A 72089-nucleotide genomic window follows, 5' to 3' on the forward strand; every position below is an offset into this window, starting at 1 on the left:
TATTAGTAGGCAGAATATTAAATATTGATCTATTGTAATTTTAATTGCATACTAGAAAAAACTAGAGTTTTAACTATTTTGTATGAAAATATAAATATCAAACAAGTGCATGTAATAATGATATGAACCTAAAAAAATAGGTCAAGCAAGTGTGGTGTCTAAACTTAGATCAAAACCTAAGATAAGATATAAAGACACATGAACTCTAGATTAAATTAGAACTAGAGCACAATTGTGTAAATTGGATAATGAATGTTAACCCTAGAGTCATGGATTTAAGGTGTAATGTAAAATAAGTGACTTTCCGGAAAGGTCGAAAAGGAGGTGTGTACCTAATCGACTTCTTATGATGTATTTGTGAGAGTTTGGGAGATACTGACTCCATTTGCCTATCGATTGAAACATGTTTGCAAGCAATCAACTCTCTATGGGATGTGATAAGAAAAAAAATTAGGGACTTTTGTTCACAATATCCCTATTAAAATTACTAATCTGTCAAATAATTCATTTAAAATTTTATTTGGCCAATTAACTTGAGAAACACGGTGAATCGTTCACCGCCTCCAGAAAGCGGTGAATGAATCGCTGTTTTCATCTTGTTATATTTTTTTCATAAATTGTGAGAATTTTTGTGAGGTTGTTAAGATTTTATGAGGATTACTTGAATTTTTATTTGATGGTTAAAATTGTATAAATATATTGTCAGGATATTTTAAGTTGTATGATTATATGTGATTTATTGAAATCTATATGTTGTTGTTAAGATTATATATGGAATAGAAAGAAACGGCAAATCATTTACCATTTTCTTCTTTAAGAGAAAGACGGTAGATCATTTACCGCCTTTAAAGAAAAAGGAAAAAAAGATAAATGATTCATCATTTTCTAAATTCTATTAAAGACGGTAAATAATTGACCGTCTCTCAATTATATTTCTAACCCGACGATGAGTTGGATAAAATAAGGTTATTTGGCCAAATAAATTTTTTATAAGGTTGTTTGGCCAATTATAAATTTTTAACGGATTAAAATTAAAAAAAGTTCGAAATTAGACTAACTAGATAGTAGAAGGAAATGTGTAATTGTAGAACATGCACTAGCTAAGAGCATAATATATATCGTGTAAAGTGGTAACTAGTAGCATAGTGGCGTATTGTAAATATTGAGGCATTGTAACTTTATTTCAAATTACGCATTTCTTTGGTAGAAATAAATATTATTTATTGCAACTAACTATTAATGCCTCCTTTGAACCGAGTGAGTGTGAAGCCATTCTCGATGGTTGCACTCACTGAGAACTATCTAATTCTTACCCTATATGGATTACCATTTTTCAGATCCTAGTATCATAACAGCTTAAAAAAAGAGTGTCAAAAAGAAAACAATAAGAAAAAAAGAGAAAGAAAGAAAATTATTTTACCTTAAATACTTCGTTAAATCAAGGGCCAAGCCAATGGCTTGGAGAGTTTCCGTGTCCAAAAGGTAGACCGGTTATAGCAAAATAGTCGGTGAAAGAAGGGGAGAGCAGAAGAGAGTATTGAAAAGAAAATCAGGAAAATATTTTGGAAATTTATTTTGGGCATTTCGTCAAACAAGTGAGGGCCAATATTACCTAAGTTGGATTAAGAGGAGAAATCAAAATTCTAGAGTGAGAACAATTAAGAGGAGCATTCATACTCCAGTCCTTGGTGATAGCAGCTGCATTGTCGAAAAGCACCACCACCCTCTCGTTGGGGTCATCCGGTTGGTGAAGATGAAGGAAGCTGTGAGGATGAAGAAATTTGCAAGTGCAAGCTCAGCATTTGCAAAGTTCGAGGAGGCTAAAGTGGTGCGGCAATTGAAGATGATGGTTGTGAAGGAGGAGGTATACTTGATTAGCCTAACTCTGAAGGATAAGGGAAGAATAAGCGAATGAAAAGTGCATAGGATGAAGAAAGCAGTACAAAGGATGACGAAACGACAATTAAGCGGCACAAAGGACGAAAAGAATGGTGCAAATGACAAAGGAAAACAGCATGTAAGCAGTGAGAATGTGGGGGTTTTGGGAAGGAGAGAGAGCAGAGAAAAGAGAGAGACCGGAGGGAGAGAAAGGGAAAGGGTTGAGAGGGTCGAGAGCAAGTGCATAAGAAATATGAGAAAGTAAGACGTGGCGTATAGAAAGATGTGATGTATGAAAGCATCCGTAAGAAGGCCACTTAATTGCAATTGCGGTGAGGCCTCCAGCCTAATTCAGCATTCACCCTTTAATTTTATTGTATTGATTGATAGTCATTTCATCTATTACTATTGTTCTACTAATACCTTCTTTGGACAAAGCGAGTGTAGAGTATCATTTTCAGCCATTGCACCCACTAAAAACTTATTTCAAGTTCTTATTCCATTATTGTTGTTGCTTTTCAAAGTCATCCTCTGCCAGTGAGGTGCATGATTGCAACAAGGGCATTAAGAGTTAGATAGACAGCTGCCAGTCAATTTCGAAGGTATCCATTTTGTATGAACAACACTATGCAATATTCTGGGTTTAATGTGTTGTAAACTCAAAGATGCTGAAATATGATAGCTTTAATTAAAAGTTTAGCTACTCTAATGCTTGTTGTACCCATCTATCATATGTGTTGTACATATTGTCGTACATTGCCTGTTCGACGGGTCTGTTGCACGTGCTCGAATAGGCCTATAGGGCAGGTCTTAGGGCATGACACTTGGTCCACTAACATTTCAAAGTGTAAGTCTGTTATGAAATTCTAAATATAAAATTTGATATTTAAAATATAAAATTTAAAATTAAATAATTTAACATTTAAAATTTATATAGTTTATCTTAATTATAAAATTAAAAATTTTAAATTTTAAAATATAAAATGTTGAAATTTTAGATTTAAAATTTAAGATTTAATATCTAAATTCAAAATTTTGAAAATTAAAATTTATAATTGGAATTTTAAATTTCAAATTTCAAATTTAAAACTTAAAACTTGAATTTTCAAGTTTAAAACTTAAAATTTCAAATTTCAAATTTAATTTTTAATTTTAGATATTTGAAATTTAAACTTTAAAATCAGAATTTAAATAAAAAACTTAGAATCTCAAATTTATATTTTAATTGAAGATTTGAGTCTGAAATTAGAGTCCGGTTTAGATCAAAATGTTCAACCAACCACCCACTCAACCCTAGGGGACCACTATCATCGTAACCGGAGAGCACTTATCCTAACCGTATATTCCTTCATCCAACGGTCGAAAATTTTCAAGTATAAAAGACTCTATACTCATAAAAATATAGCAACCCTAGCCTCTAAAATTAGAATTAGATTTTAAGAAATAAATTTTAGTTATTTTTAATTTTGGGACCTCGAAAATTAGAAAATTAATTTTAAAAATTAGAATCAAATTTTAGAAAGTAAATTACCAAACACTCCATCGAAAAAATTACTTCTAGTTCTAAAATAACTTTTTAAAACTTAGGCGAAACACCCCCACAGTCTAAAAAGAGGTTAGGCTCAAAGAACAATAAAACCTGCCTAGAATCTATCTAACCCTAATTTCGAGCACGACGTCTGCTGACGAGAACCTCAGCCAGACGTAACTAAAAAGACCATGTTGCAAGAAGCCTTTCCTTCGATACATCATGAGCCCGAATCTTAAAGTTCAGACCGAATCACAGGCCACATCGGATTGCAAAAGGCTTTTTTTGCATTTAGCCCCTTGGCAAATTTTTATTTTAAAATTAGCGCTGTCAAAATTTAATTTGTAAAAATGGCCCTGAACCTGCCACACAAGCACGACGTCAGCGCCACGCGGGTAGGGTCGAGGCCTATGGGTTAAGTTAAACACGGTGAACAATTCACCGTGTTCAAACACGATGAATGGTTCACCGTATTTAGTACGCATTTTTTGTATATTGAAAAGAGGAATAGAGAGTAGGGATGTCAATAGGTATGGATATCCGAAATATTATCCGAATCCAAACCCAAATAAATTATATATATATATACATAATTTATTTTTATTTGTTTATACAATATATAAAATATTTAATAATTTTTATTTCTTAGATCTTCATCTAATGGTATAGATTTTTAAAACCCACTGGGTTTAGGTTCGGGTTTCGAGTTTTTGGTCGGATATGGATATGGATATGAATTTTTAAAATCCGTCAGGTTCGGATCCGGGTTTGGATTTTAATTTAATTTTCGGGTTCGGGTTCGGATTTTTGAAAAAGAAAAAGGAAAGAAAATATAAATTCTCTAACCTCTTTTCAATATAAAAAAAAATACGTACTAAACACGGTGAATGGTTCATCGTGTTTAGACACGGTGAATGGTTCACCGTGCTTAACTTACCTACCGCCCCCAGCCCCGCCCGCGTGGCGCTGACGTGGCACCTGCGTGGCAGGCCTAAGGCCATTTTTGCAAATTAAATTTTGACAGAGTTATTTTTAAAATAAAAATTTGCCTGGGGGTAAATGCAAAAAAAGCCCGATTGCAAATTGAAGGGTGCCCATTGAGTGTGAACGATGAGGGTCTCCTTATTATTCAAGCATTTTCCACTGTTTTAGCCCGTTTATACTCGAATTGCTGCCGTTTCAACAGTGTAGCTATAAGTAGCTGATGATTAATAAAATCCTCAGTTCCATTAGTAGATATAACAAAAACAATGTAGTTAAAATCGAACAAAACCAGAACTTAATTCAAAAGAATCAAATTTAAGGAGGTGCCAACCAAAAGGAACAAAACCAGAACTTAATTCAAAAGAATCAAATTTAAGGAGGTGCCAACCAAAAGAGAATTGGTTTAGGGGCCAGTATCAAATCTATTTTACCTACCAAAAATTTACAACTTTGTTCCTCTCTTTTTCTTTTTTGTATGTTCCTAATATTTCAAAATGCATTCTCAATGTGATATTCAGATGGCAGCAATCATCCCTTAATTCTTTTTTTATCCCTCTATGGTGAATCTAATAACATGCTATTGACATCAATGTCAAAGACAATCTGCATCCACCAATAATGCTGCAGACCTTAATAAATGAATCTACGATCACGATTAAAAAGGCACAATAAATAACCCTAACTTTCGCCTATTTCTAAAGCACTACTACGCTCTCACATTTACAAAACAACAAAAAGCAAAGACTGAGATACAGAAGGAAACACACAATATCCCATCAAACTTTGCTACTCTTTACCATGATGATTTTGAGTAGTCTCCGTGCGTGCTAATCATGACTATGCTTGTGCCCTATTTTCTTCTTGTTGTGCTGCTTACTTGTTTCGTGCTCCATGACTTCAATCTCCCTCAAAAATGTTCCATGCCTGCTCAATCTCTCTCTTTGTTGCATACGACTTGAGGCCGTGCTATGTCTATGCTTGTGACCCTCTTTGTGGACGCGAAGAGCATTCTCGTGTCTGAGGTGTCGGTCCGGCTCAAAATGGTCGTGTTTATGGAGCACATGATGAGTATTTTTCCCCCTTTTTAGTGTATGTGACGTGCCTTTGTGATGCTTGCGATGACCATCTCCATGATGATGAGAATGTTTAAGTGCTCTTTTGCGCTTTGAATACTTACGATCGTGTCGATATTTGGTTCCGAATCGATCTTCCAACCAATCATAGAGTGGATCGAAGAAGCCCTTCTGATGTAGAAGCCATAAAAGAACTATCACTGCAGTTTCAAAAGCAGTTTTATCTTTTAAGAATTGGTTGAGAAGCACTGCAAAGTAAGGAATCATTAGTAGTTGATGGGGAAAAGGTACCTGTTGGTAGTATTGCTAGGAGTAATCCGAACATCAATATCCAGTTCATACATACATAATGCATGTGGCAACTAAAGTCGAAAAAGCTCGCACATTTACTCCTATCCCGAAAGAAAGAAACTAGAAATTAGCAGATGCTGCAATATGAGAACTCTCCCGAACCATGAACATAAGCTAATTAACTTTCGAAATTATGATATAACTATTCAACACACAAGCCATTTACTAAGAACAATGCTAGTGGGGACCGACATAGGATTAGGGATGTCAATGGGTACGAATACCTGAGATTTTACCCAAACCCGACCTCAAACTGGGCGGATTTCGCCGATGCTAAATGGGTATGGTTTTGGTTATGGGTAAACCAAAAAAAAAGGAAAAGAAAAGAAAACCCGACAGAGTCGGATTCGGATACGGGTATGGTTTTTATCCATGCCTGATCCAAACCCAAACCAAACCCGAACCGGTTTTATATTAGATAATATATAGAAATTTAAACTTGTACTTTAAAAATTTACATTCGAGTATGATATGTTTTAAATTTGGTAGAGAGAAATGATTGCTTTCGGGTTTAGGTTTTTGGGTGGTTTGGTTTCGAGTTTTGGTTATATTTTCAGGTTGGTTTGGCTATGAATTTTCAAAATCAGATTTAGGTTCGGGTTTAGGTTTCCGTTCGATAGTCGAGTTTGATTTTGTGTTTTTGAAAAACCCATCCCGGATCCAACCCCCTCAACATTCAGATTCTTCGAGTGAAATAACTGTACAGATATTCCATTATCTTTCAACTTGATAATCATATGTACCCTAATTGAAACTATTTGCATGAGTAGAAACTAATTGACTACTCAAATTGCATAAATCTAGTAAACGCGGTATGTGCAAAATATTTTTATTCACATTTAAAAAGAAAAAAACCAAAATGAATAAGTTCAATAACCTCATGTTAATAGCCGAGGTAATTAGAGTGGATTAGTTATTTCATTACTAAGTCCATTTATTGAGTATTACTTGCGAAGAATTAAAAACCGAACGCCTAAGAATTTAGATAAATAATAATTGTATGAAGAAGAGTGCTCTACATATATGGCCGAAAAAATTCCCGAATGTCCTAATTATATCTGTTCAGACTTTTCACGTAAATTTTAGTTATCTTGGACCAGGTAGTACTGATATCTTTAAGCTTAGTTGCCCCTTGAGGAAGTTAGGATTCCTAAGAGGAGAACATTTGCCAATGTCCATCCACTTATTGTTCTTTATCGTGTTTATAGGTTGTTTAAAAACTTCAATAGAAATATCAAAGGATGAAATTTCTGCATATTGAGCTAAAAAAGTTTACATATAATAAAATAGGTTCTTTTCCTTGAGAAATAATAAAAAAGATGTTCACGAAAAAATTTGACAAACTTGAAGAAGAAAATTCATAGTTCTTCCAGGCCGGAGTGCTCATGGTGAAAAGAACTTACGAAACATACCTACATGCTTTACCAGTAAAGAAGTCGATCACACCATCCCACATTGTGTTCCACATACCCTTGATAGCTTCAAAGAAAGCATGGATACCATTCTTCTTAGGTTCATCAGCAGGAACAATCTACAAAATTATTAACTAAAAGAGATTAATGCTGATATAAGGCAATTTATACTGACAAGGATGTCAATGCTGCAGGTGATGAATGTTTTCATTATCAGAAAAATAAGAAGATAAATTAAGCAGATGCCAATGCTATTAGGACAGCTACAACATGCCAAATTAGCAAATCAGATCTATGCAATGAGAGTCGAAGTTTTACATCTAGTGTAGTACACAGACCAAACAGACATAGAGGGGTAAGTCGCATTAGTAGTGCCCAAACATTCTCCTGATAAGGATGTTGATTATAATAATACTTGCATCATGAGGACTACATCAAAAGAAGCTTGTCACCAGTATGTCATGTAATTCTAACGAGAGACATTCACCATTTCAATTTGGTTGTTTACCTCAAAGACAAAAATTACAAAAGAGTTCGAATCAGAAACAACTTTCATAGTACTAATCAGAAACAACTTTCAAAACTATTAGAGAAACCTGTGATCCATTATCAAGAATGGTAGCTGTAGTAGTGAACTGGCACTCTGCACGGTCAACTTCAGTAAAATCCGAGGCTTTTAAAATTGCTGCATTGAAGCACAAAAGACAGTTTCACAAAGGGTGTAAATGAAAATAGTTACTTAAAGACAGATGGGTAAACTTAATATATTAGTAGATCATCTTTTTTCATTATTATCTGCATCTCACCTGCACATCGATATTTTGCAGCTTGATCTGTTGTTGGATATAAGTAGAACGATCGACTAACAACCTCATCTGGTTTCATAATAAAGAACTGTTCCTGCACTTGAAAGACAGATAGATAAGTGACCAATCTCAGCTTAGTGTCAGTAATGCGTTCAAATGATCAGAATAATGTATTTATTATAAAACTATACTATCATGCAGTAGGTGGTTCAGCTAAACAAGGGACTTTCGTCCAACTAGGAAATATTGGATGATTTGAGTTGACATGTCTAAGAATGGTAACTTCAAAATAACCTTTAAGATATATGGCAAGAAAGAATCTATAACATAAGCTCTTAATTGAATACTATTTTTTAAGACAAAATTGACAAGATCCCTAGTTAGTCTACATCAACTAGTTTGTTAATAGCTCAAGATTGTAAATCAACTAGTTTCTTAATAGCTGAAGATTGTAGATCAAAGTATTTGACATAATAAAAATAAATAAAAGACGAGACTACTTAGCTGAAGAACTAAATATCAATGTTCAGAAACGTAAAAAGAAAAAGAACTTCACTCTGGTATAGTGAAGGAAAGATGAACTTCTGTTTATTAATGCCCAGCAAGGTGGTGGGTGATGGGCAATCAGCATTGCCTGCCAAGGAATTTATCTTGGGAAAAAAAAAAAAGAATGACGGCTAGTAATGATCTATGAGCTAGAAAAGAAATCATATCTGACATGTATGATTAAGGGCTCAAATGCAACACTATGATAAAAAGTGTATTAGAAGTTGCACCAAGGTTAGTGACACTTTCAGGCCACCAAGAGTTGCAAAGAAAAGCATGCTTAATATGGTGAAGTCAAAAGCATGCTTAACATAGGCAATCCTTGCCTTGCATATATGAACAAAGACAGAGAAGGCACTTCTTGAGGAAGTTTCTAAAATAAGGAAACAAGATATAGCGTATAGTGTAATTAGAAAATCAAGAAATTTCTACGAAGCGCAAATAATTTCCATTAGTGATATATTGGTTAACACCTTTTCTTAGTGAAAATCATGTAGTTAAGAGTAACCGTAGTTATGTAGTTACTGAATAAGGAATTAAGAATTATAAAGCGCAAATGAAGATAAAGAGTACCTCCACGTAACTAACACCACGCATGCAGTCAAACTGCAAAATGCAACATCCCAATCAGAAAAGATTAGCAAAATATTGCATTAAGAAAACAAAGAAAATGCTGCTTCCTGTAGACACTGAATTCTGACATGACTCATTTATAGATAAAGTGTTCATGATTTGATGCATGTCATAAAAAAACCATAAGAAAAAATTGACAGATAAAGTAGCAAAAGTTACACAAAAATGCTAATATGTTACGGAAGTGTTAAATATAAAAAAAATACCCAAATGTTAGGGAGAGAGTTGAATATAAATATTATCTGGTAGCTTAAGCTTTTGGAGAACAACGATTGTTTCACATAATTTAACGTGATATCAAAGCCAGAAGTCCTGAGTTCGAGTCTCGCTGGGTTCCTAATATTATTGATCTCCTCCCATTTAATTCAAGTCCACATATTGGGCCTATCAAAATGTCTCGAACCCAAACATAAGGGAGGGTGTTAAATATAAATATTAAAAATAATGTTCTTTGATAGCTTACGCTTTAGAGAATTATGGTTGTTTCATATAATTTAACAAAAAAGAATGAAAACACACACATGACATAGGTTAAATAATTTTAACTTTCTTTTAAAGAGAAGTGATTTGAAAGCAAACTGATATGCTACAAAAGTTAATTTCAAATTGATTAAATTAAAGAGAGGCTTCTAAGAGTCATAAGAAAAGATGTCCAAATATTTCATATTAGCTTTGATTGAGTAGAGGAATCTCCCAAGATTCTATATGACACTTTAACTATGCTGACTTGTGATGAACCATGACAAGCATAGAAAGAAGATATACGGGTAATATAAAAATGCTCATGTTCCACTGAATCAAACATCCATCTTAATATACCATGGTTGAACTTGATGTCCCATGACTTGCATAAAAGTAAGATATATGGGTATAAGTTCACATTACAATGATCCAAGCTAAGTTAACAATTTTCCTTTATTCGACGAGTGCTGTACCATCAATTCTTTTAAACATCTAAAACAGCAGAACATCATCAAAAGTCAACTTAAAATACACAAACACATGTGACATACATGTATTCTATGTTCACAAGGATTGATTTATTTGTAGATTCATAATTTCGAAGCAAACATTTGAACCATAATATCACCATTATCTACACCTAAATCAATTGAAGCTTCTGCAGTTTTATTTATCTGACTACATGATACTCAAATAGCAAACATCCTGGTTCATTCCCAAAATATAGGTAAATCTGACGATGGCTTCGTACACTATTTTTTTTAAGGATTTAAGTATCGTGGCATGGGGTCGTGCCAAAAACTTGTTGGCACGGAACGACAATATGCGTGCTGTGTCGTGCAAATGCATGCCCGTCACAAAAAATAAAAAAGTATGTCGACACACAATAACATAAGATATTTATTTTCTTTGACACTTATATAATATAATTGTTTAGAGGTAACTACTTGCAAATTTTAAAGAAAAGAGGGTTTTGAGCCATGCCATCAGCACGGGGCTATATCATGGTGATATTTTGTCAGCACAGGATGACAAAGGGGGCACGGCTCGTGCCGCGAACACTTAAATCCTTGGTTTCTTTAGTAAACAGAAGCTATCACGTAAGATAAATATTCGTTGAAAGATAAACTTTTAATTAGCAATAATGTATCAACATTTCATGTTGTGCCGTTCCAAAATCTCTATTTGCATTTAGTGAGATATAATTAGGACTTCTAATAAACCTAAGCAATGAAGTCATAGCAAAACAAAAAGATAACATTTATAAACCAATCGCTGCTACCTACTAACAAAGTTTTTATTCCTTCACCTCTGAGGAAAGCTAGTATTCATGATTCCAAATACTAAGCTCAACCACTTAGTTGGAGTGCTTTTTGAAGCACTGAGGCCTCCACGCTTCTAAGTTATCTTCAACGATAAGACTTCCTAATCGACAATCGGCTCCGCTAGACTTGATCCAAAGGATTTGAAGTATTCAAAAAATAATTTTTGAGATTTTTTTATATCGTTACCTAATGATCTAAAAGGCTCAAAATCAATGGTTGAAAATAAAAATCTTACAGAAGTGATGATACAACACTAAAATATTAGATCGAAGATATTGATCTGGCTTTATATAGTATAAATAGTTTTCTATCAGAATTTTACCTTATTTCAATATTTCTACACTATTTAACTTGCAAATAGCTCACATCGACAGTTAAATTGTTCATTTTGAGCTCTCTCAATTACTAGAAAAATGATATCGAAAAATCGCAAAATTTACTTTCTAGATACTTCAAATACTCTAGATCAAATTTAACAAAGCCGACAGTTGATTCAGATGTCCCATCATTGAAAACAACTTGGAAGCACGAAGGTCTCCATGCTTCTAGAAGCCTCCTAGCTAGACTCTTTACTATGATAGATATTAATATTGCTTCCAAAACTAAAATAGTAAAAACATTAAGAGGAGAAGTCAAAATAAAATCAAATACCACAAGTTCTGTAGATCCAAGAAGAATCTAAAGAGTGTTAAGATTTGATTCCATAGGGTCACTTTTCCTATTCTTTTTCCTCATCAAAGACATTATGCTAACAAAAATCAACTTCTAGTTTGCCCCTTGCATTCGGAAGCAAGAAAAGAATACAGAGATAATTTTAATTATGTTTGATTTTTTTCTTAATGAACTTATCATGACTCAGGGCAAGCAAATGCTTTTGCAACTTCACTTAAGATTATGAAGCATAGAGCTGAAAATAGCATACATAGGCTCGAAATGTGACGTGAAAAATGACTTGCTTACTGTGATGTGAATAAAATGTTACTCTAAAGTTTAATAATCATCTAATAGGAATCACATACTTAATCAAACCATAAACATCTTCAATTAAACTCAACTAGAATATCATAATCTATTTAGAGAAATGTTTGATACTGGGAACAGATCCTACAAGTGAAAAAAAGGATAGTTCAGATGCATACCGTCAAACTATATGATGCCTCAAGTTTACCAATGTTTTTAGTCATGATTGTAGCAGTGCCAAATTGAGTTAAGGCTTCAAATGTAGGGATATTAATGCTAATAATCTTCCCAGGACTCCTGAAATAATAGGAAACATTGTACAGTTATCACAGGCTGCAAAGTGAAAACATGTTGCTAAATTTGTTACCTGATGTTACCTAGCAATAAAGATGATATTGGGGATCGACAATTAGTTATTCGCGAGGTTGATTTACGAGTTGTATTCACATCACATCACATCACATCACATCACATCACATGCTTTGCTAGCATGTCGGGTTTGATTGTCATTTGAATGGGAGGCTAGATTGTTAGGACACATGCATATAGTTCATATGCTTTTAAGGCCTTCAAATCCAAGTTTGCTATTTCAATAAATAGGCAAAATATCATCAAATCAGGATCATCATCAATGATATCCAAGATTTTCCCTTAGAAAATAGGAAAGGCTAGAAAATTGAAAAGAAGCAACCTGTTTTGCTAATCAAATATCAACTGAACATCACTACTAGATGGTTTGACCAACGAAGAAAAATCTAATTGTACAGCTCAATTATTGATTACACAGTGGACTTGTGCAACTTGACAAACCCTACAGAAATCTTCTAAGGAGTGGGAGTTATCTAGTTCTTTTCATTGCTGTGTAAACATATAAGTGGGGAAAAGACCCTAAACCCTAAACAACTAATATGCAGTAGTAGTTACCTTTGGTACACATACTCTATATCATCGGCACTTAGTTCTATCAGTAAATTAGTATTAAGGACTTCAGTAATCCCAACAGAGAATGAATGGCTTCCTGCACTCTGTACAATAATTATGTAAATAGCTCATCTCAACTTTAGGAAAAATGCATGAGGTGAAAAGAAATAGATATGTATTAGCTGAAGGGAACATTACCGGATGTTGGTTGATTCTTTCAAACCGTCCTTCCACGACATACTGTGGTGGTTGGTTCCTGCTTATCCTATTTTGATCAGCCTGTTAGCAGTGTGATAATATAGAGTTCTTTATATCATGTATAAATAATGCAATTGGCTTTATGCCAATACCATTGTGCTCTTCTAAGAATTAACAAAAATTGATTTAATGAATTCCTCTTCGGTGCATCTCATATGACCACATGCGTGAGAATGCTATTCATTACAGTGGATGAAATCTTAATGATATCAGAATGGATGACCTCATGTGTGAGGATGCTATCTATAAGAATGGATGAAATATTGGTGATACTAGAATGGATGACCTCAGGTGCAAGAATGTTATCCATCACAATGGATGCAATCTTGATGATATCAGAAAGTTAATGTAATGGTACCGAATCTAGAAATGTCGCCCACTTCATCTATCGAGTAATGCAGCAAGTACAAAGCAGTAATAAAAGCTTTATGGTAGCATTTATTGCAGAGATTTTTAAGCAAAAAATTGAACAAGAAAAGCATTTATTACAAAGTAACAAATCATTCAAAAAATTTCACTAGGTTTTCAATATGTGAAGCCTGAATCCTTCAAAAATTCCAAAAAAAATGAGACTTTGTACTTTCATCAAAATGCTTAAGGTACACACGTAAGAATTTGTTTACCGAGCTTAATGAAAATAAAAAGATTTCATGGATGCATACTTACTTCCCAAAAATGCCAAAGTTGATTATGCAAACAACTCCATAATGGCGATGAGCAAAAGTTTGGCTGGCCTCTATAAGCTTCATAACCTACACCAATTTTGTTGCATTCAAGTCCATCTAATGTAAACCGAACTCTCTCCAAGAGCATCCACTTTGAGAAATTTCTCCCTAGTTCTTGTGGTTGACCAGCAGTACCCTTCATTTTAATGAATTCAAGCAACTGTGAGGTCACCAAAGTTAATGAAAATCTACAAAGCAAAATGAAAGGTTGCTTGGCAAAATGGAAGTCAAAGAATATAAGGCAATACCATGTCGTATAATACCCAAGGAAACTGTAGTACACCTAATTTTTAAAATAAAATAAAAAATAAAATTTGAATATACCAAACGTGAAATCAGCATGAGCTAGGTTTAAAAGTTCCTGAATCAACTTATGGGCTAAATTAGGAAGATGATAAAAATTTAGAATCCAAACTTAGGTTATTAAGTTGAAAGCAAGGATTAAAGTATTGTGGCATGGGAACATTTCGGTAGACAGCTGGCATGGTATGGCTTGGGTACAACTGCGTGACGACACGTGCCATGCATGCATACTTATGGGCATGCAAGGCCTCCTAATGGCATGCTCTGGTATTGACCTTATTTTATATTTTAAGGTCTCAATATGGTCTTATAATGTTATTTTGAAAGTTTTGGGATAATTATTATTAATTTTGGTTCTGTATTAATTTGTCTCGACCTATTGGCAACAATAACTTACTACACTTACTAGTTAATATAGTGGTAGGCATTTTTTATATGTAAATTAAAATATAACTTTAGTTCACACAGAATATAATTAATATAGTGTGAGGCTTCTACACAAGTTTTTTACATAAAGACAAGCATTGCAAGATTCATTCACGAAAATTAAAATGGACTATATAATGAGAAAATCATGTGGTTCGGACTATTTTGATTTTATTTTTTTATTTTCAGAATTTTAAAAATTATAAATTACAAACATAGACAAATAATCATTTTTTCTTAAAAATTTCATGTTTGCAAGACCCATCCATATCAATTCGAAGAGGGACAGTAGATTGACTAGATTAACAAGAATAGGATAGCAATTGCTCCGATAATTTATTTTTATTGTTCAAATTTTTTAAAATATTAATTTAAAAATTAAAGAAAATTAAATTTTCTTAATTTTTTTATGAAAAATTGTGAGATCTATCCATGACAATTTAACAATAAACCACATGACGAATAAATTAAGAAAAATTAAATATCAATTGCTTTAATTTTAGTTTTTAATTTTACTAGAATTTTAGAAGTTGTAAATTCAATATTGGATGATTGCATATCCTTTTATTTAAATTTAAAAATTATAAATTATAGAATTGGATAATATCATTTTTATGAAAAAGTACGAGTTTCATCTATGAAAAGTGAGGTAAAAACTGTATGATGACAACATTGTGTAGAATAAGAAATCAATTGCGTCAATTTTATCTTTTAATCTTCAAAATTTTAAAATCTATTAATTCAAAATTGTAGAAATTAGAAAATTATTCTGTTGAAATTTCTGCGAAAATTTATTTGACCTAGCGAAGAAAATTATACAACTGACTTTCATATGACAAAATCTAGAGAAATTACAGAGTAATTGCTTCAACCTTATCTTTTTATTTTTGGAAGTTTAAAAATAGAAATTTAATTAATTTTTATTGTAAATCTCGTGCAAAATGTGAGATCTATCCAAGAAAATTAAAAATAGGACCACATAATAACTTGATCAAGTGGATCTCTTTTCAGATTTTTGTAAACTATAAAAAAAATTAACGAAATTTTATATTTCTTCGAAAAGGAGATTTGCAAGTTAGAAATATTTAAAATCTATGGATAACAATTTGATTTATAAATTTTTTTGGTTTACGTAATAAATAGATCCAAGATTTTGGTTTTTTTTTTTTTCCCTTTCCTCTCAAGATAGAAGTGATCAAAGAGGAAAGACAAGGGATTGAAAGAAGAAAATAAAGAAAGAATTATAAGAAGAAAAAGAAAGAGAAAATAGCATACATGTTTGTTAGATGTGCACATTGCAAGAGTTAGCATGCCCTCCACAACAATTTTGTAGTATCCCTAGGGTTCAGCTTTTGAAGCTTGTCAACAGCTCTGAAGAGTGTCGGAACAAGTCCGAGTCGCTTTGGCGCGAAATAGACGCAAAAACGGACTCAGCAGGGACGCGAGAGCAGGACTTGGCATTGAAATCTGCAAACAGCAGATTTTCTGCTTGTTGTACCGGTACAATCATCAAGGCGTACCGGTACACTTTCTGTACCGATACAACATCAGGAGTGTACCGGTACACTTTGGTAGGTGAGAGGGCAATTCTGTAATTTTTCTACCTCGTTTGTTTAACCCCTTCTCCCTCAGCCTATTTACTGAGGAGAGGAGTTGAGAGAGAGGTTTTAATGGTTTCTTCTCCTCTCTCTCTCTAGACCTGATCGTGAGCAAGAAGGAGCCGGGTGGAGTTCGGGTGTCGTCGACGTCGCGCCGCGGTGCCGTTCGAGCGTGTATTCGTCGTCGTGGTGCTGCGAGGAGGCTGGATGAGCTTGGATTTTCGCCATCGTCGACGTTGTGCCGGTTCTAGAGGGGTTTTCGAGGTGAGTGATCCATCGAAATCACTTTATTTACTTCAAGCTCCATCAATTTCGAGCTAGGGTGCTGTTCCTGCAGAATTCCAGCGTCAACCATCGGCGTTTCGGCTCGTACGCGACGTAGGAGTGTCAGATTGCGACGAAACTTGGTTCGTTGGATTCAGGACTTCGAGAAGAATTCACGAAGCCCAAGATTGCTGAATTTGGTGAAGGTTAGCTTGATCGAACTCCTATTTTATTCTGCTGCTGTTGTATTTGGACAGAATTGACGGATTTCGATGTGTAGAGCTTGGAGATAGCTCGATTTCTGGACTTGGAGGATTTCAGTTGATCCAGCAGGGATTATTATTGGTTCGAGACTCCCTTCGTTGGCAGGAGTTAGCATTTGAGGTGGGTTTTCATCGGATTTACTCCTAAGTAGAGATTAGTAAACATGTATAGTTTTCGATTGTTTTTACTTTATACTAGCTTAAATTCATTGAGTAGCATATTGGCTGAAATCTGAATTTGAAGTATGTTCTAGAATCTAGTTAAACTATACATGTTGGACTTGGAAATTGAATTAGGAGAAAACCGGCAATTTGAACCTGTCACCTATTTACACTACCTGATTTAGCTCTAGGAGCCGTTGTAAATTTGTATCATCGCAGTATTGGTATGATGGATACCCCAGGTAGTTTAGAGTTCAGTTACGCTCGTGCTGGGATGCCTAGCGTATTTTTACAGTAGCGTTCAGACTGTTCCGAACTGTTGGGTGCCGTCGGGGTTGACGGTGGACCCATATCGCCGTTTTGGCGTCGGAATGTGCCGAGGGCACGTGACCTGCTGGTTGTTAGACCAGTTAGAGTCGATTACTTGACTTAGACTTGTGAGAGCCGGTTTTAACTCGACAGAGATACGCTGCATACTCGGTTGGGTAGCTCCCACGAGTGCCACTCCGGAGACGGGCGCTGTGCTTTCGCGTTGGTGTCTTTCATGCCGTTGGACTTGCTCTCCACGGAGTGGTTAGTGTGGAGGTAGCTTGATAGTCCCAACTAGGCGGAACCGGTGTATTGACAGTCCCTGGGACGGGTATGTTTACAGTCCCTAAAGAGATTGGGTCGGGATTGACATCACTACAGTAGATTAGTTTAGAGCATGATAGTGTAATAACTTGTAGCTGTTGATTTTATTCCAGCATTTATTACTATCTTTGCTCCCTTCTGTAGACTTAGTGGGTGGACCGATAATGTTGAGGGCAGCACCCACTGAGGACTACTTATTTTTACAGTAGTTCTCACGCCCTGTTGTTACCCCGTTTTTGCAGAGCCATCGTCTTCGGTTGCTGCTGTTGCTGATCAGGATCGAGGCAAGGGCGTCGCGAGTTAGAGCCCTACCAGACGAGCCGAGCTAGAGGTACCCCTACAGCAAGTAGTTGTTTCTAGTTGGAGTTCATGTACATATAGACGTTTAACTCGCCAGTGCGAGTAGTTTTGTATCTTGGATTTGACGTATGTATATGAAACTCAGTTTGTCTTTAGTTACTGGTTCTTCTGGCAACTCTATACTACTGTTTGTAGTATTGTATGTTTTACAGGTACAGCTATCGCTTCGTATATAGGAAAAATTCCTTTGTATACAGCGGATTTGTCAGCGTGCCCGGGGAACGTGTAATCCGGGGCGTGACAAATTTTTTATCTAAATAGCCTTTTTCTTTTTTCATTTTCTGGTAAGCGTACTTTCAAAGCAAGATAACTTGGAAATCTTACTTAGGTTAAATTAACTTAATTCATTGGAATCATAATGAATATTTTTAGTTTTCTTATGTCACTCATAATATATTTGCAACTTAACAATAACTTGCACCACATTAAACCCTCTTAAAGAATTTAAATTATAGTATAATACTTAGATGATTTAAAATGCATTGAATTAGTCGCAGTATTCAGTTATATTCAATAACTAATATATTTATAGTTGTATGTTTGTCCTAATATCAATCCATTTTATCAGCTCTCCACCCAAATCACATTGTTAAATAAGACAACTTTGTCAGATACATCATACATGTCTTTTTTGGTATAGAACATAATAATGATACTCATTCAAACCATAAGGTTTCTCATATGCAAAAGAATTGTGAATATCTAAGTTGGTCTACAGTGCATCACGTCTACCGAAGATTTTGAAGTGATATTGGGTTTATGATTTTGGATGGTGGCATGTGTTTCATGCATAGTAACTTTTTAAGCCGATGGAAGAAATTAGTGGCAGACAAGTTTGATTTGTCTCTCTCATTGCATGGTTCACATGCTAATTAATAGAGAAGATTACCTCTACATAAGGCATACAAAGCAAGTGGTGTGGTATGTGGTCAAGTGAGAACAGAGAGCCCTAAAGGCTTAATTGATATTTATAACCTCATTAGTTGCTCTCTATTTTGAGAAGTTCATTTGAAATATTTTATTTAGGACTTTTCTTATAATAAAGTAAAGGGGTATAAAGTTGAGTACTTGTACTCTGGTTTCTTCATATAAATGATATATCACTCTCGTTCTCCCAGTAGACGTAAGCAAGTTGTTGAACCACGTAAATTGTTATCTACTCTTTATACATATTTCTCTTTTTTTTGGTATTTCTTTATTCATGTAGTTTTATTAATAGCACGTGTAGGAAAATCCTAGATTACAAGAGACTATTGGAAGCTAGAAATATGACAATTCAACTCCTAATGCTTAATGAAGCAATTGAATTTCAAAATTTCCACATCAGAAATGGACTTAGTTTGAATGCTTATTTACATGAGTAGAAGTGTTAAACTTGTTATAAACTAATCATTTAATGCATCTGATAGTAACTTCACCCTTACAATTAGTTCCATAACTGTCATCATTTTGAAAGCAAAAGGCATACATTAAGACAAAGAAATATGAGGTAATAAAAATTAACTAATCTATAGGGGTGTGTAGCGCAAGATTTTGTCAGCAATGAGCACAAAATTTTATAAAGATTTGTTTAACAAAACGGAGGGTATGAATGGAAAAATTGAATTAAAAGAAGGATCTAAACCAGGGCTTGGACCACGTATAAAGAAATAAATATAAGATTCAAAAAGTATCTATAAAATAAACTATGTGCAAAATGCTAATTATGAAAGAGATGATGAGCATATAAAGACACATAAATCAGACTATTAATTACCGATCTAGGAGTCACAAGATAGAAGTCCTCAAATGATGGGATACTTGTATAGCCAACAAAATCACCAATAAGATTTACTCTCAAGAAGTTATCACTAGAAAGTACTGTTCTGTTTTCAGGACCCACAACGACCTCCTGCAAGAAGGCATCAACATGACAAAAGACAGAAATAGATTACTTTGCAAATTAATCAACTAATATACTACAACTTAGGAAAGTTTTCCATATAGCTATTTTCAGGTATGACATGACTCCATGTAGATATTCTATCACGACAAATTTGACCATATCTTTGCAAAACAATGATCATTGCTCAGAAAATCACAATAATGCAAGATACGATCATTTGATGTTAGCAAAAAATCAGTATTCCAAGAAATAGTGAAATAAAGTCAAAATTAATATCACATGCACAATTTTGAGTGATTAACCTTTCGATTGTTGTTTGTTACTTTGTGACTATTGTCAATGTGCAACAATGATCAAGGTCTATACTAAAAAGAAAAGAAAAAGTATCAAAAGAAGACTAATAAAGCAATATCCATTTTGGTGGTATTAGAAAGTAAAACAAAACTACAAAGGCTATATGACCTCACTCTATTACTAGAGTGAATTAAACAGTGGGACAAGGAAATTGATCCTTTTAGTTAGCTTATCCATTATTTGATTTGACCAACAACCTCTTAGTTACAAAAGATATGCTACCAACCTCTGGTTTATGGGATGAGGAAAGAGGAGCGGCATCTTTTGTGATAGCAAACTTACGAGTATTCAATTGAAAAACAGACTAATTTTAATAGGTGAAACTGTTCTATTCAAGAATATTGTACATCCACCAACAAAAGTTAAATACACAGGGTTTCGTAATTAGGGCCTATTTTTGGGTGAAAATACATTATTAAATCATAACACAAGGTGCCTTTCGTGATATCACAACCGTAGTAGATATTGGGGTGTCATTTTTTCTTATAATCCATAATGGAAATGTTCATCCATATATATGCATAGTGAGAGACATACATGAGCATATAAATGTGTATGCATGCTTAATCCTACAGCGTATATACATCGATGCACCTCAAATAAGCAAGGATATAAGTCAGAATTATGTAAAGAATGATTTGCAATGCCAGGAAATATGCTTTATATGTATCTCCATTCATACATAACTACACCAACATAACGACATATGATATGTGTCAAAAAAGAATCCAAGACAACCCTATTAGAATGAAATTTGATGATTACATTACAAAAATTAGAACCTGGTGTAGGGCAAAGTTCGATACTAACCGATAAAGAAGATCCTTTCTTCACTTGTATCTTGACGCTAAATCCAAGTGACCTTCTTCCAATACCAAAAACATGAAACCTTTCCAAAAAAATGTCAATGCAATATCAGTGTGAACAGAGATTAAAATAAACCTCCCAGCAATCAAAGATCTATGAAAGAAGGATTATTACGATGCATAATCAGGTAAAGATACCTCTAAGAACAAAGTGCATAGTTTCAAATCATGAATCATAAACAGAATACATCAGTCATCACAGAGCGACTTTAAAGAACTATTTCATTGGTCATTATTTTAGAATTAGTATCATCATTTTTCTGCCAAAATGGAGCCAGCTGGAAACAACAATTTAAAGGTGAGCCAGTTCTATAACGATATGGCAACCTTCCATTGCTTATAAATGTAGCATGGAACTTCTGGAAGTTCATGAGGATTCTTACAAGGCAAAGGATGGGGTTACCTACAGCAATTATACCAGTATTAAGTATCTAACTGGTTAATGACTTTTTCACCTCGGGAACATGCAACCAAAAAGTGAATCATCAAATTGAGCACTTGAAAATAGTCATAACATCGGAAGAATATGCTGAAAAACCATATTTTCCATGCCATTATAAGTAAACCAAAATGCCCTTCTTAGATATGCACATAATGGTCGGCAGTAGCTCATTTGTAGCCATTGAGAACCAAAAGGCAAAAGAAAAATATTTTATGGCTAAAAACAAAATTGTAAAATTTTTGAACAAGCAAAAAGATTAGTAAACGAGAGTACCCCCAAATTTTCCAATGTTAAGTAATAATAATTCCAATGTAGATTACGAAATGACAAATTAATAACAAAAGCTCAGTCCAAATAGAGATGCATTTACACATTGTGAAATCTTTTTCACTGAACTTAAACATCACAGATTTATATAACACAGGACATTTATAACAAAGTTGATATAGAATACGAATCAGTGTGAAGAAATTCAGATTTTATCCAGTAAAGCAAGAATAAGTGCGTCTTTCAGATGTTTATCAGATGAATGAAGAAGCCTAATACTTTTAGTATCCAAAACCATCTACTTATGCCCCTGTTTGGATGCACAAATATCTTGTTCAGCCCATCTCTTTCATTTGCTCAAAAAACTAGTAGAATTTGGTAGATGAGTATAATCGATCTTTAGAAAAGTATGCCATATTTAACCTTCATGTCATTTTCTTGGAACAAGATAAGTCATCTCCTTAGTAAAATATGTTATCCTACCAAATCATGGTTGTCAAGACCTTCCAAGGAGCTAAAATCAAACTCCCAACTTGCAATCACAAAAGAAAATCCTCATGGAGTAAAGTTATCACTGGATAACTTGTTATGAAATTCAAATAGGGCCTAAATGTGCTTGTCAACTACCACCTAGGGAAGCAGCAATATGTTATGATCACCATACCAATCACCTGGAAACCGTAGACAGTGAGCAGTATTTGCCTTCCCTTTCACCAATTTGTCGACTTCTTGGACAGATATATTTCAAGTCAGAGAAATCAAAATGATAAACAACTACTAGAGAGCAGAAGGTCAAATTCGGCCCTTACAAAAGTTTCCACAAGAAGAAGGAACACGTCTTTGAGGCCCACACGGACAACAAATTGGCTGTTACAAAAGCATAATAGACAGAAATATACTAATCAAGCATTATAAAACTGAGTAGAATGCAGGAATCATAGCAGATATGCAGCCAGAAAACAGCCTCATGGCAAAATAACTAAAAGGCTAAAAGTTGTAGCATGTGTGTAAGACAAAGCTCAGTGTTTCAGCTGAGGGAATTTCCGGTAAATAGAATTAAAATTCCTATTGAAAGCTAAGTGGAATGATAATAAAGAAGACCAGCGGGAAGAACCTTCCTTATTATTATGGAAACCTTGCGTACATGGTAAAATTTTTTTGGTAATTAATAGACACGATTGTGCTCTTCAATAGCAACTGGAACATACCTTCCCAAGAAAAGGGAGAAGAATATCCCAATCACATAATATTATGGTCTAGCAAACACAAATTTAACATATGAAAATCATGCAGTTAAAGCCAACAGATGCAATTAGGCCAAAACTACAGCAACTATTCATCATTCTGGAATGATATGAGTGCCCCTTTATGTATTGCACATGGAGAGAGAGATAATCCTTGCTTAAATGCAAGGGTAGCTTTAAAGCTAAAACAATTACAGCTCCAGACATATTTAACTAATAGAATCTTTTCAGCTAGTAAAGACTTCAATTGTGAATGATTAGTAATCGGGTTTATAAAAGGATAGGAACAATGGAACATAGCGAATAACAATCAAATGAGTCAAATCAGATTCATGTAGAGAACATGGATACATGGTTGAAGGTGAAAAACTAGAAGGAAAATTCATCAATTGGATGTTAATTATTAAGAATATAGACTTAGTTACTCCAATACCATTTTGTTTCACGCCTATGAAAAATATTTCACCAATTTGTTAAAAGACAGGTCGATCTAAGAACTTCAGTTCTTAGGTGCAGTATTTGCAATGGAAAATTGATATCCTGTACTCATAAGTTCCTTAATGGGGGACATGAGTTCAGACTTGACTCTTTGCTAACCTAATCCACCAAATTGGCACAACATCATTGGCAAATCAGCATATTACTAGTCCTAAGTATTATAACCATGATAAATAGTAACTGAGTTTTTTATGAGCCCATCTCCCTTTTCTCCCAATTATGAGCCTATATCTCAACCATATTTTAACTCATCCTTACACAAGCATACAAAAAATGACAAGTCACTTCAGGTATGCCTACCCTTCGCTTGTCATTCAAGTTTAATCTTCTCACACTAGTTTGCAATGTGAAGAAGATGAAAAAATGACATGAAACATATCTGACCTGTGTATGCTCAATAATATGGCCATTTTGGTCCCGCAACCTACAATATCGAACAAATATAAAAAAACAAACAGATAAATTTTTCATGTATGCAAAAGTACCACATGAAAAGTGTATACAAATACCACTTGACTGGAAAAGATTATATCCAGACATACAAATGAAATTTAGTTCTAGAAACAGTTTGGGTTTGCAACTTGTATGCAGACAATAGAGTTAACAGCTACAAAAAAATTGCAATGAACTAAACAGAGCAAATTCTAGAGCAAACAGATGGTATAAAAAAAAAGAAAGAGATATTTATCCAACAGCAAAAGTTGAAACAGTATTAAACTACTAGCTAGGAAGATTCAAGTACAAATTTATGTTGCATGAATTCCGAGCTAGCGTGCACGTAGCGCAGATAAGCTCATAGAAGCGTAACATCACTAACATCATGAGAGTGATAAGCTATGAAACTGACCCCAAAAAAAGAAAAGAAAAGATAGCCTGTACAGAGAGCTTAATGTAATTACCATCATACATCAAATTATTATTATGTTCTGTCGTGAAAATTGTGATTTAACAAAATAATGAAAAATAAGCAACGTCATTTTCAACTCTTGCAAAAGGATTTCAGAATATGCTTGTTTATCTGACATAGCTTATTAAACAAAGTAGGCATGAAATTTGCTCCTTATGTATCGACAAAACATTAAACAAAGTAGGCATGAATTTGCATTCCATATGTATCAACGAAAACTATAATCAGTCCTTCAGATGCCTTATATTACCATTAGATCCAACCAAATAATAGCTTACATGAAAATGGTCTCATATACCATGCAAGAGAAAAATGAGCATGACTAGGATGAAGAGAAAGTTGCAAAACCAACTATTTTAGATTAGTAGTTAGGTCATTCATGTCTGTGTCAACTACACTATTGAAATAAATGGCGCCAAACCAAAACTATGGCCTCCCAAGCTAGTAGGCCAATCTTCCACAATGCTGCATAACCCATTTAACATATGAGGTTAGATTAGTCGAGAGCTGTAGCAGGAAAAATAAACTGGATTTATCAAGTTTGCATGAAATAACCTGCATCTAAAAGGGCAAGAAATCAAAATTTACAAGGATAGAGAAGACAAAATGAGAAGTACAGAGGAACAGAAATTTGCACCACACTTTAGGGTACTAACTCAAAATATTCATCATCAGTAAATGAAGAATTGAAGAAATATCAATTCCTAATACAAGTTCTCGACCTTTAACTAGTTTTTGGACTGTCAAGCAAGGCAGTGATCAAGTTGCTTGAACAAATGAGCATGTTAAATTGCCACAACAGAGTTAGGTCAAAGGAGGAAAAAAAAACCATGACAACAAAGAGAAGTTAACATGTCATAACTATTGACATTTGTTTTTTACCTTTCGCAAATTTCAACAACTTTTGCACTGGCATCTGGTTCACATTTATGCGTTTTGACATAGAATTCCTCGGGTTTATAAGACACATCCTGAAGAAAATAACAAATAATGCACATTAAAACAAGAAAAGAAGCGGTATCAATGTCTGGAAACCTAAGAATTCATGCAAGTAGGGTCAATGCACAATTAAAATTTTATAGGAATATGTTTCATTTAGTAATTGCTACTATAACCAATCTTTTCTATCAGATATGAGATATCACATGAATAAAAGGGCAAAAGTTAGGACAAAGATTGACAATGTCACAGAAATTTCTAGGTGACACATTTCAATATGCTGGAACACTGTTTTTGGTACATGGAGTTCATTGAGGCCAAAAGGCCGAGCGGATTGGCAGCACGTAGTTCGCGACAGGGAGTGACCATGAAGGACTGGAGACACCGAAGGCACCACTTTCTGAAGAGACTAGAGATAGGAGGAAATTCCATTTGTAGGAGAATTTCAACCAAAACTGAGCCTGTTACAAGCGATAATAAAACTTGTCTGGACCTTAGCGATGAGGCTGCTAAGAGTGTTGTTGTAACAATTCGACCCACTGGCAATAAGAACTCATTAGGCCCAAACCACCAACCCGAAATGCTTAAACTCAGTTATTATTACTAAAGTGCGTGGCCTTTTATATTCCCAATTAGAACTCCTTTTCCATTCAATGTGGAACTATTGGGGTGTTACGACTTCCCCCCCATTTAGATCCTAACATTCTCGTCAAGACCAAACTCAATCACACTTATAGATCAAAATTATCAAGCGATATTAGATATGAATTTAGAGATGGCTCTTACAGGCTCAAGAGGTAGCTCTTACCAAACTCATGGTGTAGTACCTTGCCCCGAATAGCACTCAGCTCTTACACTTCCGACTGGTATTCGGCTTTGATACCAATTACAACAACCCGACCAACTAGCAATAATAACTCGTTAGGTCTAAACCACTAGCCCTAAACACTTAAACCCGATTATTATTATTAGGGTGCAAGGCCTTTGATATTCCCAATCAAAACCTCTTTTCCATCTGATGTAGGACTAATAGGGTATTACAATTGTAAAATAGGGAGATTGGCATAATGGAAGAGATGCCGCCGTTGATCGCCTCTTTGGTACTGAGAGAGAAGCAAAGCAGGCTACCAAGTAAGGAAGTTGGCAGAAGTTGGCAATATCGACAATACCACAACAGTGGTGGACAGGAGGCCTTGGTAGATTGGTCGTGATTGAGCTGATCATTAGCTACAGCTGGGGAGGAGCTAGGACTCCAATTGAATGAAGCGGGATTTTTTTTTTTCCTTTCTAATCAAGGCTCTGAATCCATAATAAGAATTTCAGAACAGAGGGAATATGGTATGGGTTGAATGGCTTGTGTATAGGAACAAATATGTCATTTGGATATAGTGACAAAGATAAAAAAAAGCCACTCTATACTGCTGGACGATTAATTGACTTAAAAATCTTGCCAACCCCTCTTTCATTTTGCTTTCACCCCTCCTATACTACTTCCCAACCTCATCTTTTTGTTCATCTGTATCTGCATCTGCATATGACCGAGTCATCTGACATTCCTAACTAGTTTTGGATTTTGAGAATTTAACACACTCTATCCACAACATCTAGTGGAAAATGCTACTTTATAAAGCATTGAGCAAAGAAAAGGCATATTTTCAACTTCCTAGCATGATATTGCTCATGGATTTATCCAGTCTTTTCTAAAGGGAAAAGTCCCCCACAAAAGTAAAATAATAAAACAAGAGAGAACGGATTCTCCAAGTGAAATCATTTTTTTTACCCTTATGTACATCAATTCGTAGAGTGCATACGCAGCCGACTTATTGATCGTGATGACCGGCGGCGACCGTATGGTCTGCATCTTCTGCGTGTCATTCTCCTCCACCTCCACCAGTTCCGCGACGATCGAAGCCTCTCCACCGCTCTGCCATTTCGCAAGTTTCAATTGAGGCCCAAATTTCCATTAATTCTTATCAGCTAATTCTGACAGAATCGCAGTTCAGAACCAACCGAAGTTGGCGAGTTCAGGAACATCAGTTTCGCCATCGACCACGACCGCGACCGTCACGGTCGATGAGAAAACTAATGTTCTCGCTCTCGCTAAACTAAGTTACGTCGCGATCGAAGAAGAGACGACGACGGGATCAGGGTTAGGGTTTAGGAATTACGGATCCGCTGGGGACGGCCATGTCGACGACGATTTTTCTGCCGCAGGTGAGGTCGTCGGAACCGGAGACTTTGGCGCAGGTCTCGAGGCGGGACTTGGCGAGGATCTCGACGGCGAGGGGCGAGGGGAGGGAGGAGAGTACGAGGAGGAGGAGGCGGAGGAGGAAGAAGGAAAGAGGGGCGAGAGGAGGCATTTGGGGGGCCGGCGAAGGGAGAGCACAGTAGTGAGTCGACGAGCGAGGGAGAGGGGGGGGGGTTTGAGGGGTTTGTGCTCGGAAGAAGGGAGCGCGATCGTGGGAGGAGGTAACCGTCGTTGTACCTCGCCGCGCGCGTCCCAATCCCTTCATTTGAATCAGGGTGCGGTACCGACCTTTCCAACGTCTATTTTTGTTGCAGAGATGCGTGCGCTTAAAATATAATTTTTGAAATCACTCCGACCGTCAATAATACAAGTGGCAAATAGATTGATGATCGATACCCCAAGTTTAAAGTTCAAATTTTAGTTGATTTATATTTTCGGTTTTAGAGTGTGCTTGGTTCCACATAAAATTGTAGAAAAAAAATTTTTAGTGGAAAAAAATTTTTCGTCGTTTGTGTTTGGTTTGTAGGAAAAAGAAAATAGTTTTTCGTAACGGTTGTTTGGTTAAAAAGAAAAGAAAAAAAAATTAATATATTTTTTATTATATATATATATATATATATATTATATATTATTAATATATAATAATTATCATAATATATTTAATTATTATAATTTATATTTATAAACAAAATATATTATATAATAAATATGTAATATAATATATATATATATATATATATATAGAACTAGGCTGGAATACTATCAATAGCACCAAGTTGTTGGTACTATTAGTTTTTTAGTCCTTGGATTGAGAAATGTGCGGTTAGGATCATGTGGGCCCTCTAGGGTTGAGTGGATGGTTGGTTGAATAGTATAATCTGACGGGTAAAAATAATCAAAGGGATTAATCTAACGGCAGAAAACTTGATAGCACCAAGTGTTTGGTGCTATCGATAGCATAGCAGCCGGACTCTATATATATATATATATATAGGTGAGTGGTCCAGTGGTCCAGTGTGGACCACTCACATCGCAAGGAAGCCCCATGAGCCACGATAGTTTTCGTTTTCCACCGAGATTCGGCGAAAACGAAATGCTTGTTTTTACATGAAATCTATAAAATAATTTTTTCTATAAAATTTTTTTACATCGAACCAAACGCTAGAAAAATGATTTTTCACTGAAAAAAAATTTTCTGACCATTTTTACGGGAACCAAAGGCCCTAAGTTTATTTCTAAATGAAATAAACGAAATAGATAACATACAATTTATCTCTCAAAAAAAAATTGAAATTACTGTACTAATAATTTAGTGAGACGATATGAAAATTACACTAGGCTAGGCATGTTTGCTTAATTAGTGATTGAAATAAAAATAAAAAAAATTAAATTAAATTACATTTAAATAAAAAATAGAATGATGAATTATTCATGAATATTTGATTTATTATTCGAATAAAAATTGGAATAAATATCTAAGATTTTGGAAAAGCATTTTGATTAAGGAGAAAAAAGTGATGTAGGGAGAGGAGAGAGAGGCGTTTGTGAGAGAAGGATTTGAGTGATTTATATTTTGAAATGTGTTAATTTTGGATTCAAAGTCAGTTTGGGTTATAAATAAATTTGGTCATTTTCACTCTAGAATAAAATGGGAATTAAAATTCGATTCTTGTAAAATAAACAAGAATTATTAAAATCAATGAATCTCATTCTGATTTCATAGTTTAAAATATATGAAACTAAAAATACATATAATCAATACATCTAAATATATATGTAAATTTGCATCTCCTCTATCTTACAAGTCACAAAAATCTAATAAATTTTAATTAAAAGAAAAAAAAAGTATAAAACTTGAGAGAAAAAATGGGTCTTTGAGCGATGAGTGTAAAATATATACTTAATTTAAAAGTATACAAAATAACATTGCTGAAAAAAAAAATATATTCAAATTATGAAAAAATATCAATCCAATCCAATGATTTGAATGCAGCTCATTATTAAATGGACAGCTTGCTATTTAAATGAATAGCAAAATTATTCTTTATGAAAAATACTTAAAATACAGCCTATAGAAATTGGTTATCGCAGACTCACAATCAATTAGGTAAATTGCCTTCTTGGTCCCAACCTTTTCAAATTATTTTTTATTTTGGTTTCTAATTTTTTTGAAATACAATTTAAGTACCAACCAATGCAATTAAATTTCTGCCGATAAAAATGAGATTAAAATTTTTGCTTTGGGGATTAGCACTCCTTTGGTCCGATGAGATTCATATTAAAATTTTTGCTTCATCTGCCGCTTTCATTCTCACCACTGTGGATGTTGCTGACTCCCCTCCTTGGCTTTTTGTCGGAGTCTATATCAACCCTTCTCTGCTACAAGTTGCTATTGTGTGGAATTCACTCCTTGATCTTATTAAGCAAGCAAGCCTCCCAACTATGCTCATTGGAGATTTTAACTGTATACTTGACCCGCAGGATAAATTAGGAGGTACATTTTCTTCATCTCTGTCCAACACTCCGCTATGCCGTTTCATCCAAGCAGGAGGGTTTTTTTAGGTTAAGTCTGTCGGGCCGGGTTATACCTGGACTAATAAACAAAAACCTCCATTCACGATCCTTGAGCGACTTGATAGAGTGCTCGTAGATCCTCAATGGTCAAATATTTTTCTTGCAGCCCGTTTAGTACTTCTGCCTACAGTTGCCAGTGACCATAGTCCTCTACTCCTTTCATTGCATGTATCGAATGCCCGCCGGAAAAAGCGATTTCGATTCGAAAATTGGTGGTTGCTTCAGGAGGACTTCAAGCAAGTTGTTCAGCGGAGTTGGACTGCTGACTCAGGTGCTTCCATGCCGCTACGACTCTGTCGACTCTCTTTTGATTTGAGTCATTGGGCAGGAGCGCACCGTCTTAATTTGCGAGCCCAATTGGATAGTACATTTCAACAACTTACTAAGCTGCAGAGGCTTCCTCTTAGCGATCCGGCTAGGAAGAAGGAGGGTTCGCTCACAGCGATGTACGAGGATCTTTTGTACAAACAAGAACTATTTTGGGCACAAAGAGCTAAAGACAATTGGATCAGGTTCGGAGATCGAAACACTACGTATTTTCATGCAAAGGCTTCGCAGAGAAAGAAGAGGAATGCCATCACCATGCTAAAGAACAATTCGGGATTCGTGCTCACTGATCAATCTGAAATTCGGGAGCATATTACCCAACACTTTAATCATTGCTATTCTTTACCACATTTTTGTGATACCTCTGCTTCAAAATGGAGTACTTTTGACTGCTTTCTCCCTACTATCTCCTCTACTAATGCAGCACAGTTAATAGCGCCTCCCCAACTCTCCGAGTTGCGGGATGCGCTATTTAGTATGAAGCCTGATAAATCACCCGGCCCAGATGGGTTTTCTCTTCGCTTTTTCCAAACCCATTGGGATCTGGTACACACTGACCTATTTTCATTAGTGCAGGCTTTCTTCAGTGGAAAAGATGTCCCCACAAGTATTAATAAGACATCCATTGTTCTTATTCCAAAGAAAGATCACCCCGAGCATATTACTGATTTCAGGCCAATTAGTTTATGCAACGTCACATACAAGTGTCTGGCAAAGATCCTTGTTAACCGACTAAAGGCGATCCTTCCTGATCTCATAGCTCCGGAGCAATCTGCCTTCGTCCTAGGTAGAAACATTACTAACAATTATTTACTCACTCAGGAAGTCTTACATACCTTTAAACAGATGCATCATAAATCGGGGGCCGTGGCTATTAAAATTGACCTAGCTAAGGCTTACGATCGGCTAAGCTGAGACTTTCTTCTCATTATGCTCCATAAATATGGATTTCCTGAAAGGTTTTGTAAGTGGGTTAATTGGTGCATCTCCACTGTTGACTATTCAGTTTTAGTTAATGGTGAGGATTCTAACTGGTTCAAACCGACTAGAGGCCTATGGCAAGGATGTCCACTTTCCCCTTACTTATTCATCTTAGCCATCAATGCTTTATCTGCTATGTTCAAGGCAGCCACTGTGGAAAATTCGTTAGAAGGGATTCGTCTTGGAACTGGGGGACCAATTCTAACTCATGTTCTGTACGCCGATGATCTATTTGTTTTCTCAAAAGCAACCAACAATGATATTCGTGCCCTTAAGATGCTTCTTCTTACTTTTTGTGAATTACCTGGGGACGAGATTAACTATTCTAAATCGGCAATTATTTTCAATCGACGCATGAGCGAGGTACAACGAGATGCTATTCGACTGGAGCTAAATATAAATGATGCACCCTTGCAAGGCAAGTATCTAGGGAACCCCCTTTTTCTTGAAAGAAGCCTTACTAATACTTTCGAGTTTGTTATTAATCGCTTGCAAAAGAGATTAACAGGTTGGAAAGCTAAAAGTCTCTCCCATGCTGGAAGACTAACTCTCATCCAATCCGTTTTACTTGCTATACCACGCTTTTATCTCAGTTTTATTATTCTCCCGGCCAAGTTCATTCACAAGATTGAACGTGTTATTAGAGACTTTTGGTGGGGGTTTGATGACTCAAATAGGCATTTATACCTGCAGGCGTGGTCAAAACTCACGAGAGATCGGAAAGATGGAGGATTGGGAATTCCTTCTCTAGAAGTACTCAACAGAGCGCTTGTTACTAAATTGGTTTGGAGTTTTCTACACTGTCCTAATTCCCTGTGGGCGAAAGCTATCAGACACAAATACCTAGTGCAGGATTTTTGGACAGCAATAGCTAGATCGAATGCCTCTCAGATTTGGAAATCTATGCTGAGTATGAGACATGTTCTACACGGGGCATTTGAACAAATGGGGGAGCATACTCGGTGGAGGGCTACATCTACAGGACGTTTCACCCTAAGCTCGGCGATTTCGTATTTGAACCGACAGCAATCTTCAAGTTTGAATCATGGGATTAGTGCAAGAACACAAGGTATCTGTTTTAAAATTTGGAAGCTCAAGGAAGTTATGCCGCGGGTTAAATTATTCATTTGGCGTGCTGTTGTGGATGCTCTTCCAGTGGGCCCCAAGCTTGCGGAGCGTATACCTCATTTCGGAGACTCTTGCCCACTGTGCCAGGAGCAGTCTGAGACGAGGGATCATTTGTTCTTTCATTGTCTATTAAGTCAGCAAGTGTGGTTTGCCTCGCAGGTTAGTCTGCGCACTGCACAGTCTTCACTGACTTTCATAGAGTGGTTGGATGCACTCATTAACAATGAACGATTTTACGAGATTCGGGCATATTGCATGCATGTGTTGTGGTCCATTTGGAAGGCACGAAATGATTATATTTTTCAGCACAAGAAATTTTCATGTTCGGAAGTTTTGAGGAATGCGAGAATGTGGACGAAGCTCTATAGCAAAGCTCACCTTCAGCCTCTCCATATTCCTGATCCGGCGACTATCAATTCTTTTTCACCACCAAATACCATCTGTTGGGTGGATGGTGCTTGGAAGGAAAATCGCTCGGGTGGAATTGGATATTTAGTCGTAGAAGGGGATGTGGACGTTTATTGTTGCGCAGCACCTTCCATCGATTCAGAAACTGCTCTTGCTGCAGAGATACAAGCTTGGTATGAGGCAGTTAAGTGGCTTCTAAATAATCGGCCTAATATCAAGTGCTCAATTTACACAGATTCGACTGCTATCATTCGTTCCTGTTTGTTTAAGGACCAGCATAACCCATTTTCACTACAAGAATTAGAGCGTATTGCTTGGCTTCGACGCCTTTTGGAGTCCAACAATAATATTCTTATAGGGTGGTCGTCTAGATATAGTTCTTTTTCACAACATGTTGATAAATTAGCTAAATGGTGCCTTGGTTCCCAGGTAGCTTCTAGTTGGTCTTCTTTCACAGAGTTTGAGAAGTTTGTAACTCCTTATCATATGGAATAAATGCCTTATGGTGTTCTTTTCCAAAAAAAAAAAAAAAGAAAAAAAAAAGAGATTAAAATTGACGGAATGAACCATGTCGTCGTCAGGGACCAAAGTAAAAAAATATAAAAAAAGGTTGGGACCAATAATACAATTAAAATTTTAATTTTAATATTAATGTAAAAGTTTAAAATTAAAATTTTGAATTTGAATTCAAAGCTACAATTTTGATTGGATCTTAAAGGAGAAATTTGAATTGGAATTCAAAATTTGAATCTGACTGAAATTGAATTTGAATTTTGGTTTAAAATTTTGAAATTTAATTTTGATATTTGAAATTAATTTTGACTCTAATTTTGAATTCAAACTCAAAATCTGAATTTGAATTTTCAAATTAAATTTAAAATATAAATATGATTTTTACTTTGAATTCAAAATCTGAATTATCTTTCAAATTTTTGAATTCAAAATCAAAATTTAATTTTGAATTTAAAATCTAAATGCGAATTTGGATTGATATTTGAATTCAAAATCTGAATTTGAAATTAAAATTCAGAATTTAAAATTAAAATCAAATTCATGATCAAAATTCAAAATTCCATTATTTTAATTTAAATTTAACTTCAAATTTATATTTAAATTCAAATTTCAAAATTAATTTACTTTTAATCAAATTTCACATTTGAAATTTCCATGTTATACAATGTTCCTGTATTTGAACTTCAAATTTACATTCTAATTTTGAATTTGACTTTCACATTTAAATTTGATTTTAGGTTCAAATTTTAAATTTAAATTTTGATGTTGGATTCGAATTTCAAATTCAACTTCAATTTCAATCAAATTCACCTTTGTACTTAATTTTAAATTCAAATTCTATTTTAAAATTTAATTTCAAACTTAGATCTTGAATTTTAAATTCAAAATGTAAATTTGAATTCAAATTTCAAACTCAAATTTAGATTTGAATTCTAATTTCAAATTCAAATTTAAAAGTCAAATTCAGATCATTTAATTAGATTTAAATTCAAATTTTGATTTTGATTTCAAATATCAATCTAAATTCACATTCTAACTTTTAATTCTATATTTTAAATTCAAATTCAAATTCCGGTCTTGAATTTAAATTTTGAATTCAAATTAGCAATACAGATTTAGATGTTAAATTTAAATTTAGATTTTTAGTTTGAATTCAAGTTTAGAAGCAATATTGATTCTGGATATCAAAACTAAATTTTAAAATTGAAATCACAATTCAAATTCAATTTCAAAGTCAAATCCAATTGAAATTTCTAATTTAAGTTTAAATCAAAAACTGTAGCTTTAATTCAAATTCAAAGTTTTAATTTAAATTTTTACTTAAAAATTAAAATTTTAAATTTCTAATACTTCACTAGCACTTTTTACAACTACCTAACTTCAGTTGATGAGTAATAATTTGGATATTTTTAATAGAAAATATAGAGAATTGCCGAAATATTATAAATCGTGAATCAAACGGGCCCTTAATGTTAAATTGAAATATAATATTCTAAATGAAATGAGTATTTATACAATTATATTATAAGTAACCTCTTAATTAGTTATAAAAATTTTTTTATATTTGTTCTGAAGTTTTTCTTATAGGATTTGATGATTTAAAAGATTGAAATGGTTATATGGTCGTATACATTGTAAAATCCCTCTTTATAGGTGGTTGTTGAAACCTTTAACCTATATTTCTCTAATATTCCTATCTTGGCATTATCCTTTTTCAAAAATATTGTATGATACACAAGTTGATTTAAAATTATAAATTTATGGCCCTATTTTGGGAGAAATAAATATACTAATTTTTTATTTTTATTTTTATTTTAATTAGGAGGAGGAATATTGAGCTAAAATATAAAATAAAATGACCAACCAATCAGAAATGTCATCTCTATATGTAAGCATTCTATTAAATTGTTTCTTCAAAAAGCAACCAATTTTGTACTTCAGATATTCAATAAATATAAACATATAAATATGGGAGCTATTCACCTCAAGTGCTACAAAATACTGCAAAACTATTTGTCTTAGCGCATTTTTGTTATTTTAAGAAAAAAAAATGTTGAGAACGCCGCAGAAGCTCCAACAATATTGGATGGCAAATCTCCTTTTTTGTGGTTTATTACGGCATCTTTTTTGTTATCAAAAAGTTGCTACTTGGGATAACGTGAATCCATAGGGTTAGCATTTTCCACCATTTTGCCCATTGGGTGGGACGGCAATTTCCACTATTTTGTGGGGGGGGGGGGGGGGGGGGGGGCGAAACAGAGCAGAATTTTTAAACTTTTTTAGAATTTTTTTTTTTTTTTAAGAGATAGATAGCACGCTATCCGTTTTGTTTATTTCATTTCAAGAATAAATTTAGTTAAAAATATGAATCAATTAGAATTCGAATTTAAAATCTCGGATACCTACCATCAAGTCCTTTACCACTTGTGCTATGGGTGGTCAGTAATTCCTTTAGGACTCTTGAAGAATGAAAGTTATTGCATTAAGAATAATAATAAGATAAACAAATGCCTCTAGCCAGTCTCTAGCACGAGTGCCTCAAAACTTGACGGTTGGTGCCCATGGTCCTAAATTCAAAACCTAGTTTCTTCACATTTCGAAATAAATTCATTTCTAAAAAAAAATTTGAATAAAAGAAAATAAAAATAAAGCACCAGCAAGCTCCCATTCTCTATAAAAAGAAAACACAATGATAGTAAAATATTACAGCTGATGTAGAGGAGAAAATTAGAGAAGTTGCGCCATACATCGTTATCAACCAGTGAACAATAAAACAAAAGAAAAATGGCCCAATTAACACCTAAGAACCTCCAATGAAAGAAAATTTCATTGACTAATCAGAAAAATTTGTTACAGTAGAATCACAAACTTCTTCCACAATGCTCATCATCACTTCATTGAGAAAGTTTCCTTCAATACCACAACAAAATATCAATATGCAATGAGAATCAGATACAGTAACTAGCCGGATGGAGGTTGGTGGTTTTAGATGGAGGAAAAAGAAAAACTGATCACCAGAGAGAGCACAGCTAAGAATGCACAGATAGCTTACATATTGCTCCTTAACTATGTACAGTCACATAAATCCATTAAATGTTCTCGCCAAGCTAAACTCTCGGCCGGAAAATGCAACTGTTCAACTATCACAGCTCCATTTTGATGTTGGTACACAATTCAGGTAGTGGCACCAATGGCAGCTATCACTTGCATTCTTACCCTTGAAAAGCATCACCAGACCGACTGCGAATCTGCAGACGCGAGAGAAGCGATATAAATTACTCTATAAATCTATAAATTTGAACTCAAAACCATTTTGAAGGGAAGCAAAGCTGTAAGAAATTGAAGCAGTAACAAATTGAAACAGCAATCTGTGGTGCTCTGGGAGGTTGAGCAGCTGCAAATTGCTGCTTCAGCAAAGCCATTTGGAAAAGCACTAAAAGATTTTCTCATTAAAATCCTCCCGACAGCTTGCTGCAGAAGCAGCATTTAAATTAAAACTTCCGCTCTGGGGGCTAGAAGATCATATCAGCTTTGTAAGCTTCCAGTTTTTTATTTTTGTTGTCCAAGGCGCTGCAGCTTCATTTGGGAGGAGAAAAGCTTATGTACAATCCAGGCCAGATGACCACTACACGTGGCTTCAATCAAGAGTTGCAAGGAATTAGGATCAAGGATTTGAGTGCCGTGGCATAGAGTTGTGCTGAAAATTTGCTAATACGGTATAGTACAGTGCGTGCCGTGCTGAGCCGACACATTCTGACCACAAAAAATACATATATGCTGACAATTAATGGCATAGAATATTTCTTTTCTTAAGCACCAATTTATAATTGTGTATTATATATCATTATTAAATTTTTTAGACTTATATCAAGATAACTGCTCGATAATTTCAAGATAACAGGGTTTTGAGCTGTGCCATCATTGGCACAAGGGTTGTGTTGTGCTGATATTTTGCCGACATGGTATGGCAAGATGGAAAAGGTTTGTGCCGATAGGCACTTAAATCCTTGATTAGGATCTGAGATGTATAGCTCGTATGTTTTTTATAGAAAAAAGTCTCCAAATAAAAGCTTGATTTTCTTTCTTTCAGATATACTCACCCTGCTATAGCCAGCAGCAGTGCAATAACCCACAAAATATATTGGTGTGCTTTGTACTTCGATCCGACTTGGGTGGACTGAGGCAAATCATGTGGTTCCATCCAACCAAATTGGGGCCTTGCCAACAACACAAACCCTAAGAGAAAGCCTGTTATAAATCCCCCAATAGTGGCAAAGTTATCGACATGTGGAAATATTCCAATGGCCAAGTTGATCACCATGATGATCGCAAGAGTTAGCAAAGCTGCAACCTGAAAAGCCAGTTGATGCAGTAAGACAAGACTAAAGAGATATATGGTAATTAAACACAATGTTAGACCAAGCAAATATCGTGATTTCATATTGTCACGCAGAAATTTACATTTTGCCCCATTGAGCAAAGTGACAGATATTATCCTATCATAGCACCGACAAAGGAGGCAAAATTCTCGCCTAGTTTAAGTCATACTACATAGGTCTCAAACACTTAAGGGAAGGCAGAATGAAAAACACAACATTCATAGTGGATTACAGCAAATTTAGCTAAAACAAAGCTACAGTCAGTTTTATTAACCTTGTTTGAATAAATGCCCCAGTTTGTGAGTAGTTCTGACAGCATGGAACCCAGTAGTCCAAACAAAGCACCAGAAGCACATACAGAAATAGTATTTTTCAAAAGAAGAGCTGAAAGGACGCTGCCACCGAATCCCGTTAGAAGGTATACCACTCCAACACGCACTGATGACAAGGAAGAAATGGTCAGTCCACGCAAAATAGGTTTCAAGTACAAACCTCGGACGACACAATACAGAAATAAATTGATGTGATTTAACATTGAATCCACTTGAGTTATTGATAACAGTAGGCTAGTCGGATCATGATGACATGATTTCAGAAAATGTTAGTTTAGAAGAACTAGAACAAAATATAGTCATAACAGCAGTAAGCCTACTGTAAGAGAAGTAAGAAAACTTATTCTTGCTACAAATAGAGATACGAAAAGGGTTATCAGGTTTCCTATGTAGGAGTCAAACAATTCTCTGTTGGTAAAACATCTACGGCATTAACAAGCGCAACAACAAAATTTTAGTTCCAACAGTTTTGGGCATTGCAAGAATTCTAACCGTATATAGAATATTTCTGCTAAATTCAAATAAAAGGGAACCATTAGACTGAAATCCAACTATCTAATCAACAAGTTTGAAGAATGAAGCTTACCAAATCCAAATTGCTGTTCAAGCCGAATACCAATAAAGAGCAGGCTTAGCATATTCACAATCAAGTGGATTAGACCTGAATGCAACCAAATAGAAGTAACAAGTCGCCATCCTTGGTGCTGATGGACTACCTTGTTCCATTCAAGAGCTCCCATTTTCTCCAAACTGCAGAAGGAGACAAACAAACTATAATTAAACCCGGAAGCCAAGTGCTTGCCTTTATTGTCATACTAATAAAAGAAAGCCAAAACGCAAGTGCCCAGTACACTAACAAGCTTCTATCATACCGACTCGCCCTGAAACAAAATTCCATCATGATGGAACACACATCTATCTGATGCAAGCACTTAATTAGAGGAGAAAAACAGAACTACGACATGACCAATTTCAATACTTCTCCAAGATTCCAACTAATGCCAACATCTTTAAACAGAGTTAGACACTGATCTGCATTCAGTCGTATAGGAAAGGCAAACCATGGGGCAAAATGCAGCTCACAGTGTCCAGAGCTTGCCCTACCACCCTTGCCCTACCACCAAGCACATGCATGCAAATTATCTTTGTTACTTGAGTTATAAGGAATCACTCACCCCTCAAGTTAGTAGTTCCAAAATGATTTAATTTAGAACAATGTCCTCGCACCAAGAAAAGTGATTCTCTATCAATTTGTAGGTTTTCAGTGTCTTATTCAAGAGAGAACAGAAGGGCTTTTAGATCGTTCAAATTCTTTGAGAAAATTGCAAAAGATAATCATCAATCCACCACCAGCTACAGACAGGCTAATGAATTCCATGTCGTATTTCAACATATAATACAAGTTTGTCCGGTATGTAGGAAGTTGTAATTTCCATTTAGTTCTTAACAGTTTGCAAGTTATGATAGACTTGGTAGCTAGTAATTGCATAAATAACTATCCATGGAAGAACTTACATCTTCAAAGACCATTGCTCAGAAACCCACTTGGCTTCAGAAAGGAAATTGGAAGACTAAACAAACATTCAATATGCAATCTAATGCTAGAAACAATCATCAAAAAACAGATCCAACTTTCTTATCACAATTCACAAAACAATGCGCCAATCATCAAGACCGAAGCAGCAAAGACAGCGGAGTGAGATTTGTTCTTGCAATCTAATGCTAGTGGCAAACACTGATCACAAAAAAGGGATCCGACTTTACATAAAAGAAAATCATTAAACTTAGCAGTAAAGACAGCAGGCGAAAATGAACAGAGAAACCGCCAGCCCCTTCAAGGAAGAATGCACCGTGAGATTTATAATGGATTTTAAGAATTGAAGTTCAAGTAGTATTAAAACTATTTCAAATGGCTATATTTCCTATCAGATCGATTTTCTAAATACCAATAGTATCAGAGTCAATCCTAAACCCTCAATTTTCAAAGATTGAAATAAAAAAGAAAAAGTAAGTTAGGAGAGAAACCGTTTGGATCGGACGTTGAGGAGAAAAAAGAAGGAAAGGAGAGAGAAATGGATAGAAAAGGACCTTCCATAACGGTCGATCTCTTTTCTCTCCAAAAGTGAAGAGAAAGGAAGCGAAAGGAGGAGAAAGTTATTCTTTTCAACTCTTCTCCCATTAATCCAAACAATAGGAGAGAGAATTACTTCTTCTTTTTCCTTCAACCTTTCTCTTTTTTTTTTGTTTTTTTCCTCTCCTTTTTCAATCCATCAAAAGGAAGCATTAATGACATGAATAAATGAATAAATTCCTTCGGCTTACTGTGTAGTGTCCAAACAGTCTCTCAGCTGTTTTCTTTCAGATTGCTAGTTTCGGTGGTAACAAACAGAGCACATATATATATATATTCCCAAAAATTACCATAAATAAACAATAACTTCAATTTAGAGAATCAAACCCTAACAAAGTAAATTTTTCCAAAGAAGAAAGAAATAGAAGCTCTGCAAGAAGAAATCGGGAAGGAAAACGCACGTACGTGGAGGAGGAGGGCCCGAGGAGCGGGTTCTGGCGGAGGGGCTGGAACGCGAAGCGGCGGAGGAACCTGGCGACGCAGGGTCCGAAGGGGTTGGGCCGATCCCGGCAATTGTTCACGTACATCTCCACCACGAACACCGCCACGCTCGCCACCACGATCACCGGCACCACCCACGGCCTCCACCGCCTCTCCTCCATGTAATACCCTCCTCCTCCCCCTCCTCCTCCTCCTCCGCCGCCCCCTCTCTTCCCTCCGCCGCCGCCGCCGCCGCCGGCGGCTGTAGCCATCTCCCTCTCCCTCTTCCTCTTCCTCTCCGTCTAGGGTTTGCGATGGGGCCTTGTATCTCTCTCTCTCTCTCTCTCTCTCTCTCTAGGGCATATAAAGGGGGGAGGGGGAGGGGGAGGTGGGTGGTGAATTGGGGGAGGGGGATTGTGGGGGGTGAAGGGTTTGCTTGGCGTAGAAGGAGGGGAGGGAGGAGGGGAATGATTCAGAAGGTTGGAGACGAGAGAGAGAGAGAGAGAGAGAGAGAAAGAAAGTGGAGAGCGCTTACCCTGATGACTCGGCGGAGCAGAGAGCGACAGTGGAGAGACCGGGGGAGGAGAGAGAGAGAGACAGAGAGAGAGAGGGAGAGAGAGGGACTCTGTCTGTTGGCGTTGGCGTGAAGTGATGGCGCCCCGATGGGTAGTTACAGAACGGGAACGGCTCCACGGCAACGGAAACCCCCGCATGCGCCCGGTGTACGTTGCATTTCATGCACTACCTGTTATATATGCAATGATTAATTTTTTTTTAAAAAAATTAATAGGCTAAATTATGCTTTGTCTTCAAGCAAGGATGAGGAGGAGGGTGTATATTGAGTTCTCAAAATTTTAATTTATTATAATTTTTTATTCAAACTATATAAATTATTATAATCAGATCGCACAATTCAATTTAGTTAATTAAATATAAATGACTTGCTCATGAGAAAACAATAGGACATCTTAATTAATGTCGCATCACCAATCACAGTATGTTAATATTTAAAAAAATAAGTTGAGCTATTTGAGACTTAATTGTAATAATTCAGAAAGTTAATAATTGAAATTTGAGGATCGGATTATCGTGCTCCTCATAGTGTGATTTGGCCAATTTAATATCTCCACTTACAACCGACCGTCCCTAGAGCATGTGGCAAAGGACTTGGTGGTTGGAATCCGAGGTCACAAGTTCGAATCCTAGTTGATTCATATTTCCAGCTAAGTTTATTTCTAAATAAAATAAATAAAGCGGATAGGGCCTATCTCTCTCTCAAAAAAAAAAAAAAAAAAAAAAACCTCTACTCACAAACATAATTTAGCGTTGGTCTCTAGAATATTATTAGCAATGTATCCGCGCTTTGCCGCCAGTACGATTGATATATTTTTAATTATATTTATAAAATATAATATATATTACTATTAAATACTTATATAATAGACACATATTTGTATTAACATTTAATTCTAAACTATAAAATTTTGTTATAGATTTTGCCTCTAGATATTTAATAATTTCTATTTCAATTCTTGGAGTTTCGCAAATTTTCAAAATTTTCTGAAGCAAAAAGAAAAAGTTCGTAATATACCTATTTTTTAGACCAATTTGTTCAAAAGATACATATCTTTTTTTTTTATTTTTTATTTTTTATTCTTCTAATTCTATTCAGATCATTTTTGTCGACACATGCAAGCAATATCGTGAATTGAAAATATTATGATAAAATAAAAAATAGTTACTTGATTTGTAGTTTTTAAATTGATTGACTTTATAATATTTTTTTAGAATTTATAAACATATATTTAATTTTTTAAGAAATTTCTAAATTTAGCAAAATTAAGCACCGATGTGGAGAATTAGATATACTTTTTCTAAAATTTGGACTTATAATAAATAACTAACAAAAAGTAGAGAAGTACTCCAATTGATTTAATAGTTGGTAAGCAATAAAACTTACAAATTTAGAAAAATAGCTCAAATTGGAGATATTAACCAAATTAACATAATTGAAGTTTTTAATTCAAAATGACCTTTAGTCGAATTCATTGACTGCATCTAATGTATCTATACATTTCAGACACGCCAATACATTTATACAATTGAGATGTCAAAATTTAAATTTAATTAATTTATTTTATTTTATTTTATTTAATATCTACATATGTTAATATGTATAAATTTTAGATATATTCACTAAAATAAATTTTTTTTTTTATTAGTCGAACTCATTGACTGCACCTAGTGTATATATACTTCTTATATACATTAGTAAATTTGTACAATAGAGATGTCAACATTAAAATATAATTCGTTTAATTTATTTGATAGTATTTAAAATGTCTATTTAATAATATTTAAAAATTTTAGATATATTTATCAAAATAAAATTTTATTTTCTTATTAGATCCATGGTGCACTGGGTGCACCAATGGGATGGACATATGCCCACCAAGGGTCCTACTCTTTATTAGACATTGTTGTCTGCACCTGGTGTATGTATATATCTAAATTTTATATGATAGAAATATCAAAAATAATATTTAAAAATAAAATTTAATTAATTAAATATATTTTATATTATTTTAAATATTTATATATTAAAAATTATAAAATTTAAATAAATATATTAAAATAAAATAAAAAGTTTTTATAAAATTTGTGGTGCACTGGGTGCACTGAATTTACGGATGGGATATATGTCATCATCGGAGAGAGTTTCACGCACTTTAGTATATAAATATAAAATATAACTTTTTATACTTTTCCTAAGTAGTGGCATTTATTGTGTAAAGCTTTTTGATTGGACTGATATATTATGTATTTGCCAATATATATTATATATCAACAGCTTGTAGAAATAACACATTAAAAGATCCAAAGTATATTTATATAGAGATACTACCACAAGATCCACATAATGTTGCTTTTATGGGGCTAATGATGTTTTCGCAAATATAATATGAAAATTTTTAATTAATTTATTATGCACACAATCCAAAATGCCATGTATATTTACAGGCACATGAACCCAAAGTGCCATGTATATTTACAGGCACATTAACAACTAGTTATAACAACAGGATATATTCATAGCCACCCAATGTTATTTTCGTATACAAAGAACTATTAAGCCTAATTTGAGTGTCTGAACTACAGCTTCTTTTTTTTTATTTTTTATTTTTTATTTACTCAATAAGCATGCATATATATAATATTTGATATATGAAAAGTGTGATCAAGCTCTCTTGGCGATATTGTGGATCACTTGTTTACTTTCTTCAAGTATCAGCTGGGAACAGAGTGTACCCCCCACAATAGCATCAATTTATCACTATTGTATAGAGAAGAACATGTTGAACTACTGAATCTTCAGATGCCTTTTACGGAACTAGAGGTTAAAAAGACGATCTTCTCTTGCGCTTCGGAAAAGGCACCGGGGCCGGATGGATTACCGATGTTGTTTTACCAAAGGTATTGGGATTACCTTAAATTTGACATATTGGAGTTTTTCGATGACTTCTATAGGGGGGCTGGGGACTTGTCCGACCTCAACTCAAGTTGGGTTTGTCTTGTACCTACCTAAGAAGACGACTGTGGAATTTGCCAAGGATCTCCGTCCCATCAATCTTGTGCACGGTATGGCCAAGATTATCTCTAAAGTGCTGGCGACTAGACTCCGAAGCGTGATGGACGCACTTATCAATCTGCATCAAGTAGCTTTCGTCAGAGGAAGGTACATTTTGGACAATTACTATTGCGCACACATCCTAACCCATCATCTGACCTCTTCCAAGTAGCAGGCGGCAATACTGAAGCTTGATTTTGAGCGGGCATTCGATCACATTAGCTGGAGCTTCTTGTTGAATTTGCTTCTGATACGAGGTTTTGGGGATCGTTGGTGCGGGTGGATCAACACACTGCTGTAGTCTTCCTCCATTGCGATACTTCTCAACGGGGTTCCAGGAAATACCTTCAACTGCAAGCGAGGACTGCGCCAAGATGACCCCCTATCTCCGCTCCTTTTTATCCTTTGCGTCGATGTCCTTTTCAAAATGCTGCACAGGGCAGTAGATTCAAATGCCATTTCCGCGGTGGGGATTGGAAACCTAAAGGTGCATACTCTACAATTTGCCGACGACACGCTCATGTTCTTCGATGGTTCTCTACGAATGGCCGCAGCTATCAAGCTAATCTTGGATGGCTTCTCCGAGAACTCTGGCCTCAACATCAACTATAACAAGAGTGCTATAATTCCTATTAATCTGTCACAGGAACAATCTTCAGCCTTGTCTTCCTCCTTGGGATGCTCCACACAGGACTTCCCTTTCACGTATCTTGGGCTACCACTTACTCCTAAACCTTTGTCAAAGTCGGAGTATTTGCCGCTAATTGAGAAGATCGATAAGAGGCTGGCAGGTTGGAAAGAAAAGTCTCTTTCCAAAGGAGGGCGGCTCGTCCTTCTCAACTGTGACACCCCAATAGTCCCACATCGGATGGAAATGGGATTGTCATTGGGTTTATAAGAGACTCAGACACTAGTAATAATAATTGAGCTTAAGCATTTTGGGCCGATGGTTGGGCCCAACAAGTTATTGTTGCTAGTGGGCTGAGTTGTTACATTTGGTATCAGAGCCGGTTCACCAGCCAGAAAAGTGTGGCGGGTATCGGCTGAGCCAGGGTCTAGATGACGGGCTAGCAATACGAGTCTCACATCACCTGGTGCTCTTGGGATGTGTGTGATTGGACTGACGAGGACGTCAGGGCCTTAACGGGGGGAGTCTGTGACACCCCAATAGTCCTACATCGGATGGGAATGGGGTTGTCATTGGGTTTATAAGAGACTTAGACACTAGTAATAATAACTGGGCTTAAGCATTTTGGGCCAGTGGTTGGGCTGAATGAGTTATTGTTGCTAGTGGGCTGGGTTGTTACATCAACTCGGTCCTTTCTACCATTCCCACTTACTTCTCCTCGGTTTTCCAGCTGCCGATCTGGGTTCAAAAAGCCATTGACAAAATCCGTAGAGGTTTATTTTGGAGAGGCAAGAAATTACATAACGGATTCCATTGTCTTATAAAGTGGGAAAATGTGTGTCGCCCCAAACTTTTCGGCGGTATTGGCATTAGAAATCTGAAATGCATGAACTCCGCCCTCTTAATGAGGGCTCTTTGGAGGTTCCATAAGCGTCGTCATTACTATGGGTCCAGCTTCTAAGGCAAAAACACTACAAGCGTAATCCGCTCTCATCTAGCAGTAGGATCCCCGCTGGATGCTCCCCCCCTATTTGGAAGGCCCTTATCAATTTGGCACCACCTTTCTTCATTTCTACAACTTTCCTACAGGCTAACGGGAATTTTACCTCTTTCTGGCATTCTCGTTGGTGCGAGGAAACCACCCTACATGCCGACTTCCCTCACTTGTATGCTGCGGCACGCCTGAAACAAGCGTCGGTCAAGGAATGGATTTCAAGGTATGCTCAGCGGCTTAATCGGGGCTTCACGTCTCCGCTAAATGAGGATGGTCATATTGAACTACAATGCTTCTCTAATCTCGTCGCTAATACATCCCTATCTAGCGAGGAGGATTCGATTGTTTGGAGATGGAGAAGAGATGGGAAATTCACAGTCCACAGTGCTTACAACTTTCTTATTTTTGGGGGAGTCGTAGATCGTTCGATCTCTTATCTTTGGAAACTAAAAGAACCCCTCAGGATCAAGTTTTTTCTTTGGCTGGCCTCAAGGAATAGGGTTCTAATAGCGAAGATTTTGTCCAAGCGTGGCTGGCAGGGACCGTCGATTTGTGCTCTATGTTGCATGAATGAAGAAAAGCTGGAACACTTACTGTTTGAATGCACGTTCACAGTGAACCTGTGGACAAATCTACTACATGGCATACCAAACACTACGCACACTCTGTTAAATCAACCTGGAGATCTTTCGGCCAGATGGAATCGAGATAGGAAATCACAATCGGGACAAGCTAAAATTATCTTCGATCTCTACTTCGCTGCGACTTGTTGGGAAATTAGGAAAGAAAGAAACTCTAGAATCTTTGACAACCGAGAAGTGGGATGTGGGGAAGTGGGTAACAAAGTCTTTTCCTCTGTTATTCTCTGGAACTCAACTCTGTGTAGATAGTGAGCAACGAGGGTGTGCCCACTCTTTCGCGCTCTACTATCCATGATTGGTGTACTTTCTCAAATAGGACCCCCCCCCTGTTTAATCAAAAAAAAAAAAAGAAAAAAAGAAAAGTGTGATCAAATTTCTAAAATGATTCTAGATTCAGAATTCAAATTATTTTTTCAAAATAAGGTAAATCATCTTGTAATTAAACTATGTGAGTTTGTCATGAATGCCAAGACTTTTTAAAGAGAAAAAAAAAACTCTTAACTTACAATCACACATAAAAATCTTTAAATGTAAGAAGCTATCAGTAGATATTTTATTCCGACATTCAAACATAGTTTTTAAATATTTAGTGATATGCTATTGAGTATAAAAATTTTCTATTGCGGTAAAAAGCTAAGTATGCGATCAAATGTCTAGAATGGAATAGCATATTTAGCATTCAGATCTTTTTTCCAAAACGGGATAAAGCATCTTATTAGTAAATAATACTATTCTAACAAATTATGGATGCCGAGACCCTTTACAAAACAAAAATCAAACTTCAAAATTTTATTAGACAAGAAAATTTTCACACCAAATAAGTTTTTATTCTGACATCCGAATAAAACCTAAGACACTATTTGAATGTCAGAATAAATTATCCAAGAATAACATATTTGGCATAAGAATTTTCTAGCATTATTGGAAGTAGGAAGTTTGATTTGTTAAGTTTTTGAAAGGTCTTGATATCCGTGATTTAATAGAATTGCATATTTCGCCTATGAAATGATTTATCTTATTCTTCAAAAAATAACTTTAATGCTGAATATGGTATTTTATTCTAAATATTTAAATCACACTTCTCATTTGGACGATGTAGAAATTTTTTAAGTAAATCAAAATAATATACTGAATAAAATATTTATGCATCCAAATAAAGTTTAATAGTTTTAATAGGAATGCTGAGATTTTTATCCGAACCTAATTGAGCAGATTTAATCGATACCAAACTGTTATAGTTTCAATTGTTGGAAAATCTTTCAGATCTTTTATTACAATACTCTTTAAAAATAACTCGAAAATTCAATTTAAGCTATAGAAAAATTCCGAAATAAAATTAAACAAAAATATTGTAAAGATAAGGTTTAGATAAGGCCTGTGAATCGAGGCGTGCAGAGCACTGTTCTAGAAGCGAAATTGCCCCTCCACGTGCGAGGCTTCCCGGCAATTACTCCTAGCGATACAATGACCACGTTCAACCCCGTCAGCACTCTTTCAAGATGGTGCAAGATGAATCCAACCAGCTTCAGATCCAGCAACAAAAACTCGGCGAAAATTAATAGCGAGAAAGTAGAAAAAGACGAGAGGGTTTAGGTATGCTCGGGTTATTATTATTTATAAACTCGTGCAACCTCGCCCCATATTTATAATCAAAGGCGGGAATCTTGTTCTATCGCGTTAAATCCGAATAGAACAAGATAAGTCTAAGATTATATGAAAAAGATTAGGATTAGAATAAAGACAAAGATAAGGATTAAAATAAAGATAAAATCGAAAAATAAAATCTTAACAAGTTTTAAATCACAAAACATCCAATAACCCAATAAAATCCAATATTCTCCCACATGATTTAAAACTTGAAATAAAGAAAGTAAATAAACTGAAATTCAAAATAATTCAAAAGATTGCTGGATTTTTTATACCATGCATTCGGTAAAGGTACATTTCGGGTTTGAACCTTCACTTAGCGCTTGTCAATGTACATCCGAGGGCACGATGGTGGACTATGCCTTGAACCAGGGCCGGTGAGTCAGATTTCCACGAACAGCACACTTGGTACAGCTGTTTAGGTTCTAAGGGGGTGAGCCTTTTATGGCCATGCACTAGTATCGCTTCGTATGTATTTTAGGGAACCGCCATCTTCCCATAGTCGCGGCCTCACGACTCCACACATATAGTAGGTCCTCAAAGGGTATCTGCAAGGTCACACCCTGCCATATAGGTCTTGGAGCCATTCAAAGCCAACGCCCTTCCTGTCTACTTGCAGATATGAGAACTGTCGCCATAGGGATGAGGATATAAAAACAGTGCTCCTCACAGCTACCTGTTCGACTTGTTTCTACCCATTGAACCTGCAACAGGTTGGGTTGCCGTCGCCGGTAACTTCTATTGTGGGCTAAGCCCCATCCCCCTCGATGATTCTAGGATCACTGTCCTAGATAATCCTTTCGTAAGCTGATCAGCCAAATTCTTTGTAGATTTCACAAATTCCAATCCAATCACATTTTTCTTCAAATTTTGCCGAATGAACTTATGTCTCCCTTTCATGAATCTATTCATCTTCGTCTCCGCATTCTCTTGGGCACACTTATCTATCGCAGATCTACAGTCACAATGAATACATATAGGTGCTAAAGGTCACTCCATAAGTGGTAAATCATAAAGAAACACTCTAATCCACTTAGCTTCTGCTACAGTTGTATCCAAAGCTATAAGTTCAGATTCCATAGTACTTCTAGCAATCAAAAATTGCTTAGTTGATTTTCAAGAAACAGCTGCTCCTCCTAGAAGAAAAACAAAGCCAGTAGTAGACTTTATATCAGCAGTATCACTAATCCAATTAGTATCACTATATCCTTCCAATACTGCAGGAAAACCAGTATAATGTAATCCATAAGAAACAGTCCCCTTCAGATATCTCAAAACTCTTTCTAAGGCATTCCAATGCTCTCTATTTGGATTATGGGTATATCTCCTCAATTGGTTAACAGCATAAGCCAAATCAGGTCTAGTGTAATCCACCAAATATCCTAAGGATCCAATGATCTGTGAATATCTATTTTGTCCAATTGGATCTCCTCTATTCTTTTCAAGATGCACACTAGATTCATAAGGTGTTATTACAGGTTTAAAATCAAAGTATTCAAACTTTTTCAATAACTGTTCACTGTAGTGGGATTGGCTCATAATAATTTCTTTCGATTTTCTAATAATTTTCATGTTGAGAATAACTTCTGCTTGCCCAAGATCTTTCATATCAAAATTTTCATTTAATAATTTATTCACATCATATATCACATTCATATTAGCACCAAAAATCAAGATATCATCAACATATAAGTATAAAATCACTATCTGTCCATCATACTCCTTCGAATACACACATTCATCAGACATGTTCACATGAAAACCATTTGATACAACCAAAGAATCAAGTTTTAAATGCCATTGCTTAGGAGCTTGCTTAAGTCCATATAAAGATCGATTCAATTTGCACACTTTATTCTCATGCCCAGAAACTATAAAACCTTCAGATTGTTTCATATAAATCTCTTCATCCAAATCACCATTCAAAAATGCTGTCTAAACATCTATTTGATGAACAATCAAATTATGGATAGAGGTCAAGGCAATTAACACTCTAATAGAAGTAATCCTAGCAACAGGAGTATAGTCATCAAAATAATCTACCTCAGGCTTCTGTGCAAATCCTTGTGCCACTAATCTAGCCTTATACTTATCTACAGATCTATCGGGTCTCAACTTCTTCTTAAAAATACATCTACAACCTATAGGCTAACATTCTAAAGGTAAATTAGTCAACTCCCAATTATGATTCTGTAGAATAGACTGCATCTCCGGATTCAATAATAGTATTGTAAGAAATCTCACTAATTTCAGAATTCACCACCAGAAAACTATTTGCATTGCTATCTTGTGCATAACCCACAAAAACTGTATCCACAGTCTTAGGCACAATCTTTCTCTTCTGATTCTCAGGTATCTTCACTTTAGCTAGGCACCTCCAAACTTTAAAATAATTCAGATTAGGCTTCCTACCTTTCCAAAGTTCATAGGGAGACACATTAGAATTCATGTGGGGAATTCTATACAAAATCACACATGCAAAAATCAAAGCTTTCCCCCACAAGTTCTCGGGTGCGTCTGAACTAATAATCATCGAATTCACCATATCCATCAAAGTCCTATTTTTACGTTCAGCAACTCTATTAGATTGAGGTGTAAAAGGAGCAGTCACTTGATGCACAATTCCAAATTCTAGATAGAAAGCAGTCATCTCATATGAAGTATATTCACCACCTCGATTAGACCTCAAAATCTTGATTTTCTTATCTAATTGATTTTCAACTTTCGCCTTATAAATTTTGAATCTGCTTAAAACCTCACCTTTAGATTTGATCAAATAAATATAACAATATTTTGAATGATCATCTATAAATGTTACAAAATATTTACTTCCACCTCTACTAGGTCTACTTCCATCACAAACATCACTGTGCACCAATTCTAAAAGATCGCAATCTCTATCCACAGATTTAAATAGTTTCCTAGCCTTTTTAGCTTGCACACATATTTCACATTTATGATCAGGTAAATCAGATTTATGAATCAAATCAAGATGCATCAATCTTTTGATAGTATAAAAATTCACATGTCCAAATCTTTCATGCCAAATATTAGGAGAAGTAACATTCATAAAAGGAGAAGATACAGATAATTTAAATAAACCATCACTCAAAAATCTTTTTTCGATAAAATTCACTCCTTTTATTATAACTATTCTATTACATTCAAAAACTAACTTAAAACCCTGCTGAACTAAAAGAGAACCACTAATCAAATTCTTCCTAAGGTCGGGAACATGGTGGACTCCGTGCAAGGTTAAGATCATTTGCACGGTTCGATCAAGAGGGTGGCAACATATCTATAAGAGCGGCAACTAAAAAAACTTTCATCAAGATCTACATCACTAGATCTAAGCTGCTCAACTATATGCTCAAAATCATGAAGCTGGTTAGACATGGACTTATTATCTACCAATTTAAATCAGATCAGACGACCGGTATCTCTTCTGGGTAGGATCAACTTGACCATACTTATTTTCTAAGAATGTCCAAAGTTTCCTATCTGTCATAGCACTACAGTAGATGTCATATAATTTGTCAGATAGAGTACTAAGAATTAGGTAATTAAACAGTGAATGATTGATATATATATTATAATGGATAATCATTATTTATTTTAAATGAACTAACATAAACAGAATATATAAGAAAAATTTAGTGGCTAGAAGTCAAAAAAATTTAGTACGTCCTTGAAAGCTCAAAAATAATTAAATACCGCTCGCATCGCTTGTGACGACTTTTACCACTATTTTATCTTATTGGAGGAAGAAAATTCTAAAACAGTTTTGAGTTTCCAAAGCATTAATTGAAGATTGCATATTTGGACATTGCAAATCATGGCCGAGGCCCGAGGAGACTGTTTGCCCTGGCTTGGTTAATTTTGGAGAAGCATAATTTCATGTTGTACGAAAAATAGTAACAAGTGTTTTATACAAATTCGGTAAACAGCTTTAGAATTTCAAAAAAGTAACAGTAAGATATTCTATATTTTATTCAAAGAGTTTTCGAAATATTTATTAATTTATAAAAAAAACATATTTTAATAGCTACAATAAAAATAATAAAAGAAACAGAAAGATTAAATTAATTAAAAATTTCGCTTCTAGATTGTTGGAAAATCCTTCAGATCTTTTATTACAATACTCTTTAAAAACAACTCGAAAATTCAATTTAAGCTATAGAAAAATTCCGAAACAAAATTAAACAAAAATATTGTAAAGATAAGATTTAGATAAAGCCTGTGGATCGAAGCGTGCAGAGTACTGTCCTAGAATCGAAATTGTCCCTCTACGTGCGAGGCTTCCCGGCAATTACTCTTAACGATACAACGATCACGTTCCACTCCGTCGGCACGCTTTTAAGGTGGCGCAAGATGAACCCAACCAGCTTCAGATCTAGCAACAAAAACTCGGCGAAAATTAATAGCGAGAAAGTAGAAAAAGACGAGAGGGTTTAGGTATACTTGGGTTATTATTATTTATAAACTCGTGCAAACTCGCCCAATATTTATAATCAAAGGCGAGAATCTTATTCTATCGCGTTAAATCCGAATAGAACAAGATAAGTCTAAAATTATATGAAAAAGATTAGAATTAAAATAAAGATAAAGATAAGGATTAAAATAAAGATAAAATCGAAAAATAAAATCCTATCAAGTTTTAAATCACAAAATATCGAATAACCCAATAAAATCCAATATATCAGTTACATGTGTAAAAAATAAAAACCCGACGGATTCGAGTTTGGTTATGATTTTTATCTATCCCCGACACTTAACCTAAATCCAAACCCAAACCAAATCTAGACCGAATTTATATTATATATTAAACATAGAAATTTAGATTTGTATTTTGAAAATTTTGATTTGAGTACATGATATGTTTTAAAATTTAGTAAGGAGAAATAATTGCATTCCGTGTCGAATTTTTTGCTTGTTTTGTTGGGTTCAGTTTTGATTATGAAATTTTAAAATCTGACGAGCTCGGATTTTCGGTACTCAGATTTGGGTTCAATTTTTTTTTAAAAAAAATCTGTCTTGAATTGGACCCATTGACATATGTAGTTTGGCAATTATTTTTTGTAAAATTTTGGGTAGCCCTAAAATTTAGTAGAGGACTGAAGTCCCTGAACCAATTACAGAGTACCAACTAATTAATCTGGTAGTGACGTTTCCCCAGTGGAGTGAGTGGATCACTGCAATTATTAGCAACTTTTTCATTTATTAATCATCACCCATTTGTCCACTAAAATACTAGGTACAAAATTAAGGCATTAAATATTCTCTTTTAAGTTTTTAGTATTTAAATAAAGAAATACTAGCTGTATGTATGGTGCAAATTACATATTTTTAGAATAAATTATACCAATGTTCTGCAACCTTATTTCTTTTTTCTTTTTTTTTTTTAATTAGGTTCCGGACCTTTTTATTTATCAATTATGTTCTCAATCTTTAGAAATTATTTCAATTGAATCTTTACTGTCAATTTTTCGTTAGAACTAACAGAAGTGGCACATGGGCATTGACCTGCAATTAGGGGTGTCAACAAACCGGACACGAGCGAGTTGGGCCGGCACCCGGCCCGTTAAAATATCGACTCGAAAAATTCAGCTCGTGTTCGGCTCGTTTATTAATGAGCCAAACCCGAGCCAACTCATGAATAACAAATTAAAAGAATTCAAAAGGATATATACAGAAAATAAATTTTGTATATCTTATAAATTAGATTTTGATGTAATTGTTGAAGTTTTACATATAAATAATTTTTTTATAATATGTTGAGCTTTATATTTAGATTGGGCTAAAAATTAAATAATGAAAACTTATATTATATATATAATTATCTATATCTATACTATATATAAAGGTGTATAGGAATGACAGACGGAGTAAAAAAAAAGGAATAAAAAAATATTCTTTATGAACGGTTATGATTAATTTGTTAAAAAATATTTCAAATAAAAACAAACAATTATAATTAATATGTTAAAAAATAGCATTCCTATCAATCAATTTAAATTAAAATTAAAAATGAGAAATAAAGGAATATTTTCTATGACCGGTTATAATTCATTTTCTAAAAAATATCTCAAATAAGAACGAATGTTATGATCAGTCTTTTAAAAATAGTATTTTTATTCATCTATAAATCAATCCTACGAATGGTTGTACATGAGAAGAACTTTATGGCTTAAGACTTATATATATAGGTTTAATTTTATAGGACAAAATTAAATAAGACTAGGATTTTAGCAAAATTTGAACAATGTGAAAAAAATGTATAAAACAATCATTTATCATATGTTTTAAAATGCTTTATATTATATACTATATAAACAACCGCTTATCTCTAAAACTATGAAATACAAGCAAGTAAACCCGTGCATGCACGGAGTTTAAAACATAATAATTGAGAGATGTGGTGTTACAGCAATATAATTGGTTAATGAATGAAGTTTTATATTAATATTTTAAAGTATTTTTACATTTTTATGAAATCTAATATTATATTCGGAGATAGAAAAATATTTAGAATTAGCAAGCTTTTATAAAAGAATATAAATATACTATAAGATGCTTAAATGTTTGGCAAGCAAAAATATAAAATAAATTAAGCAGGCAAATAAATATTAAAATATTAGATTTTGTAATTTTTGCTTTTAAATTATAAAAGAGAATATTGATTTTTAGGGAAATGTAATAGCAACAATACGATCATGACAATATGATATGAAATACCAAAAGATGTTAATTCATACTGAAATAAAATAATATAATATATATAACATAGTCATTTCTTCTTGATCCGTTTTGCCGAAAATATCTCTCCTGTTGTCTCATCTTGTTTGCATCCAATAATTTGTCCATCTTTATTGTACAGATATTTTTCTTTGTCTTCATTCTCCATTAGTAGTTTCTTATCCTACGCTGTGTGGATGAAAATAAAGCAATTTATTTGAAAAATAAGAGACAATCAAGCATATTAAACTTCAAATTATATAAATACCTTGTTTACCTTGGTAGGATGCAAATTTAGAGAATTTACATCATTTTTGAAAATTTTTGATACAGTAAATGTTTGGCTTGGATCTTTTAAATTGAAATTACTGAGACGAATTTGGAAGACATAACTTTTTCCTTCAACCATCTTTATAGTCTTTGAAATTGAATTATCATTTGATTCCTGTAGGTAAAGAACAATTCTGTTTATGTTAGTCATGCTTGCCCATAAGGAAGTGAGAAAAAAAAGAAGAAGAAATATTTACCTTAGAAGAAGAACCAATAATGGAACTAACCGTATCTTTAATTAATTTTTCTGCCTCTCGATCAAAGACAACAAAAGTTGTCGATCCACTTTCGTCCTTTACCAGCAGATGCAACTTGTATCTAGGATAAAGTTAGAAATAAAAACTGATCAAATAATGCAATTTTTTATATGTATAGACATTCACATTGATCTTTCACCTGATCTTCTATCCAAGGGGCTTATTCGCGAACCTGGAAAAAAAAAATCATATATAGTTGATAACAGTGAGAAAATAATGACATTTAATTGAATAAACCTCACAATGAAGGAAAAAGGGAAAAATATATGTAACCGTCATTCAGTTAAGGGGGAAAAAAAAAAATCCAAACATGGTTGATAGCCGAGGTGGGCGGCGAGGTGGGCCGACGTGGGCGGCAGGTGGGCGGGAGAGGTGGTACAGTCACCATTTGTAAATTGTATAAATATTTGAAATTTGAAATAAACTTGCCTCTAGTTGAAGATGATGTATAATGGTGGAAAATAAATCTGCCTCCACCTATTATACATATAGTTGATAACATTGAGAAAATAATGACATTTAATTGAATAAGCCTCACAATGAAGGAAAAAGGGAAAAATATATGTAACCGTCATTCAATTAAGGGGGAAAAAAACAATCCAAACATGGTTGATGGCCGAGGTGGGCGGCGAGGTGGGCCGACGTGGGCGGCAGGTGGGCGGGAGAGATGGTACAGTCACCATTTGTAAATTGTATAAGTATAAGAGAAAATTCATCATATTTGAAAAAAAAAAAAAGAAAAATAAAACCTAGAACACAAATTTAATTTTGGAAGTTGGATAGGCTAAAAAATTAATTAGGCCCTACAACACAATTTTAGATTTAGCAACATAGGAACTATCGGATTCGGTGAGTGAGGGCAGAGGTCGCTGCAACATCGGCGCGGCGGTGGAAACGCCATATTCGATGATATTAGAGGATGATTAGAGAAAGTGCTTGCACATGGGGGAGATTGGGGGTGGATGCAGATTGGGAGAAAAAGGAAGAAGAAGACTCTAGAAAATTTATTATTATAATACCTATTGAATAGAATAAAATATTAAAAGAAATTATGGATTAAAGGATTATATCCAATATGTTTTAATAAAAATATTTATTTTTATAAAAAAAGCAAGTAGGTGAAAATAAAAGAGCATCACCATTAGTTAACAATTATTATATTTTATTAATTTATTTTTTATAAAATAAGTCAAGCTATTTAGTATAAGCAAAAAAATATCAAATTAGTTTGGTACGTGTAGTTATGATTTATTCTAATTACATAAAANTGTTTGGCAAGCAAAAATATAAAATAAATTAAGCAGGCAAATAAATATTAAAATATTAGATTTTGTAATTTTTGCTTTTAAATTATAAAAGAGAATATTGATTTTTAGGGAAATGTAATAGCAACAATACGATCATGACAATATGATATGAAATACCAAAAGATGTTAATTCACACTGAAATAAAATAATATAATATATATAACATAGTCATTTCTTCTTGATCCGCTTTGTCGAAAATATCTCTCCTGTTGCCTCATCTTGTTTGCACCCAATAATTTGTCCATCTTTATTGTATAGATATTTTTCTTTGTCTTCATTCTCTATTAGTAGTTTCTTATCCTACGTTGTGTTGATGAAAATAAAGCAAATTATTTGAAGAATAAGAGACAATCAAGCGTATTAAACTTCAAAGTATATAAATACCTTGTTTACCTTGGCAGGATGCAAATTTAGAGAATTTATATCATTTTCAAAAAATTTTGATACAGTAAATGTTTGGCTTGCATCTTTTAAATTGAAATCATTGAGACGAATTTGGAAGACATAACTTTTTCCTTCAACCATCTTTATAGCCTTTGGAATTGAATTATCATTTGATTCTTGTCGGTAAAGAACAATTCTGTTTATGTTAGTCATGCTTGCCCATAAGGAAGTGAGGAAAAAAAAAAAAGATGAAATATTTCCCTTAGAAGAAGAACAAATAATGGAACTAACCGTATCTTTAGTTAATTTTTCTGCCTCTCGATCAAAGACAACAAAAGTTGCCGATCCACTTTCGTCCTTTACCAGCAGATGCAACTTGTATCTAGGATAAAGTTAGAAATAAAAACTGATCAAATAATGCAAATTTTTTTATGTATAGACATTTACATTGATCTTTCACCTGATCTTCTCTCCAAGGGGCTTATTCGCGAACCTGGAAAAAAAAAAATCATATATACATTACTAATCGATAAAATTTGTACGCATAACTATTTTTTGAAATTTGAAATAAACTTGCCTCTAGTTGAAGATGGTGTATAATGGTGGAAAGTAAATCTGCCTCCACCTATTACACATATAGTTGATAACAGTGAGAAAATAATGACATTTAATTGAATAAGCCTCACAATGAAGGAAAAAGGAAAAAATATATGTAACCGTCATTCAGTTAAGGGGAAAAAAAAAAAAAATCCAAACATGGTTGATGGCCGAAGTGGGCGGCGAGGTGGGCCGACGTGGGTGGCAGGTGGGCGGGAGAGGTGGTACGGTCACCATTTGTAAATTGTATAAGTATAAGAGAAAATTCATCATATTTGAAAAAAAAAAAAGGAAAATAAAACCCAGAACACAAATTTAATTTTGGAAGTTGGATAGGCTAAAAAATTAATTAGGCCCTACAACACAATTTTAGATTTAGCAACATAGGAACTACCGGATTCGGTGAGTGAGGGCGGAGGTCGCGGCAACATTGGGGACGGCAGTGGAAACGCCATATTCGATGGTATTATTAGAGGATGATTAGAGAAAGTGCTTGCACATGGGGGAGATTGGGGGTGGATGCAGATTGGGGGAAAAAGAAAGAAGAAGACTTTAGAAAATTTATTATTATAATACCTATTGACTAGAATAAAATATTAAAAGAAATTATGGATTAAAGGATTATATCCAATATGTTTTAATAAAAATATTTATTTTTATAAAAAAAGCAAGTAGGTGAAAATAAAAGAGCATCACCATTAGTTAACAATTATTATATTTTATTAATTTATGTTTTATAAAATAAGTAAAGCTATTTAGTATAAGCAAAAAAAAATCAAATTAGTTTGGTACGTGTAGTTATGATTTATTCTAATTACATAAAAGATGAAAATATTAAAAAAAATATGAAATAAAGATATATCATATATATCATATATATACACATGACATGTTGCACATTGGAACTCATACCATGTGGCACATTAGAACTTCCTATGTAAGTGCGCCACGTGGCATCATGTGGTTCAATTGGAACAATGCTTTCAAAATTATATATATAATAAATATAATATATATATGATTATAAAATGGCATTCTTATATTCGATATTCAACAAATGAATTTGGTACAACCTGTTGTTGGTGAGTCTAGACTTAGTCTCTCTTTGTAGTGTCATTTTCTACTTAAGATTTTTAAGAAAAATTGCTAAGAAAAATTGCGCTTAAATGCATGTTTCTAAGTGGTGATGGCTAATAGGAAGTTCCAATTCCAAAAGCCACCTCACCCTCTTCCAAAAAATGTATTGTCGACACACAAAAGGTGTGTTTGGTTTGAAGTCGGAATCAGTATCAGAATCGAGAATAAGCTGGAAATGGAATTGGATTGATTCACTAATATTTCATTATGTTTGGTTCACCATCTAAATCGAAATCGGAATGAACCATTCCTATTGTCGATGTTTGGTTTAGATAGATATCAGAAACGTAATCAAATTAATATGTCAATTTTATCTTTATAATATATTAGTTTAAATTCAAACTAAAAATTAAATATTAAAAATTTACATCCAAATTTTAAAATGATGTCAAAATTTTAAATATATGTTTTAAAAAATTAAAATTTGAAATTGAATGGATAATTCAAAAATATAAAACTAAGTTTCGATTTATTCAAATTCAAATTTAAAATTAAAATTTCAATTTCAATTTGAATCAGTAAATTTAATTTAAATTTTAAATAAAATTTGAATAAAACTTTAGATTTTAAATTAAATTTAAATTTAAATTTATAAATTAAATTCGAAATGCTTGATTGAATTTTTAATTTTTAATTTAAGTTCAAATTAAAATTAAAATTTATAATATAATTTTTAAATTTAAACTTATGTTTTAATTAAAAAATATGTTTAAAAAAGTTAAATTTAATTCGAACAAATTTATTCCGCCTAGATTCAAATTTCAATCCGGCCTCCTAGACCAGATTGGAAAAAGAGGTTAATTGGAGGGATTCCTATTCACCCGGGAATCGAAATCTGAATGAGAATCTCGCATACCAAACACGAATAATCGAATTTGTCCATTCCGATTCCGATTCCAGGATGAAAAAGAGGCGAACCAAATACGTCATGAGATTCTCCCCGCTAGAATTTCCGTATCTGCTATGATATAAATTATTAAGGTTAAGACTTAACAATCTTACCAACTGCCTCTAAAGTAGCTACAGCGCAAATGATAAAAAACTTAATAGTTGGAACTCGAAATTTCAAATTTGAAATCTAATTATTTTATTCTTACGATTAATTTTTTTTAAATAAATGAAGTAGATAATATATTACCTTTCTGATCTCTCTTAAAAAAGATAATTTTTATCACTTTTATTGGTGATACGCTGAACAATTAATGATCGTCTAGATACTTGCTAACTCTCAATTTTGTTACAACATGGTGACGGTTGTAGATTGTAATATTGGACAAGTAGTGTATGCTTGAAAATTTAGTCCCACATGAAAAGTTGAAAGGTTTTTGTGGCCCTTATGAGATGAAGAATTTAATAATAATCAAAATGGAAGCTAAAAAGTTATTGGAGGGAGATATTAGAGAAAACTTGGTACTAAATGACACTAGGCACTTTGGCATTTAGCATGTGCACCCATGTAAATAATTTATCATTTATCATGTACTTAAATTTTATAAAAAGCTGTATTTTTGTGATGCTAATAATTAAGTTCATGAAAAGCTGTGTTTGTTCGGATTTTATTTTTGCGAAGATATACGAATATCTTTTCACAAACAGATTTACCAAAGGGGTGCACTATTTCTGAAAAAAAAATTACAGATGCCATATAATCCATAATCTATATATAATAACTCTCAATGAAAGTAGAGTTTCTATTGGAGATGGTGCCACTAGGCTAACTTGAAGGGAGGATGGGGCCCCTCTCTTTATTTTTTTTATTTTTTATTTTTTTGTCTGTAATGTTTCAGACTCGTCGCATCCCGTCGGTGATGAGAATGCTCTAAGACACGGATGGCTGTCGGGATGATGGTAGAGAGATAGAGAATAGAGAAGAGAGGAGAGGGGAGGAGGGAGAAAGCAACTGTTAACACATCCTTCATTAGTTACATCCTGTCTCTTATATTCTCCTCTATATTATACTAAAATGCAAATTACAGAAAATAGTAGATTAAAATGTAAGAAATAATAAAATAGTATGTAGACCAAGTGGTCCTAAATCTGTTGAGTAGTTGGGCTCATAGGCTGGGCTCTGAGGCCCTCCTGGTTGCTTGAAGCTTTGCCGTTTTTCCCATCTCGTTTCGATAGCCTCCAAAATAGGAGATTTTTGTGCAATAGTCGTCTCCCAAAATTTTATTCTTCCTGTTAAATTTTTATTTGTAAATATAGTCTTATGGCGGAGAAATAATAGCGAAAGCGGTAAATAATTCACCGCATTCATTAGACTTTTTACGATCGTGTGGAAACGGTGAATGGTTCACCGTTTTTAAAAACGAAAAATCATTCACCGCTTTCTTTCTTTTTCTATTCCTTTTTATATCTCTGCAATAGTTTTAGGAGTTATAAATGAATGCGGTGGATCATTCACCGCATTTAAATGCGGTGGATCATTCATAGTCTATATAATTTATTTTCTCAAAATCTCAATCTGATATATTAGAGGTCTATTTTTATAATTAATTTTTTTTTAAAAATAAATTTTTTTACAATTATAAAAATGGGTAGGATTATTTGTAAAAAAAAATTCTCCAAATTAAACTGCTATAGTTCATGCAAGCTTGAAAAGGCGTAATTCTCCTATTTTTATTGTCCTCGCTGGTAAAATTAGAAAAACACTATCTGTCACGCCCCGGGGTCCCTTTTTAGTTTAAAACAAAGTGAAAAAGCGTCTGAATTTTTTTTTGAAAACCTGACCCCAGAGTATGCCAGATCCGCCACAAATACAGGGAATCCACTGTTCACACGGACAGAGTCTCCCCTGTATTTGCACGGCGTCGCACAAGTACAAGAAGTCATCCAGGCACAACCACAACAAATGAACATACAAATAACCAACAGTTATACATTCATACACCATTCACCACAGTTTCACATTTATATATTCGGTACTTAAACATAAATCCACATCTATCAGTTAAAATGTTTCCAACCACAGAAATAGGTTTTGAAATACTAAGATGCAAAATCCACAGAAAACCTTTTGAAAACTGTTTCCTACACGAAAACCTTTATTCTTTAAAAACGCTACCACGAGGGGTAGAAAACCTTTTATTTTACAAAATCCAGAAATCCATTTATTACATTCACGAAAATCCATATTTTCAAATGTAATAAAAATACTGAACCATATAACTATCTAAGCTATAACAACTGAAATAATAAGGGTAATAACTATACCGAAATAACCTGGGTCGGAAGCTCTATCGACCGCTACACACGTACCTCACGTCTCGTCCCACTACTCATCGCCCGCGATACCTGAAAAATGGTGGGGGAGGTGAGAACATGTAAACATGTCTCCCCTCCCAGTGGGTACCGCAAGCCGATGAAGGCGAGGAGTACTCACCGGATCAGGAAGAGCTAAATAACAACAAGGGTCAGTGGAAATATAGTAGCAACAATAGTAAGGTAAAGAGCAGATATACCGAATACAGTAGCAATAAACTGAAAGAAAGTAAGAACTAGACTGAATAACGGCTACCGCTACTGTAACTGGAACCGAAAGCATACATGAATATCTACTATAGCAGCAAGACAACTATAAAGTAAGAACTGTAAGTATGCATGCAACGACTGCTACTATAGACATATGCGTCAACCGGTCAAGAAGTCCAAAAGTACCCAATCTGAAACCAATGCTCTCTTGGTCAGCACCGCAGACCTCAAGCCAGTGCCACTACTACTCTCCAGTGCATATAACCCCTCTAGGGCTCACGGGTTGTCACCATTCAACCACTTTTCCGGAAAAGAACACTCCTTGCGGTGGATCAGACCGCCAGTGTTCGTGAAATGCGACGAGTATCGGGCGATCAATGCAATATGCTCAATGATCAACCGTCGGCAACCAGCCGACAATCCTGCCCCCCAGGGCCCATCGACCGCATAGGTCGTCAACTGTAAAGAAGCACAAGAACCGACCACTCAGGTCAACTAGGATGGGACAACATCGACATCCTCTCAAACATATGCAAATACTGCTCAATGAACCACAAGGACTGACCACTCAGATCAACTAGGATATGAAACTCGACCAATCACGTCACAAGTATAGGATATGAAACTCGACCAATCACGTCACAAGTATAGGATATGAAACTCGACCAATCACGTCACAAGTATAGGATATGAAACTCGACCAATCATGTCACAAGTATAGGATATGAAACTCGACCAATCATGTCACAAGTATAGGATATGAAACTCGACCAATCATGTCACAAGTATAGGATATGAAACTCGACCAATCATGTCACAAGTATAGGATATGAAACTCGACCAATCATGTCACAAGTATAGGATATGAAACTCGACCAATCATGTCACAAGTATAGGATATGAAACTCGACCAATCATGTCACAAGTATAGGATATGAAACTCGACCAATCATGTCACAAGTATAGGATATGAAACTCGACCAATCATGTCACAAGTATAGGATATGAAACTCGACCAATCATGTCACAAGTATAGGATATGAAACTCGACCAATCATGTCACAAGTATAGGATATGAAACTCGACCAATCATGTCACAAGTATAGGATATGAAACTCGACCAATCATGTCACAAGTATAGGATATGAAACTCGACCAATCATGTCACAAGTATAGGATATGAAACTCGACCAATCATGTCACAAGTATAGGATATGAAACTCGACCAATCATGTCACAAGTATAGGATATGAGTAAAGTATAATCATCCGTCGGCAACTAACCGACAATCCCACCCCTCAGGGTATACCGACCTCAACGGTCATCAGACAACAAAGGTCGAGGAACTCACCGAATAGGTCACAAATACTGAATACTAGAATCGACCGACTAGATCGCTAATCTCACAGATAATCACAGAATCGCTCTACTATAAATATGAAACAGGGTATGCAGAATAGCTAAGTAGAGCAACAAGGAAACATGGTATCACATACAGATAGACTATACTCCTACACATGATACTAAGCATGGAAACATCTGAGTAGAGTATAATCAAACAACGTGGGTGTAATGTAAACAATAGAGGTGCAAAGCTCAACATATAATATAAGCATGGATAATAACAAAAGAGCAAGGGTAAGAAACCATCACCGAGCGTGCACCACTGTACCGACGTCGGATCGAAGTACCCACCTGTACAACTGTCGCGCCTGTCTCCTGACTGCAAAAGAACGTCAACCGGACCTAAGGAGGGTCCACTGGGTTAGTGTCTAACCCACAACTAAGAAACCCTAAAAGTATAACCCCATAAATAAACCCACAAGAATCGGTTTCCCAAACCGATCGTCGTAATACGCCGGAAATCCCGTAATCGCACCGAGACTCTGCCGGGACCCACGGACTATCCCGGAAGGCACCGACTCGTACCACGAGTCACCCGCTGCCCCTAAATACAAATTTACGTGTGACTTGGCAGCAGAGACCTTAACTCACTCCAAAACGATTATCGTCGGATAATCGTTCCGATCCGGGTTCCCGGAAGTGTCTATTTCGACACCGGAACCCACCGTCGCTCATCCGTCATTTCTGAACTCTCGAAATGATGTGAGTGACCAGCCAACAAGGCTCGGCGACTACACAATAGCTCACGAAGCATCATCGGAATAATTCGGAACCAAAACCGCGTTCCGTCGGCGGATTTTGCCGACAAACGAACCGGATATACATTTCCGATCTTCGCAAAGGTCCGGGGCCTTGGATAATCAGTCCAGAGGTCACCCACAACTCATCCATGCTGCCAACAGCAGCCGCGACGAACAAAGTTGCATAAAAGCCCTTCCGAATACCCGAAATCGCATTATTTTATGCGATTTCGGCGCTTTTATGGTCCGTCCATGTAAACCAGAGGTCAATCGGCCGAGCCAAGATACCCATTGACAGGTTTCGACGTGCCGAAGGCCGTGCTCACCTTTCGGAGCAATTTTGGCCACTGTAGAGAGCGCGGGGGTGACGCGAAAGTCTGCGAACAGCGCGCACAGCATGAAAAGCATGCTTATCTCGCTAACCAGGGGCTCGCTGACCCTAATTGAGGTGAGCACTGTGATCAGCACTGACTGATGATCACCGTGCTCACTTCCGGAGGCATCGGAACAGTCTCGGGTCGCCGGAACAGTATACACAACCCCAAACAGTGCACAATAATAGCAATACAAGCTTACCGGAGCTAGGCAGGGCTCGGGGTGGCCGGCGGCGGCCGGACGGCGGGCAGGCTGGCCAAGGGAAGGTGCTCCAGGTCAGAGGAGGCCGGGGCTCGCGTCAACAGGCAACGGGAGGCGGCGACGACGGCGGGCAACGATGCCCTAGTTGAACAACCCGAGGAGAGCATGGGCTCACCACGGTTGACAGGGAGCTCCGGCGGCGGGTTAGCCGGCGGTGGACGGGTGCGGCCAGGCAGGCGGAGCCGGTGCTCACGCCGGACGGCGGCGGTGCCGGTGCTGGATGTGGCTCGGTCTACACAAAGCCCAACCGGGCTGAGCCGAACAAGACGGCGGCGTTGGCGGCCGGGAGAGGTCGGGGGTGCACAGGGGCGACGGCGGTGGTTCGCCGGAGGCCGAGGGAAGGCGGCGCAGCCGATCTGGAGTGGCGGCGGCGCGCGGGCCTCGAGCCCACCGTGCTCGGTCTGGGTTGACCGAGGGTGGCCGCTGGGAGCAGGGGCGGCGCCGGCGGCGCGTGCGGGCGGCGACGGCCGGCGGGGACGGCGCCGGGGAGTTCCAGGAGGGTGGCGCTTCCAATCCCGAGCGGCAGCAGGGCGAGGAGGAGGAGATCCCACCACCTCGGCCAGATCTGCTCAGATCTGGCCGCAACTGGCCAGGGTGGTGGTGGCGGCGCTCGGGGGCGGCCGGGACGGCGGCGGCCGGCGGCGATGATGTTGGAGAATGGTCTCGGCCAGAGGGTGGAGTCCGAGGGTGTGGGTTCACCCTGGTAACAGCACAAGTGGGGGGGTTGAAGGGTGGTGAAGCAAGGAACAATGGAGAGGTGGAGGAGCAGCCAGCTCCGGCAGCCGGCGGCGTGCTCTGGTGGCCGGAGCGCGCGCGGGGAGAGCAGGGGAACGTGAGGGAGGCGGTTAAGGAAGAGGAGGGGACCCAGGGTTAGGGTTTCATGGTGACCTAACTCTATGATATATGTACAATTACAGAAAAACCCACCTCAGCCCTATTTTTATAATTTAGTCCCTGCCATTGCGCGTAACTTGCGCATACGCACCACCACGCTCGATCTCAAGCAATTCGGTACATAAAATACAATGACTTTTGCGAAGTTTCCGATTTGCCACCTTCGACCCCTCAGTGAACATTTCGCGTTTCCCGAAAATCCGTCAGTTGGATTTTCGATCCGACAGTGCCATCGCGTTCAGCACGACGGGGGCATCAAAACTACGATTTCGTTTCATCCGATTTGCTTGCCGATTTGCGACAAAATCTGACCTCTCTCCAACTAACCTATATATCATACATAGGCCTTGGTGGAAACTCGAAATCCTTTAATTCAAACTCGTATTTGAATTCCCTGCCACCAGTAGGTACTTGAAACATCTCTCACCCATCTCCAGATCACTTGTACAAAGCACGAGGAGTTTTAAAATGCACGAATAGCAAAGAGCGGAAACCCTCTTTTTGTTAAAACTCCTTTTTCTCAAAAATCGTGCATCAGATCCAAAATCCGTCAGTGCCATTGGTTCCAGAATAGTCGAGCCGATCAAAACGAGCTATTGGATCGCTATGAATGGTGTCCGATACGCGCCGAAAACCAACTCTACTCCGTGGCTTCTCCGGAAAACCGGAGTTACTATTCACTTAAGTGAAAACTAATAATCGCGTAACTTCTCTGTTTTAGCTCATTTTCTCCTGAAACTTGACGAGTGCTTATGTAATTAAATTACACATATAAACATCATCAACAGAGAGTTTAATAGCACTGTAAAAATCTCAGTCCTTACACTATCCATAACTATAAATTATACTAAACCTAAAACTGCATTCACAAAATATAGGAAAGTACTTGAAATCAATTTTGTTATTAAGCATACTTTTATTTGCTCTTGAAATTTCATCGGGTGATTCTACTCATTTTCTTATTGGTGTTGTTTTGTTTATTTTAATCAATCTCATAATATGTTAGTTTTTAATTTATAAAATTCTTTTTTACTAATTAACCATGAAAATTGATATCTGAACTTAATACTTTTTTGTTAGACCTTCAACGTACTGTTTGAGTTTTACTTGGATAACAATATATTCATTTATTCGGTATCATATGCATTGATTTGTTTCTAAGGAATCAACTCGTTGTAATGCGCAGCTACCTTCGTTAGTTCAGAAACTATAAAAAAGGCTTTTTGACCTGCAGTAAATTATTAAATCCATATTTTTTTGGAAAACCTTCAAACCACTCCCCCCCGCCCGCCCCCCCCACCCCCTGTGGTTTCCCGTAGTTTCTCACTTTGCCCCCCGTGGTTTAAAATATATCAATTTGTCCCCCCTGTGGTTTCTTTTTTCTCTTTTTCTTATCAATTTTATTATTTTTTTTTCTTAAATCAGTGATAAAGTTAAAATTAAAGAGTACTAAAGTGAATATTTGATAAATCTAGATGGATATCTGAAGTTTTTTATATACAATTTAATGAAATATTAACGAAAAAACTACCGAAAAGATAAAAACGAAACTACAGGGAGGCAATTTGATACATTTTAAACCACAGGGGGGCAAAGTGAGAAACTACGAAACCACATGGGTTTTTTTTTTGAAGTTTTCCCTTTTTCCAATTAGTGAGAAATTTTCAAGGGAAAATGCTGTTTTAGATTTAATTTTTGTGAAACGATATTAATGCTTTTTGCAAGCAGATTTAAGGAAGGGGTGTGTTAAATATAAAAATGTTTAAAATACCGTTATCTAACAGCTTAAGCTTTTAGATTACAACGGTTGTTTCACTTGTTTAAAATACCGTTAGAGTACAACCGTTGTACTCTAAAAGCTTAAGCTGTTAGATAACAGTATTTTAAACATTTTTATATTTAACAGGGTGCTAAGAAAAAAAAGAATTATGAAGTAATGGTATATGAAACCTATTAAAAACTATAAAAAGGATTTTATGCCTTGATCAAATTATCCAATTCAACTTTTGCATCTTTTGTTCACAATTATATATTAAGTTCTTAGGGAAGCATCCTAAAGTATAGCCTACTGCAGGTTTTGAGTGCTCTTATTATCATGGAATCTGCCATTGACCACTAGGCAGGATACAGGAACAAAACCAGGAATTAGATTTGAAAGGGCTAAAAACGCATAATTTATTTATCTTAAAAAGAACTCTTAATAAAAATATTTGTAACAAAAGATTGATGTACAAATACACGAAAGAAAATCCAAAACGTTTGCTTAATGGCTCAAAATTGTGCTGGATGTTCCTTCACGTCATGGAATTAATTAATAGTTGAATCAAAAAAGAACTTATCAATTTCTCTTACAATTTGTGAGAATATATAATCCATTCATTTTCAAAAGGTTTTTATAAAGAAAATTATAATGAAAGATTGGTGTGTAAATTAAATACACACAAAAAAAAAAGTTTGTTTACTGACTCAAAATTGTGCTCGGCCTTTCTTCAAGTCACGAAATCCGTCGGTGATTGAATCAATAAAGAACTTCTCACTAATTTCTCTTTCGATATGTACAATTTACATATTTATGAGAAAGTCATTGTCTATCTTATTCTGAAGATCAATTTTAATATTATTTGGAACCGAACTATAGAGAGCGAGAGGGAGAAGCGGCAGCAAACAACAGATTCCGTGCCCACAAGGAGAAGCTTCTTACTTTTTTAAGAAAAAATTTTAATTTGGCCCTGTAAAATAGAATTTGCTGTAGTTTGGCCTCCACAACACTTTTAATTATGAACTTATATGTAATTTTTAAATTTTTGAGGGAAGCCATGGCTATTGGGGGCCTCTACTGCTTGACTGAGGGCAAATATCACCTAAATAAAAGTATTGCCATGCACACACCTCAAACCACACAACTTGTTCTTCATTACAATTAGTGTAGTAACCCGCGCGTTGCGGCGGGTAGATACTATTAAAATAAATTTAGTATCTAACTAATATATCAAAAGTTTGCTATTATTTTAAAAATCAAAATAGTCCAAATATATTGGCTTCTTGCAAAAGTATATTAATTTGCTCAAGCCGATTAGTAACAAAATGCTTATAGAAAGATAATAAGTATGTCAACCTATTGAGCCAAAAAGCGACATACTATTTGGAAGAGATTTAGATAAAAAAATATTCAATAAAAATTAACATTTTATAAATCAAATCAAAAGAATCAAAGGGTTAAACTTTTTTGTATAAGTTATATATTTATCCCTTCGTTTTCTATATAAGCTATGATACTTATCCCTTCAAGAAAATGATGACCTTTTTAGATCATATATCAATTTAATTTTGTAAACATTCTTATATTACTTAATAAAAAGAGTCATGAAAGTAGAAAAAATACATATGAAAAGTTATATAATAAATATTTAAGAGATAAAAAGATATACAACTTAACACAATCTAATATAGTAAATATAATACAGAATTCTACTTTCAAAAAAAATATAAAGAACAAAGAATAGAAAAAGAAAAAGTAATAAACCTTCAACACAACAAATACATCAGTTCGAATACCATGCAAATAAAAAGAACTTGAAAAAATTGAATAAAGCTACCTAAGAAATTTCAACGCTGCAACATAAAGAATATGTAAATCTTTTAAAAGAACTCCTAAAATTTGGAGGAAGGCTCAATTTGATGAAGATGGCAGTGCCAAGCTCGACGATACAGCGTGCAAACTCATACTCTGTCCACAGAACGTGCTCGATCTTGACCTCAGAGCTCATGGAGGAGGAAGAGAAAGTAGAGAAGGAGAGAAGGGGGCTTTTCGTGGGTTTCTACGATTTATGGTTTAGATTAGGGTTAAGATAGGTGGACCATTAATTAGACGTTATGTGCGGAGGGAAGGCGAAAGGTTGGATTAAGGTGGGTGGACTATTAATTAGACGTTATGGGTGGAGGGAAGACGAAGGGTTGGGTTAAGGTGGGTGAAGCCTTAATTAGACGTTATGGGTGGAGGGAAGGCGAAGGGTTGATTTTGCAATGTGAAGCCTAAAAGTAAAGGAAGCACAGCCACGTGGCATTTCTTTTGGGGATTAATGTATAGATATAGAGGTATAGATTTCTAACTCAACAGAATGTAAGAACCTGTGAAGATTTAAACTCGCAAGCGCAAATACAATTTACCTCAAGGTAGTTAAAAATAAACTAAATCTTAAATAACAACTTAATTTCAACTAACTAAATTGTTTCCGTTTTCCGCATTTGCTCACGTATTTACAAGGTCGGTATTTATGCAATTTTTTGTTGTTTAGCTTGTTCAAGTTAAAATGTTACAAATTATTAGAAATTGATCTTTTGATATATATAGTTCTAAATCTGCAATTTATTAATGGTGTGAAAAGTGCAAACTTTCGTTTTGATTTTGAAAATAGCTACGAAATTTTATTATTCAATTTTCTTTTTACATTCATATTATTGTAAGGGTTTTAAGATCAATATTTTTGCAATTCGTCTTGCAGTAAAAGTTTAGATATCTATCATTTAATTGTAAATAGATCAAATGTGACTATTAGCGTCCGCTTTGTTATAGAGATCCGATTTCTGGCATAAAAAGATCTGTTTATCTTACTAACATGCATTCTCAACATTTATTTCTCCTATTTCACTAACATCAGCTGCTAAAAAACAAGCAATTAAAACAATTTAAATAATTAAGCACAATATTTTAGAAGTTCACTTTGCAAATTTCACATTTCAAATTTTAGTGTAGATATGCAAATATGTTGAAGTATAACCCCCAAGCCCGAACAACACATACCAAGGCTAGGCTTGGCCATTATCAACTCTAATAAAGAATGTTTGGTTTGAAGTATTTGAGACTTTTTTTTTTGAGGAAAAGATAGCACGCTATCTGCTTCATTCATTGGAAAGATAAATTAAGCTACATGGGTGAGACATCATAGGCCTCGAAAAGGGTGGGAAAAAAAACTAACAATTATAGTGGTGCCTATCTACTTAGAGAAGTTGTTCCTATTGATTTGTCAACTGTTTAATCTTGTCAATTCCAAAGAATTGGTCTGGCTTGATAATTCTGAAGATCGCACCATTCCTGACCTCCCAAGTGATCCACCAGTAGGCTATTAAACCGATTAGCTTGGTACTTGTAGATAGTGATCCCTTCCTACTTATCCATCTATCCCAAATCAAAGTCACATTATCGCCCAAATCTCTTGACAGGACATTATCCAAGGTCTTTACCATTAGAAATCTGGATAACACACAGCGAATAAATAAGTGGTCAATAGTTTTCTCTTTAGCCCCAACCAGCACACAGGTCGTGTTGCCAAGCCATCCTCTCTTAAGGAGAATATTTGCAGTAAGAGGCCTTTTTTTTGAGGACGAGCCAGCTAAACACTTTCACTTTTAATGGTATACGGAGTCTCCAAATCTTACTTGCGCGGGCGTCCCTTGTGCCCTCGTCGCACAATACAGAATAGGTTGATTTCACCGTAAAAGCCCCGTCGGGGCTACATCGCCAATGCACACTGTTTGGTCCCTACTCAATTCTAAAATTGAAGATCCTTGCCTTGAGTGCTGAAATGCTTGAATTTAATCCATAATCATTAGTTTTGTCACTACCCAGAATCTTGCACCAACTCCATCTGTTGTTCCTTAGGCAATCACTAATTTTCAGATTTTTGGGATTCGATAAATAGAACACCTCTGGGAATGACGATTGCAATATGATTTCTCTGCACCAGCGATCTGACCAGAAGTTGATATTACTACCATTACCTTACTTACAATATGCTCCCTATTTGAAGATTTCTTTTTGACTTAGAACTCCCTTCCACCAAGAGAATGGAGGTTTAAAAGATCTTCCCTTTTTCAGTGATTTTCTTCTATATTAAAACAAGACATGGATTATCTTGTTCCAATGCAGCAGAGGCGCAGTGTGAAG

General features: G+C 35.4%; 3 protein-coding genes and 1 long non-coding RNA gene across 6 annotated transcripts; 1 reads left to right on the plus strand and 3 right to left on the minus strand.

Annotated features, from left to right (window-relative positions):
- Positions 4899-27804, minus strand: LOC109728729 (protein HAPLESS 2). 2 transcript variants are annotated; one of them, XM_020259232.1, is made up of 18 exons: positions 27442-27803; positions 27054-27197; positions 25217-25305; positions 23812-23851; positions 22495-22552; positions 22350-22410; positions 20921-20999; positions 19628-19762; positions 13804-13998; positions 13078-13158; positions 12883-12983; positions 12138-12255; positions 9152-9184; positions 8033-8126; positions 7823-7911; positions 7227-7345; positions 5755-5855; positions 4899-5663 (listed from the first exon to the last, which is right to left on the minus strand). In XM_020259232.1, exons 1-18 carry the CDS (start codon positions 27784-27786, stop codon positions 5218-5220), a joined length of 2328 nt encoding a protein of 775 aa, XP_020114821.1. In that variant the 5' UTR covers positions 27787-27803; the 3' UTR covers positions 4899-5217. The 2 variants fall into 2 exon arrangements, with proteins under 2 accessions (XP_020114821.1, XP_020114823.1); XM_020259234.1 differs by lacking the exons at positions 12138-12255; positions 12883-12983 and having other exon boundaries at positions 27442-27804.
- LOC109728671 lies at positions 30540-33434 on the plus strand. The gene is made up of 2 exons (XM_020259141.1): positions 30540-31209; positions 31429-33434. The coding sequence occupies exons 1-2, from the start codon at positions 30540-30542 to the stop codon at positions 33432-33434; spliced, it is 2676 nt and encodes an 891-aa protein (XP_020114730.1).
- Positions 36246-41328, minus strand: LOC109728851 (RHOMBOID-like protein 3). 2 transcript variants are annotated; one of them, XM_020259382.1, is made up of 5 exons: positions 40700-41328; positions 38750-38913; positions 38106-38269; positions 37553-37803; positions 36246-36700 (listed from the first exon to the last, which is right to left on the minus strand). In XM_020259382.1, exons 1-5 carry the CDS (start codon positions 40984-40986, stop codon positions 36589-36591), a joined length of 978 nt encoding a protein of 325 aa, XP_020114971.1. In that variant the 5' UTR covers positions 40987-41328; the 3' UTR covers positions 36246-36588. The 2 variants fall into 2 exon arrangements, with proteins under 2 accessions (XP_020114971.1, XP_020114972.1); XM_020259383.1 differs by having other exon boundaries at positions 40696-40811.
- LOC109728844 lies at positions 52355-57761 on the minus strand. Its single transcript, XR_002221135.1, has 3 exons — positions 57727-57761; positions 57558-57648; positions 52355-52645 (listed from the first exon to the last, which is right to left on the minus strand). It is a non-coding gene; the product is annotated as an uncharacterized LOC109728844 (long non-coding RNA).

This window comes from Ananas comosus, linkage group 24 (genome assembly GCF_001540865.1).
Source record: "Ananas comosus cultivar F153 linkage group 24, ASM154086v1, whole genome shotgun sequence".
Taxonomy (NCBI): domain Eukaryota; kingdom Viridiplantae; phylum Streptophyta; class Magnoliopsida; order Poales; family Bromeliaceae; genus Ananas; species Ananas comosus.

What these genes read in the sequence shown, in the direction of transcription:
- LOC109728729 (XM_020259232.1), bottom strand. Translation starts at nt 27,786, where the DNA reads ATGAAGGGATTGGGACGCGCGCGGCGAGGTACAACGACGGTTACCTCC. An exon ending in ACGAATTGATGTACATAAGG is followed by an intron (nt 25,306 to 27,053) that starts GTAAAAAAAATG and finishes TATTTTCTTCAG; the next exon opens with GATGTGTCTTATAAACCCGA. An exon ending in ATATTATTGAGCATACACAG is followed by an intron (nt 22,553 to 23,811) that starts GTCAGATATGTT and finishes CTTTTGTAACAG; the next exon opens with CCAATTTGTTGTCCGTGTGG.
- LOC109728671 (XM_020259141.1), top strand. Translation starts at nt 30,540, where the DNA reads ATGTACGAGGATCTTTTGTACAAACAAGAACTATTTTGGGCACAAAGA. An exon ending in GCAATCTGCCTTCGTCCTAG is followed by an intron (nt 31,210 to 31,428) that starts GTAGAAACATTA and finishes TTGACTATTCAG; the next exon opens with TTTTAGTTAATGGTGAGGAT.
- LOC109728851 (XM_020259382.1), bottom strand. Translation starts at nt 40,986, where the DNA reads ATGGCTACAGCCGCCGGCGGCGGCGGCGGCGGCGGAGGGAAGAGAGGG. An exon ending in CTCGGGCCCTCCTCCTCCAC is followed by an intron (nt 38,914 to 40,699) that starts GTACGTGCGTTT and finishes CTCCTTCTGCAG; the next exon opens with TTTGGAGAAAATGGGAGCTC. An exon ending in GGGGCATTTATTCAAACAAG is followed by an intron (nt 37,804 to 38,105) that starts GTTAATAAAACT and finishes CTGGCTTTTCAG; the next exon opens with GTTGCAGCTTTGCTAACTCT.